Source organism: Sorex araneus, chromosome 7 (genome assembly GCF_027595985.1).
Source record: "Sorex araneus isolate mSorAra2 chromosome 7, mSorAra2.pri, whole genome shotgun sequence".
In the NCBI taxonomy this organism is placed as follows: Eukaryota; Metazoa; Chordata; class Mammalia; order Eulipotyphla; family Soricidae; genus Sorex; species Sorex araneus.
Genome location: NC_073308.1, coordinates 2,954,932 through 3,026,038, shown reverse-complemented (window position 1 = coordinate 3,026,038; position 71,107 = coordinate 2,954,932). Strand labels below are relative to the sequence as shown.

The 71,107-nt window shown below is 49.8% G+C and overlaps 2 protein-coding genes across 3 annotated transcripts; both read left to right on the top strand.

Annotated features, from left to right (window-relative positions):
• The first annotated feature begins 44,088 nt into the window (after window positions 1-44,088).
• On the top strand, window positions 44,089-61,791 carry TREM2 (triggering receptor expressed on myeloid cells 2). 2 transcript variants are annotated; one of them, XM_055144691.1, is made up of 6 exons: window positions 44,089-44,214; window positions 55,743-56,016; window positions 57,687-58,037; window positions 60,475-60,565; window positions 61,374-61,460; window positions 61,546-61,791. In XM_055144691.1, exons 1-5 carry the CDS (start codon window positions 44,104-44,106, stop codon window positions 61,429-61,431), a joined length of 885 nt encoding a protein of 294 aa, XP_055000666.1. In that variant the 5' UTR covers window positions 44,089-44,103; the 3' UTR covers window positions 61,432-61,460; window positions 61,546-61,791. The 2 variants fall into 2 exon arrangements, with proteins under 2 accessions (XP_055000666.1, XP_055000665.1); XM_055144690.1 differs by having other exon boundaries at window positions 61,273-61,460.
• Window positions 61,792-65,710: 3,919 nt separating this feature from the next.
• TREML1 (triggering receptor expressed on myeloid cells like 1) lies at window positions 65,711-69,962 on the top strand. The gene is made up of 6 exons (XM_055144913.1): window positions 65,711-65,753; window positions 65,919-66,251; window positions 68,516-68,630; window positions 68,845-68,930; window positions 69,354-69,406; window positions 69,669-69,962. Exons 1-6 carry the CDS (start codon window positions 65,711-65,713, stop codon window positions 69,960-69,962), a joined length of 924 nt encoding a protein of 307 aa, XP_055000888.1.
• The last annotated feature ends 1,145 nt before the right edge of the window (window positions 69,963-71,107 follow it).

Here is a 71,107-nt window from a genome sequence, read left to right as displayed (position 1 = left end):
GAGCTCAATCTCTGCCATCATTACAGGTGATGTGAAAAGGTGATGTGACCGAGTCTCAAACATCACCACTGCAGAGACACAACAGAGGAAGACTGCCCGCACGATACCAGGGCACCAGAGACCTGAGCACCTGTGAGCCCAAGGTCCTTTCATGCATCTCCCTGAGGCCTCTTCTGCCCCCCCCCAGAGAGAAGGGGCATCTCTGGGAACAAGAGTATGTGGAGGGGGCAGAATCTCCTGCCCCCGCACCAGGCTGTCTTCACCGGGGCCCCTTGGAGGGGAGTGGGTTCAGTTTCCCTCCCTGAACCGAACAGAGCCCCAGCAGCCAAAACCCTCCAGAACCCAGCCATAGCCATGCTCAAAGCCCCTCTCCACACGCTCAGTGAGCATCACGCATGAAGGAACTGGCAGAGGAACCCAGCTGTGCGGGACCCAGGGCTGAGATCTCCAAGCCTGCTCGAATCAGGACTGGCCACCTCTCCCAGATCCCCCATTTTCCAGTAGCTTGGCACTCACACCCACAAACTGCCCCCGGCACCATGTAATCTCGTCAATGGCCAAGATCCAGAGACTATAAAACAAAGCTCCTGGAAGCTCGTAGCTGCATTTGCGGGCACACAACCTCTTAGGGTCTAGCCCACTGATGTGCCTGAAGCAGCACACATGTGTTTGGTTTTAACATACTTGCTTGCATTTTCTTCTATACATTCTCCATCCCTCCCGGAGAGCCGGAAAGCTATGGAGAGTATTCCACGCACACAGCAGAGCCTGGCAAGCTCCCTGTGGTGTATTCGATATTCCAAAAGCAGTAACAATGACAGGTCTTACTCCCCTGCCCCTGAAAGAGCCTCCAATATGGCACTGTTGGGAGGATGAGTAAGGAGAGGCTGATAAAATCTCAGGGCTGGGACTAATGGAGCCATTACTGGTGCCTGCTTGAGCAAATGGATGAACAACGGGATGACAGTGATACAGTTACCCCAGGCCTGCAAATCCCAAGGAGAAGGTAAAGGCCAGTAAGATTTCAGCTTCTCCCGCAACACCAGACTCAGTGTGCAGTGCCTGGAATGTTCTTTGGCTGGGAGCTGTTCTCTGCTCTGATGTTCTCGCATGAGTGGACAGAGTGTCCCTTCCTTTCTGAGCTCAGTCATCACCTTTGCGCTGCAGGTTCCAAGCATAGGTGGACATTTGGTTTCAGCCCGCCATCATCCACACCTCCAGTGCACAGCCTGGAGGACAGAGGGGCTGTGGTGTCCCGAGCAGGGGACATGCGTGCGGACACCTGCCTTTCAAGAACTGGTCACTCTCCTCATCCATCAGCTCTGAGGGACAGACCACACCCCTGAGCCCTCCCACCCTCCTAAAGGAGAGGACAGGGACACAGCTCGGACAAAGAGCAGCAGCTGAGTCGTCCCCCCACCCCGCCCCACCCTGACGCTGCCAGGCTGCAGGAGCAAAGGGCTCTGTGGGCAGTGCCCTGCCTGCCTCAGTCACACACACAATGGGCCGGCAATACTCACAGTTGGCGCCTACTGGCTGAGCGTGCGGTGTCTGCACCCTTCACCAGGCTCCCACGGGAGGGGGTGGTGTCTCCCAGGAAGCTCCCTGAGGGCGAGCAGCTCTGGGAATCCGGTGTTCCAGCATGGCAGTGCACAGACCACCTGCTTTTCTGCTCAGCATCTTAGTGTCTGTCACATCCTCAGGGCTGTCCGGGGACCGGGTGGCCGCTGGAGTTCCAGCCAGCACCAGCCTCCACCTCTGCATGTCAGCTCAGCAGCTCACAAACCTGGGAAGAAGCCGCCTCCCCCCCTTCAGGGTGACTGTGCAGCTGCCCGAGGCTGCAGGGGGCGCCTGGTTCCCTGGAGCTCAAGGGAGATTGAGGGATTTACCTTTCAGCTTTGATATTGGCTGACATCAAACTCTTTGCTTCTTAGAGTAAAGGGAGGAGGAAAACCATGGAGACAGCCTTTGTCACTCCCCGCAGGCCCCTGGGGAAGAGCAGACAGACAGAACAGACACTCGGACCATGGGTCCCTCCCACCGTCTCTGTTCTCTAGCCTGGTTCATTCCAGGGCCATCAGGGTCTTCTCTCACGGCAGGGTTTCAGGGTGTCCCTGTCTGAGCCCACGGACCCACAGCAGCCCCGGGTGGGTGGCTCCAGCTCCCGGAGTTCGGAAGGAGATGTGAGTGGAACACTGTCTCAAGGAGTGTGGCAGGGCTGAGGCTCACACAGCCTGCAAGCCTGTGTTCAGTAGGATTCAGAGATACAATTTAGAAATTTATTGAACACAAAGTGGAATCCACTGTTTTTCTTCTTCTGGAATTTAAATACGTGTGGTCAGTAAATATCAATTGTTTTTTTTACAAATGGCAAAGTTAGAAGCCAAAGAGATAGTACAAGGGACATGAAGCGTGACTTGCATGTAGCTGACCAGGTTTCATTCACCACATCCCGTAGGGTCCCCCAAGCACCACCAGGAGTGATTCCTGAGCACATAGCCAGGAGTAACCCCTGAGTATCCCTGGGTATGACCAAAAACTAATAAAAAAGAAAAAGTGGCAAATAGATCACAGTAAAATCAGATGTCTTGAGCCTGAAGAAATGGTCAAGAATATATGGTGCATCTCTTGTGTGCAGGAGAGATGGTCCAGAGCATGTGGTCCATCTCTTGTATGCAGGAGAGATGTTCCATATAAAAGAGGCTCCATCTCTTATATGCTGGAATCTCCACTTCAATTTCCAGCACCAAATAGTCTCCTGAATGTTCCAGTGAGCAGCCCAGGAGGCCCTGAGCACTGCCAGATGTGGACCTGGAGGCCCTGAGCCCTATTCAGAGTCTTAGTAAGTCCCGACCCCACGGGATCAGCTTTACCACACCCCCAGGGTCGTCCTTGCCTTGGACCATCCACCCAGTGAGCCAAAAGTCACCAGGGGGAACCCAGAACTCCACGCCACCATATGGGATATCATGAAAACTTAGAATTTTACATCGTGCTAACAGTTATGTCTTACTTTGCATTTTGCCATCACACATGGTCAAATGTGTCCTTTCTAAGTATTGATGACAGGAATAATCTAGAACCTATAGCCATCCACATAAGGAAGAAATGATTCCTCTGTGACATGCAACGTCAGGTGACACCATGCACCCTTGTGAGGGGCCTGGGCACAGACATAGAGGAGCTGCTCCACCATTGTCCAGTGTGTGGGGAGCAGCCTGCTGTCACAGGCCCGCTGGGGAGGGACGGAGAATGATCTCACACTGACACGATCACATCTGCAAAGCGCAATGCAGGGATTCTTGGAGGCCACAGGCTCGTGCCGTCAGCACTGCTGTTGATTCTGGGTCATTGCTGTCACCCCCGAGATAGCTGATGTCCCCGAGCAGTGCCTCCTGGGTCTCTCCCTTGGGCCGAGAGAACCATGACCTCTTGGGATGAGCTTTATGAGGGTCGGGCATCTCCTGACTGAAACAGAAGAATGCAACTGAACACAACACCTCTCAGTCAAGGAAAGTGAGTCATTTGGACTTTATTATTTTGTGAGCCTGCTGTTTTACCTGTCTTGGTTGTAGGCTTGTATGTGTATTGTTGGCACTGAAGGGTAAGCATCTAATGGGTGACCCCCTGGATGTCCTCTAATTTAATGGCAGTGGATTCAACCATAATGATTATGAGAAGAATTGAAGGATCCATGATGTTGTCACAACAAATCCCTGTAGCACCCACCTTGAAAGTGTGACAGCACAAACTCTCCCATGGAGAGTATATTTCTCTCTCTGAGTGTGGTTTAGGCTGGAGTTCTCAGAGCCACGGGGCATTGAAACACGGTAGAATCAGGGAGGGGCCCGGGACAAGAGGGGCAGGTGCTGAGTGGACTCTTCTCACACAGGGACCAATTTTGATGTCTGAACACACACTAACCCCTAAGCTCCTCCAAGAGTGATGCCGGAGATCAGAGCTGGAGAAGCACCTGAGGGGTGCTGAGCCCCACACAACGGAGGCCTCGCCTCGGTACTGGCAACACCTGCCTGCCTCTGTCTCAGGGACACCCCAGCCGCGCCCTCAGAATAGGCCTGAGGAAGCGAGGGGTGGAGGGAAGGGAAGCCTCGGCAGGGTTGGGGACTGATGAGGCAGATACTGTGCCTAGGGGGCTGTTGGGCTACACACGGTCACCTGAGACAGCCTCATCATCTTCCAGGTGCAGTTAAGACACTGTCAGGGAAACCTTCCCACAGGGAACAGCCCGGGCCCATTTTCCTTCCTTAACTTCTCTGGGGAACTGATTCAATATGAAAGGAGGAAATAATGCCAAGTGTACACTGACACTACGAACAATACCACTGTTGAAAACAGGAGTCCTAATGGAAAGTGACTTAATGTCAGAAAGGAAATGAAACACACAAATAAGATTGATTGATTGATTGATTTTGCTTTTGGGTCATGCCCAGAGATGGACAAGGGATACCCTGGCTCTGCACTCAGGAATTACTCCTGGTGGTGCTCGGGGGACCATATGGGATGCTGGGGTTCAAACCCGGTCAGCCACGTGCAAGGAGAACGCCCTACCCACTCTGCTATTGCTCCAGCCCCCCAAAATCAGATTTAAGGTATGTGTAAACCTACTTTTAATTTTTATGTCATCGAGGACCATGAAAACCAAAGTCCACATGTGCTAAAATGAAGCATTCACGTAGAAGGTGCTTTATTGGATTATACGGTACATTTCTATGCACAACCAGAGTAAAGCCCAGGACACCACAGAAACACCCCGGGCAAGGGGGAGAGGACAAAGAGAAGAGGAGCCTGTTGGCCCTGGGAGAGGATGTCAGGCAACTGCGAAACGGGTCGACTTTCTCTAAAGGGAACCAGCAGTGGGCCACTTTGGTGGAGGTTGGTCTCTCCCCAGAGGAGATGAGCAGCACGAGGAAAGCTGTGGCAAGGGGAAATCCCCAGGGTAGCAGAAACTGGGGCATCACTAATGAGGGCCTGCAGGTCCTGCTGTCACTAGAACACAACTTGTCGTGTCTCTGGAACAACAGATAAGCTCTTCACATCGTGGCTACCAGGAGGACAGAAACAGGGAACAGCAGCTCAGCTTCACCCGAAGGGGCTGGGAGCCAGGGAAACCAGTTCTTTCCTGCTAACAACCTTCACCAGAGGACAATGCTGCAGAGACTGCATCTGCCCCGCTTGAGGGTATACCAGAAGATACCCCGCAGATACCCAGAACAAGTGCAAGAGCTTCCTCAGCAATGAGAACAGCCCCAGTGCTCAGGGAATGCACACAGGAAGAAGCAGAGCCTTCCTGACAGTGGTGTCCACCTAAGGTTCCTGTGCAGGAAGGAAGTTTCAGAAGCCAAGGAGATGAAGGAAGTTTCTGGGTAAGTATCTGCACATCCCCCACCCCTGTGATGATGAGACGGCTGCTGCTGGTGTGGGTGCCGAGTGTGTGAGGATGGCCAGGGAGAGACATTTTGTCACTAGGAAATTGCAATACGACGCATTCTTTCGGTCAATTGTTTTAATACTATACTACATAAATGTTCATAACAAATATAAAATACTTGAGATTCTTTAAAAACCAAAAGTAAAGGAGGATATCTCAGTGCCAGTGTGGACAGTGGATTCTGAAACATGTTCTTGGCCGTGGCGTTGGTTGGACGGCTGAGTCGGGGGCTCCCGCTGGATGGACAGGACGCAGCTGGGGACAGAGAGGCAGCACTTGGCAACCAAAGCCACACTAGCATGGTCCCTCCCAGGCTCAGGAGACCAGCAGGGCCCAGGCTGCAAATCAGTCTGGGCTGTGGGTCCATGGACACGACGCAGAATGTCCTAGGGACTTGAACCCGGGCCCGCCCCCCATTCAGGCCTGTCCCTCCCACCTTTCCTCCTCTGTGATCAGCTCCAGGACCTGGAACCAGGAGAGAAAGTCCTCGTGGGGCTCCAGGTGGTAGTGCTCCGCGGCCTCCTGGAGCAAAACAATCTCCAGGTGGATCTTTCTTTCCTGGGACATTGAGAAGGAAGGAAGGGAAAGACCTGAGTGGGCTGCGGCGCCGTCCAGGCCAGGGCTGCCCAAAGGTGGACTAGAAGGAAAATTTCCACAGGGGTCCCCCCTTCACTCTGCCCATCAGCATCTCCAATTGTCTGAGATCAGAAAACACTCCTCCACCAGGAAGTTCTCCTTGGTGGATCTCTGCCCCCCACGTGCATGAATGGGTTTCCATTGCTTCATTCTCCTACCGTGACTGTCAGACTAGAGGGACAGACAGGAGGCTACGACAGGGGACCAGGGCAGAGGGAAGGTGAGTGACCTCCTCCCTTCCCTGCAGTCCCAGCTGCTCACCTTCTCGAACTTCTCCTTGATCACCGCCTCCTGGAAGCAAACAGCCAAGTGCATGAGAAAGGGCCTCTAGGGGACCCTGTACCAGGGACTGAGCTCAAAGCTCAGGGACTCAGGCCCACCTGCCCTGTGACAAACTGGGGTGTCCCTGCAGGGACAAGGACCTTGTCCCTGAGGTGGATCCTGAGGTCCCTCTGCCCCACGCCTCTTGCTGAGGGAGAGGTTGGGGATGCCCCCAACCTCAGGTGGTTCTGCACCAGGGGCTCTGCTGATCCCTGGGAACTGGGAGACGAGACCTGGGCTCCCTGTGCTGCTCCTGCCTCGGGTATCAGCCCAGCGCCAGGGGAGTTTCCCTCAGGGCTCTGCCCAAGGCTGAGGTGCAGGGGGGTGTCGGCTCCAGCCCGCCCAGCCCCCAGCTCACTCACCCCAAACTCCTCCAATTCTCTATCCAGAGTCTCCAGCTCCTGGAGGAAGGGCGCCAGGAAGGGGACCACAGCCTGTGCCGAAGGGGCCGTTAGAAAGGGGCCCTGGGCTGGGGTCCCCAGGACACCCCAAAGCCTCAGCCTCCCACCGCCAGGCTCCAGGTGAGCAGGAGCCCCTCCAGGGCCTCCCGATGTCCTCCTCCCCACATGGCTGAGAGCCCTCCCGTGGGTCCCAGGGTCCCAGCCCTCTCCCGGGCTCCCCCACCCACCCTCCACGCATGAGCTGTGCAGCCGCCCACTCTGTCCTGGGTCAGGACCGGGTTAGCAGGAGGCACCGTTGGGGCCGGGCCTCCTTGCTGAGGGAAGACCCCTGTGGGGGCCACCCCTCTGTCCCTGGGTCCTGCACACGCCCCTCACCTGGCGCCTCCCGAGGTTCCTCAGCCAGGACACAGAGCTGCAGCAGCGCTGCTCCTCCTGGGGACGAGCACCCGACCCTGAGCTTCTGTGCCCACCCGCCCGGCCCCCACTCTCCTCCCTCAGGCCCAGACTGAGGAGAACAGCGACAGCTGAGCCTGCAGCCCCCACCCAGAGCAGCAGCCCACGCAGATGCCCCCAGGGCCTCCTGCCCCCACTGCCCCCAACAGGCCCTGAACCCACCCTCACGCCTGCCGTGCCCATGCAGAGAAGACTGGGAACTCACAGAAACATGTCCAACACCCGCCCCGACCTCCTCCCTCCTCCATGCAGGCCTCCAGCCTGCAGACTACCTGCGGGGCCTTGCAGCGTCTATGTTTCTGGGCCTGTCTGCACAGGACCCTCAGCTTCCTCCGGCTCCACCTAGGGAGGGAACACATTTGTCCCGAGGGAGCTGTCCCTGCATCCCGGGATCCGGGTGGGACACTAGTGGCCAGCAGCTGCCTGTGCGGTGTCCTGGGCTCCCGCAGCACTGAGCTCAGGGGCAGCAGGGGGCGACTGAAGGCCCTGTCCCTCCATCCCGCCGTGCACAGCTCGGTGTGGGCAGGGCTGAGGCCTGGACATGGGGGTCCGTGACCAGGAACAGACTGAACGTCTGTGATTCGGGTTGAGCTAGTGGGATGGACACGCCCTGTGTGCCCGAGTCTGGGTCTGAGCCCGAGTACCATGACCCACCCCCGCGCCCAGAGTCACTCACTGTACCCCGGGGCCAGCATCACTGGGGCGGAGCACCCACCCCGGCACCCACGCAGGGCCCAGTGCCCAGGGAGGGTTCACAGATAGTTCAGCACTGGGGCCCCAACTCCACATATCCTGTTTCTGGCTCTCCCCGCCCCAGACACTAAAGGAAACTGGAAACGGAACCAGAGCTCAGCTGCAGGAAGCCCGAGTCCTGCTCCCTGCCCAGCATCGGGCCCCCGGGCTGCTGTCCCCAGGGGTCTCAGCTCACTGAGGGGCTCTGCAGACGGAGAACAGAGGCCACAGGCCCGGGGGCACCCACCAGGACACGTGGCCCCAGGTCTGGCAGAGTCGGCGGATGGCAGGGCACTGCAGGGCACAGATGATGGCATTGGTGGATGCCCAGTTGCGGAGGCGCTGGCACTCCTGGAGGCAAGAGCAGGGGACAGGGCAGCTGGAGTCTGAGCTCCCTGCAGGACTCGGTGCAAAGCCTGATACTGAGGACAATGAGAGTCTGGGGTCCACAGGGGACACAGTGAGAGTGTGTGCAAACTCCAGGAAGGGCAGGCAGGATAATTGGACCCCACTGGGATGGCCCCAGGACACCGTCCCTGCAGGAAACCCCCGCGGTCCTCAGAGCAGGAGACCGTCTTCCCTCCTGAGCATTACAGAGAACAGGCAGCCCCAACTCCACCCAGCTCCCGCCCCCAACACACCCGGGCCCCCGGGACCCAGTGCCCCCAACTCCACAGACAACCCTGCCCCCAACATACCCTGGCCACCTGGATCCAGTACTCCAGCATCCGTGCCCGCGCGGGCAGGCTCAGGTCTCCGAGGCAGGTGGTGATGACACAGGCGGCCACAGTCATGAACTGGCTCTCGATGTCCAGTGCAGTGGGGCACACATGCTCGTAGCCCGGCTCGTTTCTCTTAGACCAGAGGGCCCCCTGGCAGTGTTCCGGCACCAGGATCAGGAACAGCTCCTGGGGAGAGGGACAGGATCAGTCACGGCCACCCCAGGGAGACAGAACACAGGACACGGCCAGTCCCACTCGGCCCTTGGGCTGTGCTGGGCACTGAGGGGCTCAGGACTCTGGAACCCAGACTGATGTGGGGTGCAGACACAGGGGCCCTCTGCCTGCTCCTGGACCCTCTCAGACTCAGGGCCTCCCCAGCTCCCGTCTCTACGCCCCTCAGAGGCACATTCCTCTGTGACAGCTGCGCTGGGAACTGGTTCCCGCGTCCCCCTTGAAGGGAACCACCCTGAGGGGCCTCATGGAGTCCAGGCTGCTCAGACACAGCAGACACGCAGACACCAGACACAACTCTCCACACCACAACGACCCCGCCAGCTGCTCTCTACTGAGCTCAAGGACATGCACCCCAACCCCCACGTCCCCTGACTGGGCCATCTCGGCCATCCTGGGACAGTGCGGGCTCAGGGAGCCGGCACAGAGGGTGAGTGTGGGCCAGGAGGGCCGCTGCCTGCAGAGGTGCCCGGGGAGGCAGGTGTGGGCAACGCTGCCTCTCACCTTGTCCATGAGAGTCAGCTGCTCGGCCACCAGCCGGGCAGGGAACGTGCTGATGGAGACATGCTCGTTCTCTGGGTCATCCCAGGGCCAGATGTCGGGGAAGGACCTCTTGGGACGGATAACTGCCTCGCTGGCCCAGCTGGCAGCTGCCCATGAGCTGGCACCATGCGTGTCTCCAGATCCGGCATCCTCCAGCTCAGCCCGTGGTGCTGCGGCCGCAGCTGAGGCTTCGAGAGGCTCCGGCTCTGGGGCATCCCACGGAGACAGGCCCAGCTCCTCAGGTGGTTCTGGGACAACTGCAGGAGCCCGGCCACCCCAGAGGGCAGGGCCTTTACCCTGAGCCCCGGTCAGTGCAGTCAGCAGAAGTTCCTTTTTCACATGTATGTGGAGGCCAGAGCCAGAGAAATGCACCAGAATGCAGCCCAGCATCGATTGCACGGGGACACAGCACAGCCACTCAGCACAGCCCTCAGGCCAGGACCCTGACATGGGACTCAGGGCGCTGGGGAGAGTGCGGGGAGCAGAGTCAGGACCCTGGAACGTGCCTCCCCTGCTCCCACAAAAGGTCCCCTCACCTGGAGCCCAGCTGAGCCATCATGTCACTGAGAACCTGTGAGTGGGTCCCCACACCCTCGGCCCCCAAAGTCGTGAGAATGACCTTCCCCACCTGGGCCTGTCCTGGGCTGCTGGGAATTCTAGAGCACCTGCTGGGCCCGTCTGCTGCTGAGGCCCAGGGATGCTGAGCAGGAGGGGGTGAGAGGAGGCCAGACGAGGGCAGTAGGGCAGGGAGTGTGGGCCACTCAGGGAGACCCCAGCCCAATCTGCTGTTTCCTGAGCCCTGGGACCCCTTTTCAGCCCTCTGTGATGCAGGGACCCTGTCAGGGAGGTTCCCGTGTTGGGGAAATGATGCCTGAGCTCTGACTCTGCCCACACACGGCACCCAACACAGCCCCAGCTGATCCCTCTGGATGGGGGACCCTGGACCACTCACTGCCTCAGTGCTTCTTCGTAGTTGAGAACCTGCTCCAAGTACAGGAGGAGGCATCCAGACCTAGGGGAAGCAGGACAGTGCCCATGGAGTGTTCGGGACACACGGCAGAATCCTAAGGCTCAGACCAGCGCTGAGCCCCAGGGAGTAGCTCTGTTCTTGCGTGCCAATGTTGTGTGGAGAAAAGCTGCACGACCAGGTGCTGCTTTGAAGTATGGAAAGAACAAAGTACCAAACCCTTCTCCTGTCCCGGGGTGCTGGGACACCTGTGTGTCCCCAGAGACATCTAATCGCTCACAGCAGTGCTGAGAGGAAGACCAGGGCATTTGTGGACAGAAATGCTTTGGAGTTCAGAGGGGGATTCCTGTGCATGTACTTTGGGAGTCCCAAGCCACAGGCTCTGAGTGTTGCGGCTGCTATTCTGTGGGCGGGAACAAGAATGAACAGGAAGCTCATGGCCAGGAGACCAGGCAGCAGCCCAGCACTGTCACGGCCCATCCCATGTCCTCCTCCAGGACCTTGCGTGACTCTCTCCACGCTGTGTTCAGAAGAACCAGCAGAAGCCCAGAGAGGCCCTGGCCCCTTCTGAGCACCTCAGGCGGGGAGGCAGGTGAGGCCCAGGGGCTGGCGGGGCGGCTCTCACCAGCGCAGCATCTGCTGCAGGATCCGCGTGGGAATGGGGAAGGCCAGGCCGGTAGGAAGGATGGTGGCAACAGAGGAGAACTTCCGCCCTGGGGAGGTTTGCATCAGGGAGACCAACATCTCCACAGTTCTTTCGCTGAGGGTCAGCATCTTGCAGGCCTCATCCAGAGAGCGCGGGCACACGGGCTCCTCCTGCTGGTGGGGTGGGGGTGCAAGGCAGTCAGTGAGTTCCCCAGGGGGCAGGTGCTGAGGGTCTAAAGCTCAGAACTGGGGGAAACCAGCTCCTGGGGGCAGAAACAAGAGTGCCCACATGTGCGAGGAATCGGACTGAGGACTGCCCTTCTGACCAATGAAGTTTGCTGTTGTCAGTTGGGGGCATTCACAGGCCAGAGGACAGGCATGGCCCCGAGGGTCTCCAGGAACCCACCCCCTGCAGAGGGACAGCAGGGGGCAGCTGGGCAGGTCCCTCCTCATCAGCAGAGAAGCTCCTGCAGCTGCTCTCAGGACCTGCCTCCTCTTCAGTTTGTTCTCCCCCCGGTGAGGGGCTGGGGAGCCCCGCTGAGGGCCTTCAGAGGTGTGGCAGATCCCTCCCCAGGTCTCCCCCCTGCTCTCTTGGCCCCTCCTGTGAGGCCCCCCTGTGCCCAGTGCCAGTGTGTTCCAATACTGCCCCTAGTGGAGAGAGCTGGAATGTGCCGCCAAATCTCCCCTGCAGGTGGCCCTGGGAGCAGCCCACAGTCCACTGTCTCTGGCCAGTAGGAGGTGGAGCCTCACCTGCCTTGGCCTGTGCTGGGGAAACCTCAGACCCAGACCGCAGCTAGCGGCCACAGGAGGGCCCTGCTCTGCTGCTGAGATGTTCAGGGGCTGATGCCACCTGAGGTCTCCCTGCTCTGTGGGCTGAGTCCTGTCCCCACATGTCCTGAGGGAGTGTAGGGACTCAGCCAACACAGCTCCTTTCTCTGGGCCTCCTTCCCCGGGGATGCATCCAAGGGATGGCAGTTTCAGGGAAACGGACACCGCAGTCCTCTGCTCCTTCTCTCTCTAACCCCCACCTGAGCTGCTTCCTGCCTGGAGACTCAGCCAGACAGGGGAGCTTTCTGAGTCCCATGTCCCTGGGCCATGAGGACAAGGTCAGACAGCAGCAGTGCAGACATACACTGAGACCAAGGGGAACATGAGCGTGGCCCTCTGGGTCAGCTCCTTGTTCTGAAGTGGGTGGGGATGGACTTTCAGCTGACTCTGTGCCAGAGGAGCACTGGGGACTAGATCACTCTGAGATGGGCCATGGACACCCCGAGGGGTCACCATGGAAGAGTTTCAGGTGTCTTGGGCTGGGAACTGGGCTCTGCACCCACCTCCCCATCTCAGACTCTGAGTGTCACCTGCTCACCTGTGCCGGGCACTGGGTGTCACTGCAGGCATGCAGTCCTGGGCTCGTGTCCTGGCAGGTAGAACAGCTGCTTCCCACCAGGGGCTCCACTGGGATGTCCCGAGCTGAGCTCTGCAACACAGAGTCTGTCACCCCCAGGAGGGACCTGACACGGGGTCCCCCTTGAAGAATATGGTCCAACAGTGAAATATCATTTCTCACCACAGAGACTGCACAGAGAGAAAGGAATAAGAACCACCAGTGCTGGCACAGATGCAGGGAGAAAGGGGCTGTCATTTATTGTTGGTGGGAAAACCAACAGGCAAAGCCCTTCAGGAAAACAGTATGGCCATTCGACCCCCACCCCCAAATTAGAAATTGACTTTCCATAGGACCCAGCAATGCCACTTCTGGGAATATACCCCAGACTAAATTAGCACAGAGCTGAAATGTCATCTGCACTTCTATGTTTATTGCAGCACTATTCACAGTAGCCTGAATCTGGAAACAGCCTAAGTGTCGAGAACAGAGGACTGAATAAGGAAATTATGGTACATCTACACAATGGAACACTACACAGCCAGCAGGAAAAACGTCATGAAATTCACTTAGTATGACACTCGTTCCCAAGGAGATTGGAAACAGGGCCAGGAGGACTGGTCCACAAATTTGGGGAGAGAAAGGGAAGGCAGTTAGCATAGAGAAGGACCACTATGACAAAGGTATTTAACCATGAATAAGAACTGAGTGCTGAAAGTAGGTAATGAAAAAAAAACATGGTAACCTCTCAGGACCTATATTGTAGTCTATAATGGTGAAAAGGAGAAAGAGAGAGAAGAGAGAGAAAAAGAGACAGTGAGAGGAATAGAAAGAACAAGAAGCCCGTGCCATAGAAGTAGGTGTGGGGTGAGGGTGGTGGGAGGGAAACTGGGAACGCTAGTGGTGGGACATATGCATTGGTGAAGGAACAGATGTTTGAACAAGTATGACTGAAACCCAATCAAGGACAACTTTGAAACTGAGTATCTCATGGTGATTCCATTTAATAAAAACTCTGTTTTGTCAAGAAGAGTCCATGGCACACACCAGCCTTCCCTCATGAGGCAGCTGCTCCTTCCCGTAAGAACAGGACTTACTCCCCTCAGAAACCCTTAGACCATGACCCACATACTCACACAATCAAATTTAGTTCATATACACAGACACACACACACACACACACACACGCACTCACACAGGAAGAGGGGTGTGAGTCCACTGAGGTGGATCACAACTGTGAAATATTGACCCTGTGGGCCCAGATTACCCTTGAGTTCCTCCTCACCTGGGACAGGTGTTGTGGGTGGGGAGGAGCCCTCCTCCACAGTCTGCAGGGACAGCGATCACCCTCACTCTGGGCTCGCCTCAGCCCAGAGCCTCTGATCTTGGGCATACAACATGAAAACATGTCTATTGCTTCTCAGTGCAAGTGAACTAGACGGTCACTTTCTCGAGAATGAGCCCACAGGGGAACCAGGGTTCTATGGCAGTTGGGGATGGTCACCAGGGAAGTGAGGTCATTTTCCAGAGTTCTATGAGCTGATGAATTCCTTCCATCTGACCAAATGCCCTCCCCTGCTATGGCACCCACTGACTGAACCAGGGAGTTGAGAGTTTTCCCCGACTATCTGAAAATAGAATGTGGGTCCTAACTCTGAGGATTTAGTTCAACTGGATTTTCCATGTCTCCCCCGTCCAGGCTGACCAGACCCCTGGGCCCTGGACTCCAGAGTTGCATCCTCCATCCCACAGGCCTGGGAATCCTCTCCCCTCTCTGGCTCCCTCCCCTCTGCAGAAGCAAATGTCACTAGGGTTGGGACAGGATGTCAGGCTCAGGGAGGTAGGGCCTGTGCATGAGACAAGGGCTACTGGTGTCCCCCATAAGCACCAAAACTCGGCCTCCAGTCAGGTCATGATTTCCTCCCTCTCTACAGCTAGAGTGGAGGCAACTGTGTGTCAGAGTGTTCAGGATTCCAGTGTCCTACTCGTTTCTCCTCATTCTGCTCTAGAAGCATCACACTAATTTCCACAGCAAACTGCCATCCCTGTAAGTGCCCTTCCCTCCAAAAGAAGGCCATGATGCCCAGGAAACGTGGCCCACTCAGTGGCCATGCACAGGGCCTCTGTCTGGGAAACACCTGCGGGGGCTGCATTCCCGGATGAGCTACAGGCACAAGAGTCTCCAGATGCCCACTCAGAGGGTGGGAGCAGAGGTCTGGCTGTCCCCTATTGGGATTTGACTCAGCCATTCCCTCCTTCAGGGACACCAACCTCTCCTGCCCTCAAACACCCTCCGTCCCTGCATCTTGCTTGATCAGGAGCTTCTTCTTAGGTCGAGACTCTCTGAGCCACCATAGATGGCCCCGCAAGGGCGCCTGCTGGGAACCTGCTGTGGAGTCATGGGAGAGGGGCAGGTTTCCAGTAGGAGGCAGTAATTCTCTCTTGCTAACTGTATCCAAAATGGGACCCAGGTTCATTGCCATTGTAATGGTGTCTCTGACAAGACCCATGATCTGGAGGCAACCATTGGCTAGCGCCAAAGTCAATGTGAAGCTGTGGTACATACACAGTCATACCTGTCAGCTCCTAAAAATGATGACTTTCTACCTATCTCTATCTCTAACCCTACCCACACTCCTACCCCACCCTTAACCCTATTTATAACCCTCTCCAACCCCTACCCGAAACCTAAACCTAGGCTAACCCTACCTGAATCCTATTCCTCAACTTATCCCTAATACCCTAACCCTAACTAACCTAACTCCAACCCCAATCTCAACTCACCCTTAACTTTAAACACAACTGCAAACCCTACTCTCGTCCTAACCCCTAACCCTAAACACATTTCCAACCCTAAGCTAAACAAACCATTACCCTAACCAAACCCTAACCCACTTTATTCTAAACCAACCCTAACATTAAACCGAAACCAAACCCTAACCCTAACCCTATACCTAACTGTAACCCTAACCTCTTCTTGCCCCTTACCTCTACCCTTATACTAAGCCCTATCCCTACCCTGACCCTGACGATGTCCCTACTCATACTCCTGTGCCAATCCTACCCCCACCCCAAACTAACCCTAACCCCAAACAATCGTAACCCTACCCCTATTTCAACCCCTTTTTCTCACCCTAACACCCTAAACTATACCAAATCTATCCCTAATCAACCCTAACCCAACCACAACCACAACCCAACTCTAATCCTAACCCTAAACAAACCCTAGACCTAGCCCTAACCCTAACCCTAAACACTAACCCTAACCAACTCTAACCTTAACCCTAATCCTGACCCTGACCCTGACACTGACCCCTCGCCCATCCTCTGACCCTACCTCCTGACCCTGACCCTGACCTTCACTCTGACTCTAATCCCTAAACCTAACCCTAAACCTAACCCAGACCAACCCTAACCCTAACCCTACCCTAATCCTAACTCTACCCCTCCTCCTTCCCCTAGACCCAACCCTAATTTTAACCTACAACTAACCCTTACTCTCCTACCCTATCCTAATCCTCACCCTCACTCTTACTTCCACCTTAAGAACCCTAATGGAACAACACCAATTCTAACCCCAACCCCTAATCCTAACCCTAGTTCTCACCCTAACCCCTGACCCGAACTCTAAACCTAAACACCCATTCACCTCCCCGAAACTTACTGTTCAGAAACTGTGCAGCAAGTGGTGCACCTGTCATCAACCCATATCTATTTGATGCCATTGAGGCAGACTTACCTGGAAGTTCATGACATGCCAAATGCACGTAGAACTGTATGCAGTAGGCATCAATACTGACAAGCAACTGCACGGCTTGAGGAAACACTGGCATGCTCTCTTTAGAAGGACGGCACTGTAGAAGAAGATTATGAGCAGCGTGATAAGCAAAACGATTGCAGTGTGGGGAAGAACCCTCATACTGAAGAAAATATGTCCCATAGTCCAGGGTAGGAATCACCCTCCATGCTGCGTAGGAAGGATGCTGGTTAATGTGATGATATCCATGCTTTGTCAGCCTCTGTGACACTAAGTGGCATGTTTGTGTTGTTGTTGTTGAGGAAAGACATAAGCATGAATCAGTAGTTCAGAGATTTCAAGGGAAGTAAGTGATCTGAAAGAAAAAAAGAAGACGATACTTTGATATTTGAAATCAACCTAGCAAATCATAGACAACTTATTATGGCATGAAAATGAGGCAGGAGAGAATGTCTGTAGAGGGAAATGCTTCCGTTATTAAAACTTCAGAATTCCAAAATTGTGCAGTTGCACGACATCATAAGTTATTCATAATCAGCAATAGAAAATAAATTGTGAATTTTGCCTTTTCGGCATATTTGAGTGTTAGGGTAAAATCCCAAATAATAATGGTGGGGCCGGTGTCGAAATATTGAATGTGATCAAAGTAGACAGAGAGTAATGTGGAAATCATCTGACACACAGGTAGGGGAAGGGTGTGGGATGTGGGGACACTGGCGTTTTTTGGTGGTGGAAAATGTGCACTGTTGAAGGGATGGGTGTTTCATCATTGTATGGCCAAGACTTAAACCCAAAAGCTCTGTAACTGCTCTCATGGTGATTCAATAATCACTGTATCACTGTCACCTCGTTGTTCACTGATTTCTCGAGCAGGCACCAGTAACATCTCCATTGTGAGACTTGTTGTTACTGTTTTTGGCATATCGAATGCACCACGGCTAGCTTGCCAGGCTCTCCAAGGGACCAAGGAATTGAATCTGGGTCGGCTGCATGTAAGGCAAAAGCCCTACCTGCTGTGCTATCGCTCCAGCCCAATTCAATTAATAAATTTATAAAAAATAAATTAAAAAATTGATTAAGAAAAAAAGAGCCAAGTAGTGTTTCATTACAGCAAAACAGCAAATAAGACTCATTAAGTGTTTCAGACATATGCAACAAATGAGCAAAGAGGTGAATTTCAGATACTGCTTCAGCAGAAATAAAAAGATATGCAGAACTGTGATCACATGAATTTGAGGTACTCTGAATAACCTCTCATGACCAGGCAACCAAAAGACTGTCTTTTCTTGAATGTTCCTGGGGTCATACACGGGAATACTCAGGCAAGGTTTATTCCTACCTCTATGTTGTGACAAATCCTGGCAGTGTGAGTCCATATGGAAAGCCACGTGTTAAATTCCAGCTGGCCAAGTGGGAGGAAGTGCTCTACATGCCACATTAGCACTCCCAGTCCCAAGTAGAGAATATCAATCAAAAGTTGTAGAATACTGTTAATAGCAATGTGCGCTATCATGAGTATGAGTGGGGATAAGTAGTATTAGTGCCACGGTGTTACAGGGTAATTGTGCATGTGTGTGAGAGAACGACAGAGAGAGAGGGACAGTAGGTCAGGAAACAACAAAAAACTATGTGTGTGATGTCCAATCATGCCATCAGAAGGACACAGCAAACAAACGTGTCAAGTGCTCAGAGCAAGCAACTTAATGCATATTGGAAAAAGCACAGACGTGAGAAGAGTATTGACCTGTTCTTGTGTTCAACAGCCTGCGAGAGAGTGATTTCTGAAAGTGCATCTTACTCTGTGAGGAATGAACTTTTGAGAACATCTGTGTTCACCTGAATCCATGTACTCAGTCCATGAGGCTGTTAGCCCCATAGCCCCATGATTTTTCTCTTATTTCTGTCTCTTTCCTTAATCCTCACGGAATGACTGCTTCCGTTGAAGCCTGTTCGCCCATGCAGGTCCCCAGCAACTGCACCATTACAGGGACCTGAACAGTAAGAACTGTCTGACATCAACTCTAAACAGAAATCTCAATGAACTAGGAGTACCCAGAACTGAGGCAGTGGATCCCCGCTGAAGCAGAGTAAGCAAAGCTCCAAGGGTGAGTGTGTTCTTGAGATTTGGCAATCAGGGTAAGAATGGGGCAAAGTGCTTCTAAACATGGGGAGTAATTCAACTCCTACAAGCACTGATGCATATATCAGGATTAAAAATGAAAAGGAAGACTTTCTGAAATTTTTTCAGGCTATTGGGCAGAAAGATCCCTGGCTACCCTCCAAGGAACTTTACATTCCAAACAATGGAAGAAAATGATCTGAGAACTTGTTAGACCATAGAACTGATCTTAGAACTGAGAGAGCCTCAAAGAAAAGGGGCATCCTACCTGATTCTGGGTGGTCCCTTTGTTACTTGATCCTAGCACTTTAGAATCGTTAGAATTAGAAGGGCACAGGAAAGGATGAAAAGAAAGCAGGGAGGAGAAATTAGAACAGTTCTGAGGAGAAATCATCTGAGGAGGAAGAGGAGGCTAATTGCCCCTTTCTCCTTGTTCCTGTTCAAAAGGTAAAACCTCCACTCCCCCTAGCCCTTCACAAGGATTCCTTAGAAAATGGGGAAAAACCTAGTGTAAGAGAAAGGAAAGAGAGTTAGGAATGGCCTTGGCCTCCCAGATCACCTGCTCTCTCTCAGCTCCATCAGAGAAACAGAGTAGTGGCAGAAGCCAGCTTGCTTGCCATTACAATTCTGCAAGGAATTTGGCATTCTCACTTAAGAGGGAATATGCATGCATATTTGTACCCTGGATCTTGACATATTCCTGTCACCACAAATGAAGAATTCCCAGAAGGGGAGGACGAATACATACACACTTCTTTCCTCTTGAGACTTTCGAAGAATGAAACCAGGATTGTATGCAGAAAGGAACTGACTCTCTTTATACTACGGGACTTCTTGAATTAGCTACAACAGAATGTGATGATTCTGCAGATTTGGAACAATTGCCTTGCACCAGTCTCTCCCATGCCAAATTTTGGCAGTGGGGATATGAGCTTTGTGTAGCCTCGGGGGAATTATAAGTGCAAAACCTAATCCCAAGATCAATATCTCTACAGACCAATTGACAAGACCTGACATTTGGGTAGATAGAGAACTACAATCTGTTTAAGGCAATAAGGTCAGTTCTCAAGTTAGTAGCTGTCCTCTAAAAGCCTGGGGAAAAAAATCCACTCCAAGATTCACAGTTCAGGGGCTGGAGTGATAGCACAGCGGGTAGGGCGTTTGACTAGGGTGTTTGATTCCCAGCATCCCATATGGTCCCCAGAGCACCCCAGGCATGATTTCTGAGTGCAGAGCCAGGAGTCAGCCCTGAGTATGGCCAGGTGTGACCCAAAAAGCCAAAAAAATCCACGATTCACAGTTCGTCCCTTTGTTAATATTAAACAAGGGCTTACATAACCTATGTGGAGGACAGTGCCCAATAAAAGATCATTTGACTAAGATTGTTCCCATTTCATGGAGCTCGATAAATGCTGCTGCATATGTTGTCCTTTGACAATGCTAAGATGGATTGCCATTGGGCTTTAGGAGCGGTAAAACAAGAAGGAAAATTAAATAATGTAGGATAACATAGCCTCAGGTAGTTTAAGTTTATTTGGGTTACTCCCATCACAGTGCTCCATTCCTCGTGTTTATTTTTAACTTCTTTCTTTGTGTTCTGTTGGCTTGTAAATATTGTTGGGCACAGGAAGACAGTAGCAAATACTATGCTTTTGTAACCTGGGAGTCATTTGACTTTACATGATATTTTCCTCCTGGGCATCTGTTCTCTCAACATAAGCCTCAGCTGCCATTACTTCCTTGCACCCCAAAGGCAGGGTCCAGATGAGGGGCGGGATGGACCCAGGGCAAGCGGTGAGTTATGTGCTACCCTGGCATGGAGATGGGCCTGGCCAAAGTGCCTAATGCTTAACTATAAGTTAAGAGCTTGATTATGGACAAATGTTGTCATGATCCAAACAGTTATAATTAGATTCAGACCCTGCTAGGGTTAGGAATGATTCATCTGGCCTGAGCACTGTAGTCTGAGTCTGTGGCAAGATGTTCCCAGGAGAGCTGCCCTACAAGCCTCAATGCATCTCTTACTGAACCCATATAAAAATAACTAATATTGAGATGCTAATTAAGATGCTTGGAGGGGGGAATGCCTCTAGCTGCTGTTACCTTTGAACCTGCTGGGCCCTCAGGAAGGGCTTTCTTAAGTTGATTTTGCTGGGTATGAGTAGGGCCCAGAGAGACAAGTAAGGGGTGGAGAGACTAGTGAAGAAAGAGCAGAATCCAGAGAGCTGGGATGGAGGAATGAGGGGCTAGGAGAGACAGGAGGAGACAGAAATGAGGGGTATTGTGGGATTAGAATGGGGAGCTCAGAGAGATTGGAACAGGTGCGTGGAGAGAATGGAATAAATGGCAACTGATCAATCAATGGGCTTGGCTCTCCTTTCCTCTTTCGTCTGCCCTGGCCACCCTGGCTGGGCTAGCGGCCCAGGACTAGGCCAACAGGGAGAGCCGCCGGGGCTCTCCCCCAGCACCCTGAAATAGGGCTATTATTTATTGAGCACGGTAATACAATCTTAACTGTGAGTAATAAAGTGGACTTTACCGTCAAAGTATATGCAATAGGTTTTTTGTTTTCTTTTATTCTGTTGTTTATTTTTTTTATTTATTGAATCACCGTGAGTTGCCATTACAAACCTTATGTGTTTGAATTTCGGTCATGCAATGATGAAATACCCATCCTTCCACCATTGCACATTTCCTACCACCAAAATCCCCAGTATTCTCCTCTTACTCCAGCACAACCCTTTCCCTGCCTGTGGGGCAGACAATCTCTCTCTCTCTGCTTTGATTACATTTAATATTTAGACACCAGTCCCATTGTTATTATTTGGAATTTTCCCAACACCACTCAAACCTGCCGAAAAGGCAATGCTAGACAATTTGTTTTGTATTGCTTATTATGAATAGCATATAATGTCATGCAACTTCTCTCCTGGAATTCCAAACTTTCAATATGTAGGTTCTGGAGAGATCTCTGCAGTGAGCTGCTCAGTTCCCAGGTTCATTTGTATGTTTCTGGATCATGGTCCCTTAGGAGCTTAATAAATAGCCGGGGGCATTTCGTGGGTGTCATCTCAGAGTCCCATCAGGGTGGCAGAAGGAGAGGGACCAGCTACTTCCCTATCCCATGAGGCCTGGCGTTTGCTGCTACTGCTCTCACATACCTGAACTTTTCGTTGAGTTCTGGAAGATGGCGGCCACTGGATTTTCTAGGGGGCAGGCGGAGGGACAGCACTTGCTCCCCTTCTGGAGTAGCCCGGTGAAAGTGGCCTACTACAAATTCCAGAAGCATCTCTGCAGCTAGCTGCTCGGTTCCGAGATTCATTTGTGTGTCTCTCGTACCTGCAGTAATTAGAAAATTATAGGACTAGTATGTAACAGCAGACTACACAATTCAGATAGATGGTTTTCTAGGGAAATATAGAATTCAGAGAGGCAATGAATACTACAAAAGGATTGCAAGTCACAACCATAATCTCAGAAGAGCAACTTGACCATCAGACAATTTCAAAATAAGTCAATGAATGACAAATATTTGTAACAGTGACTGTCTTGTGTCATTTCTTTGTGACACATCAGGCAGCATTCAGGGATTACTCCTGACTCAGGGCTCAGGAACCACTATTGCATGACTTAGGGGACCCTATGGAGTGCCAGGGATCAAACATATTATGGGCTTGTGAAAGGAAAGTGTCTTAGCTGCTATAACCCTGCTGCAGGCCCTGATGGAAGCACACTTAAAGAATATGAAATGATGGACAGTCCTTCAAAAACTAGAAATTGAGCTTCCATATGACCCCGCAATACCATTTCTGGGAATATATCCCGAGGATGCAATAAAGCACTGTACAAATGACCTCTGTACCTATATATTCATTGCAGCACTATTCACAATAGCCAAAATATGGAAATAATCCGAGTGCCCTAGAACAAATGACTGGTTAAAGAAACTTTGGTACATCTACACAATGGAATACTATGCAGCTGTTAGGAGAGATGAAGTCATGAAATTTTCTTATAAATGGATAGACACGGAGAGTATCATGCTAAGTGAAATGAGTCAGAAAGAGAGGGACAGACATAGAAGTACTGCACTCATTTGTGGAGTATAGAAGAACATCACATGAGGCTGACACCCAAGGACAGTAAATACAAGGAGGATTGTCCCACAACTGGAAGACATGAGCAGAGGGGAGAAGGCAGATGGAATAGAGAAGGGATCACTAAGAAAATGATGGCTGGAGGAATCAGCGGGGACGGGAGATATGTGCTGAAAGTAGATAATGGACCAAACAATCATGTTTGTCATCAGACCTCTCAGTGTCTGTGTTGCAAATCATAATGTACAAAAATAGATTGTCTGCCATGGAGGCAGGGGGAGGGTGGGAAAGAAGGGATAGACCTGGGATATTGGCAGTAGAGATTGTGCACTGGTGGAGGGATGGGTGTTTGATCACTGTGAGATTGTAACCCAAACATGGAAGCTCGTAACCAGCTCACGGTGATTTAATAAATTTTTTTTAAAAAGAATATGAAATGAGATTAATATTGCACTGGGCTCTGCAGAGAAACTTGGCAGGCAAAGAGAACAAAAAGATGCAAGAAGCAACAGGAGTGCAAAGTAATGAAAATGGCCAAGAGTAAGGTCAGGTCATGGTAATTTAAGTGAGGCGTGTGACACTAAGTGGGAATAAAAACACATTCTAAAAACAGGAGCATGGTTCGGTGGCTTATAATTTCAAGTGAGTAAAGTGAGTGTAGCACCTGACAAGTTAGTAGAAGTAAAGAAATCTGCAGGGAATGATTAAAGATGTGCATACCTTTCTAGAGCAGGAACCCAAAAGACCCAGTGCTGAATACCAATGAACATGCACACTTCCTACTAACTACAAACAGCACTCACTCCCTTCCCCACTCCACCCCCCAAAAGGCCATCCTGAACCACACTAAGGGGTCCTTAAACAACAAATGGGCTCTGAATTTAGTACATTACATGTGTTCCACCATATAAAAACTGGGACTTCATTCATGAATCATAGAGTTACCCATTGTAAAAACTGAAAAATAAGAACACTTGACTGCAACAAACCCTTTTCCACAAATTGTGAATAAATATGCATATGACACGACACACTTCTGAATACCAATGTACATACACACTTCCTCCTAAGTACAAACAGCACATACTCCCCTCCCCAGACCCCTGTGTGTGAGTGACTCACCTCTGCACAGCACCTCCCTCTCAGGCACCACCATCTCAGTGGGAAGCAAACAGTGTTGTGGCAGGAGTAGGAGCAGTCTCGGGGTTCTCCATTAGATCACGGTGAGCACCAAGCCAGGCATGCTTGTCAGGGTTCTGGAGGTTGACAGGAAAACCTAGAAAACAGGCATGTAATGGTTGTCAAAACCACACAGACCTGGTCAGAGACATGACACAAGTTAAAGAGCTCAAGGGTTGGCTGTAAGTGGTCACTGGCATGGTGTCCGGCACAGTCCAATTCAAAGGATTTCCCCTTTAGATCTTTCTGTGGGTGGTTTTCACCAGTGCTCTCAGATCTGTATGCTCCCACTACTTCATCAATCGCTGTGCAGAGGCAAAGAGCTGTGTGAGGACACCACACCCTCCATCTGACGATGAGCGCTAGTCATTACTTCATAGAGTGGGAAGCGACCTGTAAATCTACAATTCCCTAGGCTGTCACACAGGGCCTCAGACACATTAATTTTGTAGCCTTCCCACTGCACATGAACAACTGTGAATTCTTAACTCACTCACACTACAAAATGAATGCAGTATTAGAAGTAGTGTCCCACTGAGCATTTCATGATTTTCTAGGACTTCTCCCTTGAGACAGTTTCTAAGACAGGGTAGTCATGATCTTCTTATAGTAACATTCGTTACTACCCTAAGTGGAGCAGTAGCTAATTAGAGCTCAGGGGTTCTGACCTGGTGCTCATCGGGTGCCCACCCACCACTGCAAAGAGAACTTAATGACAGAAAAAGTTTGGATGGCACATTTCTGGTGAACACAGGGGTACCCAGCACTGAAAGCATCTGAACACTGCTAGGCATCACTGGCCTGCCCTCAAACGGGAACAGATGTTTCACACATATTGAAATCTATATTCAGTCCCTGCAGCTCAGTGCCCTACCCACACAAACAGATGAATCCCACTATCTTCAAGCGTCACAGGACCTGAGGAGCATTCAGACCACTGTCCCAACCAAGCACCACACCGTTCAACCATTCAGACAAACATCACGTGCAGCAGTCACCGTCTCCACAAAGATCACTCAAAACAAAACCAGAAAAACCAAAGACATTAAAAAAAACTCTGACAGTGATAATAATTGGGACTATCAGACAAATCCCACCTGCCTGCTTTGCGTATCACCACCAAATAGAAAGAAAGGAAAAAGAGGAAACTGTGACTATCAAGACCTGGACAAGAAGCAAACCAACCACAGCATGACATTTGCCTGGTGCAGGCATCAGAATCTAACTCACACCCAGCAATGCTCAGGAACCCAGCAAACACCGTGTGGTCCCGGGACGAGAAGCAGGAGGATCATTCTGGGAAATGATTTCTCAGAGCCCAAAAACAAAAGCATAAACTGAGCACACAATGGGGTGCCCGAGAGCATTTTCAAGAGAAGCAGGTGGTCTCTTGCTCCCTCCCTCCCGCCACATCTCCAAATCTCTCTGAGAAAATGCACTTTGCCTCAGAGAGGGGGAAAGCACAGTGTCTGTCGGGCCCCAACGAGTCCGTCTGTGGGCCCCGCTGAGCACCGTGCAGGGAGGGCCAGTGCTCCCAGGGGCGTCACTGCAGGGAAAGCAGGTCCAGAGAGGTGGTGAGCAGGACGCCGAGCCCAGGGCCTGTGAGCTCACAGAGGCATCTGGCACGCCCGGCTGGACCTCGGCCTGTGGAGGCTGAGGGAAACGCTGCTCTGACCAAGCAGAGGAGTGGGCAGGGCTGACGGGTTTGGAGCCCTCCCAGAGAAAACAGGGGACCAAACCACAGGAGGAGATCGGCCTAGGACAGCAGCCCCTCAGTCACAGCCGCTCCACCACCACCCCCAGGCACAGGCCTGTGAGGGGGTTCTGGCGGGAAAGAGCCCCCTCCCCTGAAAAGCATGAAAGCTCCCTAGAAGCAGGCCAGAGCATGAGGCCCTGACTTAAGCGAGGCCACACCCCCAGGTGTTACACTGAGAGGCCACAATTACACAGGTCAGTGGACACCCCCAGTAGTTACACAAGTGAGTCCACTCACCAGGACTTATACAGCTGAGGCCACACCCTAGGTGACAGGCAAGGGAGGCCACACCCCACAGCTACAGCCATGAGAGGCCAAATCCCCCTGAGACAGAGAGGTGAGGCCACACCCCCAGGCGACAGGCAAGTGAGGTCACACCCCTAGAGGTTACAGTGAGGATACCCTCCCACTCCTCACACAGTTGAGCCCCCCCTCAGCAGTCACACAGGCGGGCCACACCTCCAGCAACTCAAAAGTGAGGCTACACCCCTCAGTCCTCAAGAGTCCTCACAGGAAAGTGGAAAAAGCGCAGCTTCTCCATAGAAATTGTCTGAATTTGGAAGTAAGAAAAAGAAGACGCCATAGAGACTATTAATACAGAGGGTAGGGCAATTGCCTCATATGTAGCCGACCCAGGATCAAACTCCTCATATGGTCCCCCAAGCACCACCAGTCAGGCCTCAGCCATGAGCACAGCTGAGTGTGAAAAAGTTTGCTATTCCCTCATTTCCCTGGCACTGCATATTGTCCCCAGCCAGGGGGAAAAAGGAGCAAGACCTAGTGATCTGCTGGAAGCAGGAAAGATTGACGAAGCATGGCCTCCTTGTGCATAAGGAAGTGTGCATCCATGTGAGCATAGTAGGCAGCTTGACCAGGACCTTGACAAAGAATCTTGGCAACGGGGATATGATGCTGCCAACAGGTCACCTGTAGCTTTGGGGCAAGTGCATTAGCAGCCTGATGGTGCCTTCAGGCTCCTGACACCCCAAAATTGCTGCTGTGCTCTTGGGCAGACCCCAACACCTTGGGACCAAGTTTCCCAAGAAATTAAACAGCCAAAAGTTAGGTATGTGAGAGCCGTGCCCAAAAACCACCTCCGGCTCCGCTAGACAAGCTCATTTATTGACCATATTTCAGAGACCCATAGATAAATCTCGATGGAGATGAAAAGCCAGAGACACAGCAGCGAGTCCAAGAAGACACCTCAGAACCAGAGATCTCTCCAGGCCCCACACTGAGCCAGTTTCACCAGTGCATCCCAGATGGAGCAGGTGCAGTCTCCCCACCTACTCCAAATGGAATCCTGGCAACCAAGAGCTTCCACAAGGAAGGCCCAGTATGCAGGATCCAGGATTAAATCTCCATGCTGCATGGTGGCAGAGGCACCTGGCTGTCCCTCCCTGGGTTGTCACCCTCTCGTCAGCCTGGCTGTCAGCCCAAAACGTGCTTCCAGGCACCACCTCAGTGCACCGATAGCCCTGGTCCAGAGACACAGCAGCGAGTCACGGAAGACACCACTGAGCTGGAGATCTCTCTGGGCCCCAGACTGAGCCAATTTCACCAGGGTACCTCAGAGAAGGAGGTGCAGTCTTCCCACCTACTCCAAATGGAATCCTGGCGACCAATGGCATCTACAAGCAAGACCTAGGTATGTGGGTTCCAGGACTAAATATCCATGTTGCATGGTGGCAGAGGCTGTCAATCCCCGACTCCCCGACTGTTCATTGTCCTGACTGTCACACCCAAAATGTGGCTCCTGGTGCCACCTTAGAGCACAAACAGTCCTGGTACAGAGACACCCAACTGAATCCCCAAATGAATTACTGCCCTCCAGAAATGTCTTTGAACCCAACCATTTTCAATCTAGGATTCCAGAAGCGAGTGGCCCCAGCACCCAAGATTTTCAAAATGAGCAATGGACAATAAATGATGTAGCATCTGCCCCTGCCAGGCAGGCTTGAATGATGGTGGGGAAATTTGAGCAAAACATAATGCCCAAAAGTAGAGAGAGAGTATTGGGGAAACTGTCTGCCATGGAGGCAGGGTGAGGACTGGTGGTGGAAAGTAGCACTGGTGGAGGGATGGGTGTTCAATCATTGTATGGCTGAATCTCGAACGTGAAAGCTTTGTAACTGTATTTCAGCATGATTTAAAAAAGTCATGTGGTTGGAAACCCAGAAAAGAATCTGAGAGGTCAATGAAACCAAAAGCTGGTTCTTTGAGAAAATAAACAAGGTTGATAAACCACTAGCAAGACTCACAAAGAAAGAGAGAGAGAGAACCCTAATAAACTGAATCGAATGAAAAGGGGGACATCACAACAGAAACGAAGGAGATTCAAAAGATCATCAGCGACTACTTTGAAGGTCTGTATGCCACAAAACAAGAGAACCTAAAAGAAATCGATGAATTCCTCGAATCCTACAATCTCCCAAGAATGAACCAAGAAGACTTGGAATACCTGAATAGACCCATTAATATCAAGGAAATTGAAACTGTAATCAAAAGTCTCCCCAAAATCAAAAGCCCAGGTCCAGACAGATTCACTGGCAGATTCTTCCAAACATTCAAAGAAGACCTGTTGCCAGTTCTCCTCAAGCTCTTCCAGGAAATTGAAAAAACAGTAACCCTCCCAAACAGTTTCTATGAAGCACATATCTCCCTAATACCAAAAGCAAACAAAGACACCACTAAGAAAGAATACTATAGACCAATATCCCTGATGAACACCGATGCAAAGATCCTCAACAAAATATTAGCAAATAGAAATCCGGAGCTGCTGAGAATGAAACAGACCTTCTGCGCCTAAATACTTTGATTCCAGAGACCTTCTAACACATTTTGGCATCCAGCACAGCTTCTTACAGCAATGCACTGGGACTGTGAGCTGGGCTACAACTCCGCGCTGCCCGGGGATAGAACTTTCCTCTCCACCCTGTCTTTCTGCACTGAAAATGGCGGCGGCGGCAACATCCACATGGCAGGAGCCACCTTCTAAGACTCCTAACCCAGAGGTATACGGGTTTTACACTTAGGGCTCCCAGGGAATCAAGGGAAGTGGGTGTAACCAGCACGCCCTCGGCCCAGATAAATCCGGAGCTGCTGAGAGCAAAACGGACCCTCTGCACCTAAAGACTTTGATTCCAGAGACCTTCTAATACATTTTGGCATCCAGCGCAGCTTCTTACAGCAATGCACTGGGACTGTGAGATGGGCTATGCAATTTCTGGCAGAATTTTCCCTGGACTTTATACAGAAATTCCAAACTGCGCGGAAGCGGCAGCAGCCACACAACTTAACATCTCTTAATTGTCAGCAATGTGAAACGGTTCATTTTTAGGAGGACTGATTTGGGGAGGGGGAACTCCAAATAATAACAGTGATGTTTTTGTTGAAATATTGAAGGTAATCAAAGTAGCAGCCATTTCTCTGGACTGTGAACTAAGCAACAGCCCCACGCTGGCCAAGAAGAGGAAATATCCCTCTTTCCCGGTTGCTTCCCATTTTCAGGGGGAAACGCGGCGTGGCGTCCACCATACTATGAGGCACAGGAAGGGGGATGAGGGGGAAAAAAAGGAAAAGGAAAAAGGGAAGAAAAAGAGTTATGTACTTGGAGCAGTGGGGCTACACATCTCTTCATTCTCAGCAACGGAAAACGAATTATCAAATGCTTCCTTGGTAGTAGAGCTGTCTTTCTTGGGGGGAAACTCCAACAACAATTGTGAGTTTTGTGTTGAAATATGGGATGTAATCAAGGTAAAGAGAAAATGAAGTGAAATTCATCAGTTACGCAGGTGGGGATGGGGGGCAGGGGCGGGAGGTATACTGGGGTTTTTGGTGGTGGAATATGGGCACTGGTGAAGGGATGGGTGTTTGAATATTGTATAACTGAGACATAAGCCTGAGAACTTTGTAACTTTCCACGTGGTGATTCGATAAAAAAAATAAAATATTAGCAAATAGAATCCAACAACTCATCAAAAAGATCATACACCATGATCAAGTGGGATTAATCCCAGGGATGCAAGGATGGTTTAACATTCGGAAATCAATCAATATAATCCATCATATCAACAAAAGTAAAGATAAAAACCATATGACCATATCAATAGATGCAGAGAATGCATTTGACAAGATCCAACATCCGTTCATGATGAAAACTCTCGTCAAAATGGGTTTTGGAGGAACTTTCCTCAAGATATTCAAATCCATCTACCACAAACCTATGGCAAGCATTATCCTCAGTGGGTAAAAATTAAGGGCCTTTCCTCTAAGATCAGGGACAAGACAAGGATGCCCACTCTCTCCACTTCTCTTAATATAGTACTGGAAGTACTTGCGATAGCTGTTAGGCAAGAAAAAGATATTAAGGGCATCCAGATAGGAAAGGAAGAAATCAAGCTCTCACTATTTGCAGATGATGTGATACTCTATCTAGAGAAGCCTAAAACCTCTACTAAGAAACTCTTAGAAACAATAGACTTGTACAGTCAAGTCTCAGGCTATAAAATCAATATCCCAAAATACATGGCCTTCCTATATGCAAACAATGAGACAGAGGAAAGGAGCACGAAAAAAGCAATCCCATTCACAATTGTGCCCCAGAAAATCAAGTACTTCGGAATCAGCTTAACTAAAGAAGTAAAGTACCTATACAAAGAAAACTATAAAAACGCTTCTCCATGAAATAAAAGAGGACATGAGGAAATGGAAGCATATTCCCAGCTCATGGATATGGAGAATCAACATTGTCAAAATGGCAATACTCCCCAAAGCATTATACAGATTCAACGCGATCCCTAGAAGGATACCCATGCAATTCTTCAAAGAAATAGAGCAAGCAATCCTGAAATTTATATGAAGCAATAAACGCCCATGGATAGCTAAAACAATTCTTGGGAAAAAGATGATGGGAGGCATCACCCTCCCCAACCTTAAACTTTACCACAAAGCGGTAGCAATTAAAACAGCATGGTACTGGAACAAAGGCAAAGCCGCAGACCAATGGAACAGGGTGGAATATCCCTACACACGACCCCAAATGTATGATCATCTAATCAAATGTATGATCATCTAATCTAATCATCTAATCTTGTCAAAGAGAGCAAGAAATGTGAAGTGGAGCAAGGAAAGCCTCTTTAACAAATGGTGCTGGCAATACTGGACAACCACGTGCAAAAGAATGGGCTTAGACCTCGACCTGACGCCATGCACAAAAATCAGATCAAAATGGATTAAAGACCTCAACATCAGACCACAATCCATAAGGTACATCGAAGACAAAGTCCGCAAAACCCTCCACGATATTGAAGCTAATGGTATCTTCAAAGATGACACGCAACTGACCAACCAAGGGGAAACAGAGATAAACAAATGGGACTATATTAAACTAAGAAGCTTCTGCACCGTAAAAGATACAGTGACCAGGATACAAAGACAATCTACAGAATGGGAAAGGATATTCACCCAATATCCATCAGATAAGGGGTTGATTTCAAGGGTATATAAAGCATTGGTTGAACTCTACAAGAAGAAAACATCCAACCCCATCAGACAATGGGGCGAAGAAATGAACAGAAAGTTTTCCAAGGAAGAAATACAATGGCCAAAAGGCACATGAAAAAATGCTCTACATCACTAATCATCAGGGAGATGCAGATCAAAACAACCTTAAGGTAACACCTCACACCGCAGAGAATGGCACACATTCAAAAGAACAAAAACAACTGCTGTTGGAGAGGATGAGGGGAGAAAGGTACCCTTCTATGCTGCTTGTGGGAATGCCGTCTGGTTCAGCCCCTTTGGAAAACAATATGGACGCTCCTCAGAAAATTAGATATTGAGCTCCCGTTTGATCCAGCAATACCACTTCTGGGAATATATCCCGGAGAAGCAAAAAAGTATAATCAAAGTGATATCTGCACTTATATGTTCATCGCAGCACTGTTTACAATGGCCAGAATCTGGAAAAAACCCGAGTGCCTGAGAACAGATGACTGGCTAAAGAAACTTTGGTACATCTATACAATGGAATACATACAGCTGTTGGAAAAGATGAAGTTATGAACTTTGCATACAGGTGGATCAACATGGAAAGTATCATGCTAGGTGAAATGAGTCAGAAAGAGAGGGATAGACATAGAAAGATTGCACTCATCTGTGGAATATAAAATAACAGAGTGGGAGACAAACACCCAAGAATAGTAGTATATAATACCAGGAGGTTGGCTCCATGGCTTGGAAGCTGGCATCACATGCTGTGGGAAAGGCAGCCCAGATACAAAAGGGTAAAGTTAAAAAGTCATCGGAGAGCCCATGCAGGAAGGAAGATATGTGCTGAAAGTAGAGTAGAGACTGAACAGGATGGCCATTCAATGCCCCTGTTGCAAACCACAACACCCATAAGAGAGAGAACAAAATGGAATGCCCTGCCTCAGAGGCAGGGTGGGGTGGGGGGATGGGATTGGGGAGTGGGAGGGATACTGGGTTCATTGTTGTGGAGAATGGACACTGGTGGAGGGATGGGCTCACGAACACTATATGAAGGAAACACAAGCACGAAAATGTGTAAATCTGTAATTGTACTGTCACAGTGACTAATTAAAAAATAAAAATTTTTAAAAAGTCATGTGGAGTTCATGCCCAATTCAATAAATTTAGTCAATGGCTGAATAAATAGCAGTTCTCCAACATTCAAAAAAATCTTGGCTAGAAAGATACATATGCAAGAGAAGATGAAATTCTTGTCATCAAAAGATGATATAATTTTGTCAATATATGTATAATTTATAAGTTAACTTTTTCCCAAATCCTCCCCTCTCACAGAGCCAGGCAAGCTACCAAATGTATACCACCTGCATGGCAGTGCCTGGCAAGCTACCCATGACATATTCGATATGCCAAAAACAGTAATGACAAGTCTCACAATGGAGACGTTACTGGTGCCCGCTCGAGCAAATCAATGAGCAATGGGATGACAGTAACTTGTGACTTGTGTGTTTCCCAAAACTGTTTAGAGTACTCAGGGGCCACTGTATACATATACAGACTGTAGTGAGTGGATCATTAAATACTGGAAGTTCCCTATGTAAAATGATCACCGATTTTTACACTGTTGAATCCTTGAAACTTTATGTGCCCACTACACCAGAACAGACAGGCGCTGCCCTAGTGTCCCCAAACATCACTGGGCTTGAGCAGCATCCAGTTCACGTTCCCAACAAGCACTAAACTTTCCAACAAGATGGACAAACGTTACTGGGAGTAGCCACCAGTTTCCCAAGCATTGCCCAGAACACGAATGGGAGAAGGGTAGGGGGAAACTTTGGCCAATGATTGCTGGTGGTTAGAATCAAACATAATGTGAGACTGAGGGAGAGGAAACAGTGTGCCCAAAGCACTTGGCAAGGGCCCGAGTCCCCTGTGAGGATGATCCCCCCTCAGCACCCAGGGCACCTGCTGTGCCACACATCCTACCTGAAGGGTCAACTTGCAGCGCTGTCTCCAGGGGGCGCTGCTCCCTCTTGAAACACCAGCAGGGCTTGAATAAGCCAATGCTACAAGGAAGTCATTCCATAGAAAAGCTCCACCATGGGGAGGAAATGGGGAGTAGGGGTGAGCCCACTGGAAGGTTCTACACAAGAAACTAACTTCTGAGCAGAGGGTTAATTCCTAAAATTCTTGCACGTCCTAGACCCCAGGATTCTGACAGAGAGGCCTATGCTGCAGATGCCTGTCCCTACCCCACCTCCCCACTCTTGGTGGATACTTTGTGTTCACCTAATTGGGCCAGACTTCCTGACCACAGAAAAAGTGTAGCAGTTTCAACTCAGATGAAACCAACCAGTTCCCAGGTCCCAGCAATTTTCCAATATCAGGAAAAAAATAACAGAAACCTGGTCTTAGTGCTGATTGCACAGTCATTCCCCAAGAAGAAGCCGCAAGGCTCAGATCCCTCTCTACATCCCTTGTGTTGGAGAAAATAGAGCTTCCAGGACCAGTACTCAGTGGCCAGAGGTCTATGGGTAATTCTTGAGACAGTTGCTCCCTGTCACTTCCCCATTACAGACACATTGCCACCTCTGGAAACCACTGGTCTGTTGAGAAAACAATATACGAGATAAACAAACCAGCTACTATTCCACACCCAGCATGGTATTGGAACAAAAACGGATCCGTACACCAGTGCAATAGGGTTAAATAAGAAAACTGCCAACCCAATCAAAAAATGGGGTGATGAAATGAACAGAAATTTTCCCAAAGAAGAAATCCGAATGGCTCAGAGGCACATGAGAAAATGTTCAACATCACTAATCATCAGGGAGATGCAGATCAAAACAACAATGAGATATCATCTCACACCACAGAGACTGGCCCACATCCCAAAAAACAAAAACAACCGGTGTTGGTGTGGATGTGGGGAGAAAGGGACTCTTCACTGCTGGTGGGAATGCCGACTGGTTCAGCCCTTTTGGAAAACAATATGGACAATTCTCAAAAAATTAGAAATTGAGCTTCCATTTGACCCAGCAATACCACTCTTGGGAATATATCCCGGAGAGGCAAAAAGGTATAGTAGAGATGGCATCTGCATTTCTATGTTCATTGCAGCACTGTTTACAATAGCCAGAATCTGGAAAAAAACAGAGTGCCCCAAAACAAATGACTGGTTAAAGAAACTCTGGTACATCTACACAATGGAATACTATGTAGCTGTCAGAAAACATGAAGTCATGAAATTTGCATATAAATGGATCAACATGGAAAGTATCATGTTGAGTGAAATGAGTCGGAAAGAAAGAGACAGACATAGAAAGATTGCCCTCATATGTGGAATATAATATAATTGAGAAGTGCAAGTTTGTAGTGATGCAATTTCTGGCAGATATTTCTCTGGACTTAGTTACTAAGATACTAAAATACAGAAACCCAAAACCGTGAGGCCACTAGGTCACTCGACCTCATACCTCTTCATTCTCAGCAATGGAAAACAAATTGTCAAATGCTTCTTTTTCAGCAGGTCTGACTTTAGGGGGGAGACTCTCCAAACAATAATAATGAGTTTTGTTGAAATATTGAATGCAATCAAAGTGAAAGTAAAGTGAAATTTATCAGTTACACAGGCGGGAGGGGGGCTAGGGGTGGTGGTGGGGGCTAGGTGTGGGGGGGCTAGGGGTGTGGGGGGAGAGGGTGGAGCTATACTGTGATTCTTGGTGGTGGAATATGTGCACTGGTGAAGGGATGGGTGTTCGAGCATTGTATAACTGAGACTTAAACCTGAAAACTTTGTAACTTTCCACATAGTGACTCAATAAAAAAAAATTAAAAAAAAAAAACATAGGAAGTAACCAGTGCTGGTGAATGAGTGAGCAGAGGGGTGGAAAGACCTGGCCTTGGGGACCTGGCGGGACTCTGGCATGCAAGGACTGTTGCACTGCTGGTGGGAATGTTGCTAGTTTCATCCCCTATGAAAAGCAATATGAAGATTTCTCAAAAATCTAAGAGAAGAGCATCCATAAAACCCAGCAGTTCCACTTCTTGACATATACCTCCCAAACAGAAAATCAGCAATTTGAAAAGATATATGTACGTCTATGATCATTGCAATGCTAGGATACAGAAGCAACCCAAAAAGTCCAAACAGACTAGTGAAATACACAATGGAATACCACGAAGTCATGAGAAAAGATGAAATCATGCAGTTCTCTGTAAACACGATGGAAACAGTGTATCATGTTAAGTGAAGTTAGTCAGAAGCAAGACAAGTAATGGATGTCCTCACTTACCTGTGGTAAATAGTAATAATACAAGGAAGGAAGGTATGAAACAGTGGTCAACCCTTGGCTTTAGATTACAGAAATAAGAATTCCAAAGAAAGGGCAGCGCCAGGAAAAACTGAGGAAGTAGATTAGTGAAAACAGAACAGCACTTGTCAGGTCTTGGACATTTCCTTGAGGTAGAGGGGAGGTAACCATGTACTTCAAAACCATAAGAGTCAACTCTAGTGTAAAAGTGTGACCTGAACTATTGTAAGCAAATTAAAACAAATAATAAAAATAATATGAAGTAGATAAAGTGAGGAAATTATGAGTGACTGGTGGTGGGATGCCAACACTGGTGATGGATGTGGAGTCAGAACATTGAATGCCAGAAACTCTTATCAATAACTTTATAAATCAAAAAACAAACAAAAAAATCCTTACACATCCCCTCAAATATGTGATCATTTAGTCTTTGATAAGGGAGGAAGACATGTGAAGAGGAGCAAAGGAAAGCCTTTTTAACAAATGGTGCTGGCAAAACTGGACAACTACAAAAAAAAAAAAATGGGCTCAGACCTCTCCCTAACACCATACACAAAAGCCAGATCAAAGCAGACTAAAGACCTCAACATGACAGAATCCATCAGGAACATTGAAGAAAAGATCAGAAAGCCCTTAGGATATTGAAGCTAAAGGTATCTTTAGGGACAAAATGCCATTGACAAAGTAAGTGGAAAAAGAAACAAATGGGACTACCATAAACTAAGAAGTTTCTGCACCTCAAAAAAAAATACCCCACCTAGTTGTGATCCCGGCGGCCGCACGTGTGCGGCCTCACTGCAGCTGCACCATCATGATTCCAGAGGCCAGCTAATGGCGACCGCCATATTATGAGGACCACTAATGAGAGATACAAGCTTGCAATGATCCAATTTCTGGAAGAAATTTCCCTGGACTTAGTTGCTAAAATGCAGAAATCCAAAACCGTGCGGCCGCAATACCTCATATCTCTTCACAGCAGGTCTGACTCTAGTGGGGAACTCCTAACAATAATAGTGCTTTTTTGTTGAAATATTGAATATAACCAAAGTAAATAGAAAGTAAAGTGAAATTTATCAGTTACACTGGCGGGGGTGGGTGGGTGGGGGGATGAGAGGTATACTGGGGTATTTTTGGTGGTGGAATATGTGCACTGGTGAAGGGATGGTTGTTTCAGCATTGTATAACTGAGACTTAAGCCTGAAAGCATTGTAATTTTCCACATGGTAATTCAATAAAAATAAATAAATAAATAAATAAGTAAAGACAGTGATAGTCTGTTTACAAAGAATGCAATGACAGTCTACAGAATGGGACAGAATATTCACCCAACACCCCTCCAATAAGGGGCTAATAACTAGGATACACCAGTTGAACTCCACAAGAAGAAAACATCCAATCCCATTAGAAAATGGGGCAATGAAATGAACTAAAACTTTCTCAAAGAAGAAATCCGAGGGGCTGGAGCGATAGCACAGCGGGTAGGGCGTTTGCCTTGCACGCGGCCGACCCGGGTTCGATCCCCGGCATCCCATATGGTCCCCCAAGCACTGCCAGGAGTAATTCCTGAGTGCAAAGCCAGGAGTAACCCCTGTGCATCGCTGGGTGTGACCCAAAAAGCAAAAAAAAAAAAAAAGAAGAAATCCGGAGAGCCAAAAGACACATGAAAAAATACTCTACACCACTAATCATCAGAGAGATGCAGATCAAAACAATAATGAGATATCATCTCACACCACAGAGACTGGCACATATCCAAAAGAACAAAAGCAACCAGTGTTGGCATGGACGTGGGAAGAAAGGGACTCTCCTTAACTGCTGGTGGGAATGCCTATTAGTCCAGCCTTTTTGGAAAACAATATGGACGTTTCTCAAAAAACTAGAAATTGACCTCCCATTGGACCCAGCGATACCACTTCTGGTAATATATCCTAGAGATGCAAAAAAAGTACAGAAGAAATGACATCTGCACTTGTATATTTATTGCAGCACTATTTACAATAGCCAGAATCTGGAAAAAAACTGAGTGCTCAAGAACAGACGACTGGTTAAAAAAACTTTGGTATATCTACACAATGGAATACTATGCAGCTGTTAGCAAAGATGAAAACAAGAAATTTGCATGTAAGTGGGTCAACATGGAGAGTATCATGCTCAGTGAAATGAGTCAGAAAGAGAGGAACAGACATAGAAGGACTGCACCCATTTGTGGAATATAAAGTCACAGAATGGGAAACTAGCACCCAAGGATAGTAGAGAAAAGGGTCAGGAGGATCACTCCACAGCTTGGAAGCCTATCTCATGTGCTGAGGGAAAAGGCAGGTGCGACGGAGAAGAGACCACTAAGTAAATGATGGTTGGAGGGATCGCTCAGGCTGATAGATGCGTGCTGAAAGTAGGTTATTGAGAAACATAATAGCTACTTAGTACCTATATTGCAAACCATAACACCCAAAAGGAGAGAGAAAGAGGAATGTGTCTGCCACAGAGGCAGGAGATGGGGAGGGGTGAGGGTGGTGGAGGGACACTGGGAACATTAGTAGTAGAGAATGGGCACTGGTGGAGGGATGGATACTTCAACATTGATTGAAGCATAATCACGAATGCTTGTAAGTTTGTAACTGTATCTCATTGTGATTCTTTAAAATTTAAAATAAATCGGTAAAAACAAAATAATAAAAAAAGGAACTGAAGAAATAGTATAGTGGGTAGGCACTTTCTTTGCATGCAGCCAAGCGGGAGTTCAATCCCCAGTACCCCACCTCAGTTCAATCCTGAGCCCACCGGGGGCAACCCCTGAATGAAGTGCAGTAAGCCCTGGGCTCCTGAGGATGTGCCCCACCCCAAATTAATGAAAATAAATCTGCCCGACCTATTCAAGCCTGAACAGCGAGGCTTCCTCACAGCACTTTGGGGATCTGGATTTTTGTGGGACAGAAGACAGCACCATCAAAGCTACATGAGCACAGAACAGGGAGATAGCTCCTCGAGCCAGACACTGCATGTTCCCAGAGCATTGCCTGGGGTGACCACTCACTCACACCCCCCAGCTTCCCAACACCCTCCACCACCCACACACCCACACCCACACAGAACCACACCCCACACAGAGCCAGTTGTGAGTAGTCCCTGAGCACTGCTGTGTGTGGCCCCCAAACCAAAATAAATAAATCAAACAGAACTAAACAAAACTGAAAGGCTGCAGCGACTGACACTAGGGACTCCATGTTAGTAACAGGCATAGTGAACAGTATATCCGGGTTTATCTTTAATGTAGCTGATAACATCATTGGCATAAGTCCTAGGAAGGCATGCAAAAGCAGAAAAATAAGCAAAACTCCAAAACCATAAAAGGCAAAACACACAACAGGGGAGTGGGGAGGGGAAAGGAAGTCAGGTAGAGTAACCTGAGTTTATGGGCCAGAGTTTCAAGGAAGGAATAAGCCAATCAGACAAAAACACCACCCTAGGGTCCTGGGAGGGAGCCTGTGCAAAGAAGGCAGGTGCAAACCCTAGAGAGGGCATAAAAAGGGGACACTTACAGCAAGGCAGGGTTGCCCCTGTGCAGGGGATCCTGGTCGACCAGTCACATGTGCTTGGCGTGACTAAAGGAAATCTGCTCAGAATTTTTACTCTGTCTTGTTCCTCAGATCACGGACCCTAACAAAAACCAACAGCAAAGAAAGCTCCATGAGACAGGTGGAGGGTAGTGGATGGTTCACAATGTTTTGCAAGCAGGGAGGTTAGCTCGGGGGTCTGGAACATCTAACGAAGCAGGTTCCTGGCTGACAGGGCAGACTTGGAATACCAAGTCAGAGCAGAGATATGAGTATAGAAACAATTCTTTAGATGTTCTGTTAGATTCTGAACCTGGAAGACAGAAGGGATTAGTTAAAGGATGGAGGTACTATGCTGTGATGTTGTGGCAAGGATGTGTATGAGGCTGGGGAGAATCAAACTCAAAGGAAGAAGAGTCCAAATACAGAGAAAGGCGAGAAGGAGGGGAGGGAGAAGGAGAGGAAGGGGAGGAAGGGAGAGAAGGGAGGTGCAGAGAGAAGGGGAGAGACAGGAGGCAGGTGGGATATGGAGGAGCATGAAGGAGAATGAAGGGAATGGAGAGAATGGATGGAGGAGAGGGAGAGGGAGGGGATGGAGGAGACTGTGACAGGAGGGGGCGGGTAGTACGAAGCCCTAAGCACTGGTCTTACAGTGACCGTGGGTGAGTCTGGGTGTTCCCATGAGCGGGAAGCGGAGGCTGTGCTTGCCGGCCCCGGTGTGTTGTTAATAGTTCATATAAACAGTGTCCAGAGCACTTTGTTGTCCCAGTTCTGTTGGGAGGAAGGAGGGCAAATGGTCTGTGTAGAACCAGGCAGGTGTCCGGAGCTGGGTCAGGGAAAGGACAGTACTCAGTGCCCTGCAGAAGGCCCTGACCGACCCTCCCACCTCTCTACCCCACAGGACTGAGACAGGAAGGGGGGATCCCCTCACTGGGTGCAGCCTGCCTTTCTGGCCTGCAGAGGGAGCTGGTTTGTGGGCTGGGGACTGAGACTGGAGGGGTCCAGCAGCCTGCAGTCCCTCACAGTGTGGCAGCCAGGCGGGTGCTCAGCAAGGCTCCAAAGACAGTTCACTACATCCCCACCAGAGAGCTGGAATAGCTGGAAACTGGGCTGCAGGGCCAGAGGAGGAGGCGGTGTCTCAAAGTAGACCGGCCTCAGTGTCTGCGGGCAAGGAGGGCAGCATCCAAGAGCAACAGAACCCCTGATGCTCAGCCTGGAACTCCGGACCTTAGGGGGCCCAGAGCTCAGTCACCTTTGAAAGCCATAAGAGGACATTCTGTGGCCCCTCCGGGCCCTCCTACAGTCCTGCTTTCTTCTGCTTCAGTAGAAATCCTGAAACGTCCTTAGCTGAGACATTCGCTCATGATCAAAGAGACGATCTCAGAGGGGCTGTGGGCTGCTGAAGTGAGCAGACCGTGGATCAGAGGACCAGACCGCACACGCACACTTCCACCCGCCAGCTGGCACCTGTAAAACCAGGCCAGATCCCACCCCTTACCACCACTGCTCATGGATGGCTCTACAGGTCCAGGGAGGTGGCACCATGCTTTCAGGGTGAGGCTCTGGCTTCCCAATGACCTCAGGGTGCTGCGACCTCAGGTGTGTGAAGTGCATGTCACGAGACACATCTCTAGGCCTCCTGGTGACAGCCTGACCCTGGAGCAGGGAGGAGGCCCTGGGACTCTCAGTTCAGGTGGGAATGTTGGTTTCCTGGGGGAGTCCGAGTTCTCCAAGGTCAGAGGATTGTGAAGCAGGAGAATCCAGAGGGTCTAGAAGGAATAGCATCTGACATGGGCAGGGGCACGGTGGGGAGTGGAACAGCTGCCAAGAATCAGTATAGACCAGCCCCTCCTGGGCTCGGCGCTGCAGGAGCCATGACAGAAGCGCCTGTCGGACCCAGGTAGACAACTGAGCTTCTTCCTCTGACTCCCACACAGGAGTGAAGCACCATGAACTCCCCTGTTCGCCCAGGTGGCCCCACTGTGCCTGGCATCAACACTGGCTCACTGCCATAGGAGGCATCAGAGAGGGAAACCCCTGTGTCCCCAGGGCATGACACTAGCCATTCCAGGGAGCGGGGGCTCACCCTCCTTGAGGCCTGGTGTTGGGACGAAACATGGGCAGGTCACCTTGCTTCAGGAAGGGGGACTCCCAGACCTGACCCTGGCACCTCCTCTGAGGTGTCTGAGGTTCAGAGCATCCTAAATGCCCCCAGGCAGATAGGCCAGGAGACAGGTCAAAGGGTGAAACACACACCTCACACAGTCAAGGCCTTAAGTTTGATCCCCAGCACCAAATGCCTACACACACACACACACACACACACACACACACACACACACACACACACACACTCACTCACACCAGCACCTCTAAGGGGGACATTAGTGAACCAACATCACCTTATTTAAAACCAAACAAATCTCCTCACTGGGCATAGAAGAAAGAAGAGAAAGGAAGCTGTCCTGACCAGGAAAGTCAGTCAGTTGCTACTGACCAGGAAGTGAGAGTGATGAGGAGTGAGGGGCTGTCTTAGGCTGAGAGTGTGAGCACCTGTGATCTGCTTACGTGGGGAGTGGACGGTATTCAGGGACTGGTAGACCTTGCTCAGGAGGCATTTGTGGGGAGAGAACAGAAACAAGAGCCTGGGGCCAGAGAGAGAAGTCCCTGCTGACACAGTCCTGTCCCCAGCCCGCGCCCCCTACGCATACGAGCTAACTAGAGTGATTTGAATGCAGAGCCATCGGTAAACCCTGATCTAAGTCTGGGGTGACCCAAACCCAGCCCCCTCAAAACAGGCAGGGGAGAGATTGCTTTTCATCCTCCCAGGATTCAGCTTCCCATGCAGAAGAGGGAACTGAGCCTCAGGACACAAGGCGAAGACCCCATGGCTCCTCCATCAGCCTCTGCACCAGCACAGCGCTGGCCCAGGGTCCAGCCACTGGGGGCTGAGGTGGGAACAATGCACCCAGTCTCTCCACCTATTGCCACTGCTGGAAGCCCAGTCAGACGTGCAGCAGGACCAGTGCTCCCTGGGCAGCACGAGTCATATGGGCTGAGTGACAAGAAATCAATCATTTCTGTTTGCAGCTCCCACAGCCCCTCTGAGTCTCTAAGTCCCTTCTTCAGCTCCTCAGCTCCATTCAGCCAAGTGTCTCAGCACCACACCCATGTGCATGGCAGCTCTGCCGGCCCCTGTGAGGCCAAGACACACCCTGGATATAGGGCACAGGGGAGGAAGGGATCTGGAAGGCTGCTTGGAGGAGGGTAATGCTGTGAGTCCTGAAGACAAGTAGGTGGTCACAAGGTCTGTGTCCTCCAGGAAGACTGGGCATCTGGGGCCACAATTTTCTTTAAAATTAGAAGGAGGAGTGGTCAGAGTGGTCATTCGAAGGCCAAGGTGATCGTCTTGTTCACAGCCGACCCATTCAATCCCTGTTACCCCAGATGATCCCCGGAACCAGGAGTGATCCTGTAGTGCAAAGCCTGGGGGAAGCCCTGATCACAGCCAGGTGTGTCCTAAAAAACAGAATGAATGAGATCAGAAGGCAAAAGGGATGGTAACTATTATTGAATCATAGATCAGATTGGCCTACACTCGTCATTATACCAGTATGGTGAAAACCTAATGTGAGGGCTGGAGAGATAGGACAGCAAGTCGGATGCTTGCCTTGCACGAGATTGAGCCCTGGCTCCACCTAGGATCCCTTATGTCCTGCCATGAAAGGTCCCTGAGCACAGGGCACCGAATAGCCATAGGCTCGGTGTGTGCCATCAGGAGCAGGGCCTCTCTGTGGGGCAGCCCCGCATCCACAGCACAGACAAGATGACTCAGGGATGCCACCAGCGCAAGGCAGCGGGGCAGAAAGTGTCTGCACAGTCGCCAGGCACTTTGGCCCAAACCGCACAGCGCACAGTATAACCTCTCACCCTCACACAGCCTGCAAAGGGACAGTGGTGCGTGGTCCCCGCCTCCCCAGGGAGCCGACCCAGCCCCGGACCTGTGCCTGCCCCAGGTGGGGTCCAGGACTCCCAAGTAGAGACTCCCCTAATAGCAGTCCCCGCAGGCATATCCCACCTGGCTGGCTCACAGCAGCTCCTTCCCGCCACTCGTCCTCTCGCCCCTTTGGACCGGGGCAGTGGGCGCTGCCCTCCCACGTGAGTCCTGCTGTCCCCCTTTGGAGCCCGCGCCTCGGCCCTTTAAAGGGCCAAGTGGCAGTGGCGGCAGTGGCTGGCGCGCGGGGTTCGGGCGGGGGCCAACTGCGGGCGCTGGGCGCGAGACAGCCGGCCAGGCTACCCGATGGGGGGCCGCGCTTGACCGGTGGGGCTCAGGACCCCTGGCTGCGGCTCTAGGCTACGGGTCGGGGGTCGGTAGCGTCGTGGGCACCGCGCCCCAGTCTCCAGACCCAAGGGCAGCCCCCGCGGGACAGGATGCGCGAGGCGAAAGCTGGGCTGCAGGGCCGCTGGCCGCCCCGCCAGCGCTTTTCAGGAGCCGTCCAGCGGCCAAGCGCTGTCCCTGGCTCTGGCCACCTTGCATGGAACCTGGCCGCTATGCCCTGCCCCGCGGCTCCTGAGCATGCCTGAGGCTGTGCGCACCGCCCCTGCCCAGGACCCGCCCACCGTCAGGCGCTTCTGGACTTAGGCGAGCCTCGCGAGGGGCGGGTGCGGGCAGTCTGGATGACCACCTGCCCCATGCCGTGGACCATACCCCCAGCCGCTGCCCCCGGGAGAGCCCGATGGACACCCCCTCGGCGCGAGTCTGGAGAGACGCCCAGGCCTGCTGCTGGGGGAAGTTTCTGGGACTGGAAAGGGCAGGCGGGAGACAGGTGGCCGGCCAGGGCATTGGGAAAGGTGGGGTTCGGGAAGGGACTTAGAGCCCATTTGAACTCAGCTTGGGGGTCGCTGCTCCGCGGGGGCTGCCCCAGAGCGAGGGGGGCGGTGCGCGGGATTCGCGGCGGGAGGGATCTGGGAAGGCGGGTGCTGGCAGCGTGGGGCCGCAGATGGGGAAGTTGGAGGCTGTGGGTGCTCGTGCACCTGCCAGGACGGGTACCAGCCTTGCAGTGGCGGCTCCCCGAAGCGCGCCCTTCTGCACTGGTCGTGTGCGTGGGCCTGGGTCTGTCCCTGGTCCTGCTCGGTCTCCTCGCAGGGAAAAGTCTGAAGTCGTTTATGCCCAAGGAGATTCTGCAGTGCACCCTCCCATCTGCGACTGAGCGGGCTGTCCAATATCTGTCCCGGTGGTGAGATGGGGGAGAAAAGTGGGAACTTTGGGCTTCTTTCTCCTCTGCAGAGCCTCTGCCTGTGTTTGCTCAACCCTGTTTGTGTGCAACCAGTTTCCCAAAGATGAGTGAAGGGAGATGCTTTGGGTGGGAACGTCCAGTGCCTGGAGGGCCCTCTGCTGTGGAAGCAGGGTCACTCTTGCCCATGCGGTCTTGGCAGCTGCCATGCCTGAACCGGAACACAGCCAGGTGTGTGGGGGGGGCGGGGTGGAGGGGGTGGAAGGTGGGGGACGCTGTCCATGGACAATGCCTCTCCCAGGGCACTGACCAAGCCTGGGGGTGCCAGGACTGGGTGATACTTGCCCTGGGCTGTGACTGTGCAGGCTGACCTGGCTGAGAATGTGGGGTGCTGAAGCCTGGAAGGCTGCCTGTGGGCGAACACAGACCAGGTGGGGCAGGGCCTGTGTCCTGTGACCTTTTGGTAGTGAAAGAACTAAGTTGGTAGCTGGTATAGGGTGGCCACCCACTCTTGCTTCACTAACCAAGTGGGACAGAAAAAATTGTGGCGTGTAGTGGACTGTGCCTTCCTCAGAAGCGCTATCTCGCCTCCTGATATCCTCAGGCAGCGAGGCTGAGGGATTGAGTTTTTTAAAAATGGATTTGTTTGAGAAGAACAGAGCCCAGGAAGACCCGACAGCTAGAGTCAAAAGTGTGGCATGAGAGGAAATAGGGCAGCCACTGTCCGAGGTTGGGACAGTACCCTGTGCTCCTGGTGGCAGGTATCCAGCTGGGACTCCATGGACACAACTTTGGGGACAAATGTGTGGTCAGAGGAATGTCCTGGAGACTTATCTCACCTTTGTGCACGCCACACAGCTGACAGGTACACACACAGACACAACACACACACTCGCACACACACCACCTGCCACTCAACCAACCTTCACCAAAATGCCCAGCTCCTGCTCCAGCAGCTGGAGCCAGAGAGGGAGCTTCTGGGACCCAGCTAGGTCTGGGGCTTCTGTCAGGAGGCAGGAGCCTTGCCTCTCCCACGCTGCTGTTGAGGGGACACTTCCATCGAGAGGCTGCCCCAGGCCAGCACCGAGCCCTAGGTAAGACCAGGCTCAGAGGGAGAGGAGCGGGCCAAGCCCAGAGCTGCCTCGTGTGTGGCTCCCAGGTCCATGCTGAGCATGAGGGGAAGCTCAGACCTGGGCTTAGTTCCACAGGCCAGCTCCTGAACTGTCCTGAACAGTCCCCTCTCTGGGGCCCCTGCAATGAACCCCCAGAGCTTGCAGACTCACTTCCTCACAAAGACTGTCTCTACCCCTCTCAACCTGGTGCACAGATATGTGCACACCTCACAGCCACACACACAAACACAGACCAGCTGTGTGCTCATCTCAACCGCCAAACACATACACTTGCCAGGTATGTGTACTCGCACAGTCACACACACAATTCCCAAGACATTCTTGCTTTTTTTTTTCCTTTTCTTTTTCTTTTTGGTTTTTGGGTCACACCCAAGGATGCTGACTCCTAGGGCTGACTCCTGGCTCTCCACTCAGAAATCACTTCTGGCATTGCTCAGGGAACCATATGGGATGCTGGGAATCGAACCCGGGTCAGCCGCGTGAAAGGCAAACGCCCTACCTGCTGTACTATTGCTCCAGCCACCCCCCTCCCCCCAAGACATTCTTTTGGGCCACACCTTGAGAGACCCACGGTGGTGGCGGGAACTGAGGCGGGGCTTGCAAGGCAGCTGGCCCACCTGCTGTGCTGCTGCTCCAGCCCCTCCCCATACCCTCTTCCTGGCCTGCTAGGTCCAAATGCACCTGGGTTCTTGAAACGCTTCTCCCGGCCTGTTGGCGTAATGCCAGCGGTGGCCACTAGAGGGCAGTGGAGAAGCCGTGCGGGGAAGGAGGCGCCTTCCCAGGGGTCCTGGCCGCGGGGGGCTGCTGCGGGCCTGAGCTCTCTCCGCAGGGTCGCCGGGGACTGCTCCGCTGAGCCGTCTCGGGTCTGGGGCTTTCCCAGGAGCCCAGGGGGAGTCGGGTGGTGCTCAGGAGACTCGGCGGTGTCTCCTGGCGGTACCTGGTGAGCGCAGAGAGGCGCGTCCTGCGGGGTCTGCAGGACTCGGCAGCAGCGGCCCGGCCTGGCGGGGCCCAGGGGTCCAGGGCCACATGCGGCGCTTCGGCCCGAGCCTTTCTGGGCATGGACACCGGGCCCGCTGTGCGCCACCTCCCGCCCCGCGCCTCGGCCCGCGACCCGCGGGTCACCAACAGTCGAAGTTCCGAAGGCGCGACCAGGGCTCGGTCACATCAGATCAGGGACGCGAAGGTGCCCGGGTTCCTGGCGACCCCCAGGAGCTGCGTCCGTCTCTCCTGGAAAGGGCAGAGCCGGGAGGAGGGCTCAGTGCTCGGGCACATCCCGGCAAGCCCACCCCACCCGCCCCCAGCCCGGAGGCTTGACCCCCCAGGCCACAGCTGCATCCCCCCCGCAGGCGGCCACAGCTCGGCCTGGGGGTCTTCCTCGGGGCCCTCCAGCTGGTTCTTCTCTGTATCCATTTCTACCTGCTATGTCTGTCCTATTTTGGGTCGTTTTATGTGTGTGATTTGGTTATTCCTTTTTTCTGTTTCACATTTAGTTTTTAAAACTGTATTTTTAATAGGGATCATTCTTTTCTTTTTTTTCTTTTTGGGCCAGAACCAGCGTTGCACAGGGGTTACTCCTGGCTCGTGCACTCAGGAATTACTCCTGGCAGTGCTCGGGGGACCATTTGGGATGCTGGGAATCGAACCCCAGTCGGCCGCGTGCAAGGCGCGTGCAAGCCCTACCCGGTGTGCTATTGCTCCAGCCCCAATAGGGTTCATTCTTAAGACACTCAGGAGGGGAATCTTTATTAAGATATCTGGGTCCCCCTTAAGCCCCCTGTGGGTCAGGAAGCTCAGTGGCCAGGCCTGGCATTGGGAGCCACCAAGGCTACATCCTGTGCTGCTGCTGAGGACCAAACGCAGAACACAGGTGCTATGGATGCTATGCATTCCTCTAAGACTTGAATGTTCTACCTGGTCCTGTTCTTATTTTATTGAAAATTTCATTTATATATATCATTTATAAACATAGCACAGTGGGTAGGGTGTTTGCCTTGCATGCGGCTGGTTTGATTCCTTCATCCCTCTCAGATCACCAGGCAAGCTACCGAAAGTATCTCGCAGGCACGGCAGAGCCTAGCAAGTTACCTGTGGCGCATATGATTTGCCAAAAACACTAACAAGAAGTCTCACATGGAGACATTACTGGGCTCACTTGAGCAAATCGATGAGCAACGGGATGACAGTGACAGTGATACATATACATACACACAGACACGACCATTAGAGATTGAAACTATCCATTGATAACTGCACACAAAAATAGAATTCTAAATTCTTAAAATGAAGCGGTGTTTTTATTCCACGGGTCAAAAAGAGAAATTTTATTTTAAATGTTATATATTCTTTAAATATTTTGAAATAAAGTTGGAGCGAGAAACTCAAAGTATTAAATGTTTATATAATTTTAAAACAGATCATTTTAAAATCAGTAATCTGTTTCCTCTTTAAGATCTAGAAAACAAAATGAACAATATGTCTTATTTAAGCAGAAAAAAATAGATAAGGAAATTTAAGAGCATTATTTTTCTGAAAACAAAAAAAAAGGAGAAAATAATTAAAATGCTAAAGATTTTTTGAAAGGTCAGTAAAATAAATCTCCAATAAGACTGAAAAGAAAAAAAACAATAGAAATGAAAGTCATCATTAGTATGTGGAGAAAAATTAATCTACCCAAATGGATACAAAATAAAATAGGTCACACATGAAGGGTCCAAAAATGTTTTTTACTGAAATAATATCTATTTTCCTTTATTTGTTTTTCTTTGGGGGCTACCTGTGGGACTCAGGGTCTCTTGGGGGTGGTCAGGGGACCCTAGAGGGTCTATGGATTCAACCCTGATTGGCCACTTTCAAGGCAAGCATCCTTCCCACTGCACTAACACTCTGGCACCCAGAAAGAAGATGAACTTTAAAAGAATAAGTATAACTTTTAGAACTGAGAAATATGTTATCTAAAATTTAAAATTAAGGGCCATGTGCAATAGTCCAGCAGGTAGGGCATTTGCCTTTCACGCAGCCAACCCAGATTTGGTCCCTGGACTCCCTTATCATCCCCCCAAGCAGTGCCAGGAGTGATTCCTGAGTGCAGAACCAGGAGTAAGCCCTGAGCATTGCTGGATGTGACCCCCATAAAAAATAAATAGGGGCTGGATCAATAGCACAGCAGGTAGGGCGTTTGCCTTGCATGCGGCCGACCCAGGTTCGATTCCCAGCATCCCATATGGTCCCCTGAGCACTGCCACGGGTAATTCCTGAGTGCAGGGCCAGGAGTAACTTCTGTGCATTGCTGGGCGTGACCCAAAAAGAAAAATAAATAAATAATTAAAATTTAAAATTGACTAAGTAGCATAAAGAATCAGCATAAGAATCATCAAACTTAAAAACACTGAGTCTGGGGCTGGAGCGATAGCACAGCAGATAGGGCGTTTGCCTTGCAAATGGTAGAGCTGGCTTCAATTCCCAGCATCCCATATGGTTCCCTGAGCACCGCCAGGAATAATTCCTGAGTGCAGAGCAAGGAGTGACCCCTGTACATCGCTGGGTGTGACCCAAACAACAACAACAAAACCCACCAAAACAAAAACAATGAGTCCCCATTATCAGTCTACTTGTCTCCTACTTTTTCTTTCTTTCAAGGTTTCTGACTTCCTCCAAATGAGGCTTCTTGTTCTTTTTATTAAATTTCCTTTAATATTACTTGGATTGGTCAGTTTACTGGTGATAAATTTTTTTTTTTTTTTTTTTGCTTTTTGGGTCATACTCAGCGATGATGCTCAGGGGTCACTCCTGGCTCTGCACTCAGTAATTACCCCTGGCCGTGCTCAGGGGACCATATGGGATGCTGGAAATCAAACCCGGGTCGGCCGCATGCAAGGCAAACGCCCTACCTGCTGTGCTATCACTCCAGCCCCCAATGGTGATAAATTTTTTAATTTGTTTTATACTACTTTGCCTTTGAGTTCACTGATTTTTTTTTCTTTCTGCTGTTGAAGCCCTCTTTTTTTAAATTTCAGCTGTTACATTCTTTAGCTCTATTATCTCTACTTGGACTTTTCTCAAGCTTATCTCAGACTTCTGCTGTTTTTGTTGACATTACCTTCCACAGAAGTCATTTCAGTGAGTATCAGTAAGACAGTTGTTTTGAAGTCTTCTTCAGGTAGCTTTCTGTTGGATAACAATGGAGTGTCCTTGTTGCTCCTGCAGGGAGCTTAGGTTTATTGAGTTACTCCCACAAGAGTGCCCCTGAGACATACCCAATTCCATCAAGCACTAATAATCCTATATTGCTTTCTCTTTCCCTTATGTCATTTGCATACATTATTGAGCAATGCTCTTTTTGTATAGACTCAGGAAGACAATTCATGTTATGCTTTGTCACATGGGAGTTAACTGACTCCAAAATAATATTTACTCCTGAGCATCATTTCACGATCACGATCACGATCACGATATCCCGTTAATCACCAATTTCTCGGGCAGGCTCAGTAACATCTCATTTCGTCCTTTCCCTGAGATCTTATAAGTCTATCTCGACTAGGCCCTCCTAATGATGTTGCACTGGGGGCACTTCAGGGTCAGGGGAATGAGATCCAGCTTGTTACTGGATTTTGCATATGAATACACCATGGGAAGCTTGCAAGGCTGTCCCATGTAGGCAGGAAACTCTCAGAAGATTGCCAGTTTCTCCCAGAGGAGAAGTAGGCTAAAGATATCGCTTCTGAGAGCTTGCTTTTAAGTCTCAGGATGTTGGCCATTGATGGGATTACACACACCTGGGTTCCTCTGCATCATATTTACCTGACTTAAACCTCACTTGCCCTTTCTTCCGAGTACCCCAAAAGCAGGATTCCAACAAATGGACTGAATGGACTCAGGGCAAGCAGTAAGCTACCCTGGCATCGAAAGGGGACAAGCTAAGCAGCATAAATATAAGAAGTTAAGAGCGCGGTCATGGGATAAACTCTGTCATGACCCAAAAAGAAGTAACTGCATACGGACACTGCTGGGGTTAGGAAAGACTAACCTGGCCTGAGGACTGTGGTCTGGAATATATAGCGAGATGTCCCCAGGAAGAGCTAGTCTTTAAGCTTAATATATCTCTGTATTCATACGAGATGACTAGAAGTATGATAAGAAATAAATGTACTATAATTGGTTATATTGATTACTAGAAGAGCTTCCAGCAGGAGAGGCTGCCTAAAATAACAAACCTAAAGAACCACCTGCTGGCTGCCCAGCACAACCAGGCCAAAGCCACTGACTGAGGACCACCAGGCCCCCCTGCTGCAGCGCTGGAAGCTCCTGCTGGTGGCCTCTGCCCCTCACAGACAGCAGCTACTGGAGAAGGTGCGACAGAAAGATGGTGACGCGTCCTGACGGGTCCAGCCCACGCCTCCCAGGCCAGGGGCCCACACCTGCTCACCCACGTGGGCACAAGCTGCGCAAGGGCTCAGGCAGCATATCCTCTCTTCCTTTGTTCAAGGGGCTTTTACAGGAGTTTTGGAACCTGTTCCCACATGAAGCTTCTACCTAAGTAAAAGTGCACTGTTAGGGGGCTGCCAAGGGGGGTAGTGCTGGGAGTGGTCGATGGTCTTTGAAATTCCTTTTCTGGTCTTTTTTTTCCTGCTGGAGCTTCTCTCAGAGGAGGGTCCAGCCGTCTCCCAGTCTGTTTCTTGTACCAGGTGAAAGTCTTATCAGGCCTTAATTCCTATTTTCTGCAAAGTTGGCTTTTTGCAACTTCAGTGCTATGGATATTATTATTTTTTGGGAAATGTGTTGCCATTGCCTTGAGGGAGGGGCCTTCCCTACCTGCCTGCCTACATCAAGATCAAACTCCCAAGGTCTGGAGAGATAGTACAGAGGGTAAGGCATTTGCCTTGCACGCGGCTGACCCGGGTTCTGATGTAGGCAGGTAGGTAGGGAAAGGCCCCTGGCAATGAAACTTAGATCATCAAAGTCTCCGGGGAGGAGAATCCTGAGACTGACCCACCCTGTGGACACAGGAACCGTACCCGATAAGACCTTCAACAGACTCAGGATAATAGACCCCCCACCCTGTGGAACCGCACCGGATAAGACCTTCAACAGACTCTGAGGATAATAGACCCCTCCCCAGGAGGTTCCCCGAAGAAGGCCATCACCACTCCCAACCTCCCTGGTAACCTTAGCAACGGACTTTTACCTGGGAAGAAGCCCCCACGTGGGGGCAGGTTGGAGAAACCCTATAAAGGCCACCTTGAACAAAGGAAGTGCGCGCATATGCTGCCTGAGCCCATGTGCTGCTTGTGCCATGTGGCCGAGCACATGTGTCGCCCGCATCTCCCCCCTTGAGGTGTGTACTTTCATGCTTTCGTGTCCAGTGCTAGGGTGTGTGTAGCTCTCTCCATCTTTGGAGGAGCCCGCGTTCTTTCTTGAGCGCGTTACTCCTACTGGTTTTCCTTTTCCACTTATCTCTTCCTCCTTCCCTAAGACCTTCTAAATAAAGTCTGTTACTTCACTGCTTGTCTACTCCTGAAATTCTTTTCCGAGAGCGAGACAAGAACCCAGTAACCCTGGGTCCCGGGTGTTTGAGGCGGTTGGAGGGAAAGTGACCGTCTTTCTCCTCCCCGCTTCACGAAAGTCACCTGTGGGGCCCACTGACGTCAGTTCGATTCCCAGCATCCCATATGGTCCCCTGAGCATCGCCAGGGGTAATTCCTGAGTGCAGAGCCAGGAGTAACCCCTGTGCATCGCTGGGTGTGACCCCCCCCAAAAAAAATCAAACTCCCAGGCAGAATTCTTTGCCCACATCTCTGCTCTCAGTATAACAAAGAGAACTGGCGAGAGATCACCAGGTCATTAAAATGCTAATGAAAAATAAAATGCTAATGATGCCAGCGGGCAGGTTTAGCTCTAAGCAATCTAAGGCAGACAAAAGAGAAAAAAAAAAACTGAAAAGGCACAGAAAGCTAGCAAAGCAGAACATTTTCCTTTTGATCCAAATAGCAAGTCTCTTGAATTCCAAGACCTGGTAGGTTAGGCTTGGCATGCATGTTGCTGAAGGCAGGCAGAGGCGGTGGTGTCAGGTCTCCGTGTTCACGACCCCCAGGTTCTTCAATATTTTCGAGAATGAACTATTGACTAATAAAGATGCTCAGACTAGAGTTAGGAAAGTAGAAAACTTTATTGGAAAGGAGAAAAGAAAAGAAAAAGAGCTCCCCAAGTGGGGAGGAACTTAGTATAGGAACAAGTTAACTCTGACTCCTTTTGTGAGACTTTTATAGGAAACCCAGGTCTTTGTGTGACAGAGAGTGCAGGGAATCTACAGGGTGGGCGGGTTGGTTTGTCTTTCTGATCACAGGCAGCAGAGGTGGTGCAACCAGAGGTGGTGCAATTCACCTCTGAACCTGCAGCCTCAGATTGCTATGCCTGATGCCTGGGAATGGTGCCAACTACAGAACCTAAATCCTAGCTTGGCCAAAGCTTAGGGGTCAGTGAGTGCCTGCGACTGTGCAACAACTCTGTCAGAGGACAGGTCTCAAGGAGATGATGTTGCAGAACCCCCTTCAGTGGAGGCTCTAGTAGCTCCTGGAAGGCTCAAATTCTTGGTACCTTCTAGAACTGCCTCTCTGCTTCCTGCTGCCTCAACCCCTATCCTGTACAGGCACAAGACTCCGGCCCACCCAGCAGATGCAGACGTGCTAGTAGACATACCCTGATAGAGCAGTATCCTGGCAACTAAGCTGAGGTTCTATTCTGCGACACTGAAACTTAGTGTTAGACCAATACATCAAATTTGGAAAAGAAATCTGCTTAGCTCAACCCGCAGAAATGCACATAGATTCCAAATCTTAGCTACTGTACTGAGTGCTGCAATGAATAATGCAGCACTCAGTACAATATACTTTAACCTTTTGAATGAATGTTCTTCTGGCCTGGGATAGTAACTGGATGAAGAAATGGAATGCTTTATAGGGGTGAGACCAAAATCACTCTTGAGTATAGGGAGGAGAAGGAAAGAAATAGAGGAAAAAAGGGGGGGCTGCATGGAGAGAAGAGATAGATGAGATGCAATAGAAGTAGGATCGTGGAATATGGGATTCAGGTACATTGGTGGTGTTAGGGAATTATAGAGCTAAATATCCAAACCAGAGCCAATGACACTGAAATCAGGAGACCCAAACTTTAATAACCAAACTTAAAAGGTGCCTATGACAATGGAGGCTGGTGCTGGGAGTCGGGGTGGCGACAGGGGAGAGGAAACCTGGTGGAGAGCAGTTGACACTGGTGGCAGGAACAGTGATGGAACATTGTATGGCAAAAACCAACTGTGAATAACTTTGTAACTCATAGTGCTTTAATAAAATAAAATTTGGGGGGGGGGGAGAAAGAAACATAATAAACATAGAATTTCAAGCCAAGTGAAAAGACAGAGACTGTATCACAGACAAAGCAAAAATCTTAGGGCTGGGTGTGTAAAAAACACAAAAAAGGAAGGGGCAAGGAGGGGAGCACCTCACTGCACCTGGCACAGGGCACAGGGCAGCGGCGCTGTTTCTCCCACTGCCCACGTTCTGTAGTCTCCAGCCGCTTCCCCCACCCCGGAGAGGTTGATGGCGATGATGAGGCAGGTGAAGGAAGGAACGGAGCCAAGCTGGTTGGTTTCAGTTGCAGTTTAATCCAATCTCCTCTCTATACACTCCCATCTCTCTCTCTGCTTCTTCCCCGAACCCCCTCTTACAGCCACCTTAAATCCCCCAGCATGAGGGGTCAGGGCTTACACATAGGTGTGGTCACAATCAATAGGGGTAAAGTTCTTTCCCTCAGGGGATGCTTCTTCTAGGACAGATTCTCTTTCAGCAGGACACCCACCCAAGAGCGGGATCCCATGGGTGTGTTTCTCCTCTCCTTGTCCAACTAACATATAAGCATTCATAATATTAATCATTTTGTATGGACATAGCAAGAGATGCATTAAGCTTATAGAATTGCTCTCCTGGGGTCATCTCGATCTCAGACTACTGTGCTCAGGCTAGATTAGTCTTTCCTATCCCTAGCAGGGTCCTAGTCTCGTCGTTGCTTTTGGATCATGACATGACATGTCCATGACCAAGCTCTTAACATATAGTTAAGCATTAGGCACTTTGGCCAGGCCCATCTCCATGCCAGGGCAGCACATAACTCACTGCTGGCCCTGGGTCTGTCCCGTCCCTCGTCGGGACCCTGCTTTTGGAGGTGCTAGGAACTAAGGGCAACTGAGGCTTAAGTCGAGAAAGCAGATGCCCAGGAGTGAATAATATTCGAAGCCAACTAAATCCCATGTTACCAAAGCATATTAACAACTATCTTTCTTTGTCCATACAAAAAGGATATTGCTTTAAAGTAAACTATTCAAACAACATAAGGAGAGGAGAAAGGCAATGTTAACTTACAATACAAGTTCACTGTCCTAGCAAGGACTGACCTTACAAGTTAACAGAGTCTGATTAGGCGAAGAGCTGATTAACTGGTTGGGGAAGGGAGCATAGAAGTGATTACGGATAAACAGGATAAACAAAGGAATGGGAGTGACTCGGAAGCACCTTGATAGGCGTGACTGATATACCTAAGCTCCTAGTGGCAAGAGGAGCAGGACATACCAATGTAGTCTAGAATTGTTTAGAGATTATTACCAGATTAGCCCAAACTCTGTGGCAAGAGAGAAAGGACAAACCAATGATATCCTACAGGTGGGAGTGAGAGATTTATAAACCATAGAACTAGGTGGTTTATAAACTTCCCTGGAGAAGAGCCAAAGCAGCTCTAACAATGCTTACTGAAATAAAAACAATTAATGAACAAAATGAGAATTACAGCAAAGATAAATAAAACGTTTGTTAAAAAATTTCAAATTATATTGGGGCTGGAGCGATAGTACAGCAGGTATGATGTTTGCCTTGCACACGGCCGACACAGGTTCAATCCCCGGCATCCCAAGTGGTCCCCCAAGCACTGCCAGGAATAATTCCTGAGTGCAGAGCCAGGAGTAACCCCTGAGCATCGCTGGGTGTGACCCAAAAAGCAAAAAAAAAAAAAAGAACAGAAACCAAAGCATCAAGAAACAATTATATACAAGAACAATTAATTACATTTACATATATACCATCTATGTAGCATATATTACATATATAACACTAATTATGGATTTTTAGGGAAAATTTTGAGGGGTTTTTGACACAATATATTGAAAGTGCTGAAAGAAATGGCTTTTCAACTCTGTCTTGTCAAATGGGCAAGTCCGTATCAAAGTCCTTGTCAACGGCAGTTGATGTGTGGGTCTCCACATGAATGGGGAAAATTAATATAGTAAAATGTTTATTTATCAAAAGCAATATATAGTCAACACAATTGCTAACAAAATTACAGTCATTTTTAAGGACATATTAAAGCATATAAAAATCATAAAAGACACTAAATAGCTATAACAATTCTGAGGAAAAAGTGAAGGAAAATGGAGACATCAAGTTACCTGCCTTCAGATTATGTTACAAATTGTATTACTACAAATGATGTTACTGATTCAAATAGCATGGCATTGAAATCAAGACATGAGGCACCATAAGGACAATTTACGTAGCCTGGACTCAACCATCTGTGCTAACTTTCCAGACTCCTGCTGCCACACTGAAGCTTCCTCCTTTACTACTACCACCCTCCACACCGCCCGCCCCATCCACATTCCTTCTTCCAATCAAAGAGCCAGGACCGAGTTCTGACTATTACTCAATCTCCAAGAGTCAGTGCTATGGGCAGAGCCTGATGGATTTGAGTCTTGCCTTTCTGCTATTCAAGAACAAGACAAGATCTTGCACAAGGAGTCTGCTTTCTGCAGACAAGAGTGCCATGGAGGTTCTCTGGCTGTTCACCTTAATCTCTGCTGCAGGTAGGATGCCTTCCCTCTACTGACTATGCCCTCTCCCCTTCCCCTTCATTGAGCATGTAGTGGGTGGGCAGCCCCAGAGTGTCAACTCTAAAGGTGCTTGGAGGAGGTTGAAGTCCTATGCAAGTTCTGACCTCTTTCTTCCCACCCTGCATCATTTCCTTCATGCTCTCTATTCCTCCCTGATATCAGAATCCATTTCAAGCATGTGGAAGTATAAGGGATGATGTGTTTTGGTGACATATGATGATATGATATCTTAGGCACTTGCTGGCTTTGGGAGGATATTGATGGGAATGGGGAAGAACAGGTAGAAGCTCTTTAATGATAATTCACCTAAGACTGTCCCTAGAGGAGTGCCCGAGGAGAGTGAAGAGATATCCAATGACTGGGAGTGCATCCTCCCATGCTCTGAATGGCAGGTGAAGGTAATAAATAACTACTATTATAGAGATGATACTCCCCAGATTTTAAAAATACAGCCGTCTTTCCCTTTGAGGCAAAGGAGGGTTCCTCTTGCTCCCCTGGCAGAATCAAGCAGACCTGGGGGAGAGGATGGAATATCCCAGCATATATCATGCTATATATATGCATGTACATATGTACATACATATGTATATATGTACATATACATACATATATATATGCATACATGGAAAGCAGAGTGAACAAGGTAGTGTCTGGAGGGAGAGGGATGTCAAGTGACATGTGTATGGGAAGCATGATTCATAGCTGGTCTCCAGAAGCAGGCCACCAGCTTCCAGGTAATATCCTCTACTGTCTCTGTTCACCTTATAGTTGAAGATGGGGCTCAGGGAAAGACCAGAAAGGGCCAGTTGAGGCAGAGGACTCAGAATGAACCCTTTGCAACCCTGTCGTCTTCAAAAGAGACGAGTGCTCTACGCCCGCCGCCCCTACTCTAAGAGGATCCCAAAATAGTAGCCTCGTGTCTCCCCAAAAAATAACCTTGACACTTGGTTCCTCCTGAAAGAGGAACCAAGCCACAGAATGGGGAAGCTGGAAGCTGAAAGTCAGAGGACAGGCCAGTGCAGAATAAGCGGGGGTGGGATGGGGGATAGGAGCACAGGGACGGGTTCCTGTTCACACTTCCCGGCCAGAGAGGATCACTAGCTTTTTCTCTCTTGAAATGAAAAGGAGAGATGAGGCCCATATCACCTGTGAGAGAGAAAAGGTGTTGCACATTGAAGGTGACGACAAACTGTGAAAATAAATCCAGAGAGAGTAAGTTCTCCAAGGATGGAAAGAATAAATAAGGAATTACAGAGCTAATATCCAGCAAACCTAACTATGATGAAGTCAAACCCAGGTCCTAGGTTCCTAACTCCCAATTGTCACTTTCTCTCCTCTTTTTATAAAAAAATGGAAGCTTTCGGGGGCTGGAGAGATAGCAGAGCAGGTAGGGCGTTTGCCTTGCATGCGGCCGACCCAAGTTTGATTCCCAGCATCCCATATGGTCCCCCAAGCACCACCAGGAGTAATTCCTGAGTGTGTGAGCCAGGAGTAAGTAAACCCTGTGCATCGCTGAGTTGCAAAAAAAAAGAGAAAAAGGAAGCTTTTTAAGGGGAGGATTTCTGTCTCTTATCCATGGCACATACAGTGTTGATACATTACATGAATGGAGGAATGAATTAATGTCTCTCCTCTATCTGCAGAGTTGTCAAAAGCCCACAACACCACAGTGCTCCAGGGCACGGCGGGCCAGTCCCTGCAAGTCTTGTGCCCCTACAATTCCTTGAAGCACTGGGGGCGGCGCAAAGCCTGGTGCCGCCAGCTGGGTGAGGAGGGCTCCTGCCAGCGGGTGGTGAGTACCCACCACTCATGGCTGCTGTCCTTCCTGAAGAGGCGGAACGGCAGCACGGCCATCGTGGACGACACCCTGGGTGGCACACTCACCGTCACACTGCGCGATCTTCAAGCCCAGGACTCGGGTCTCTATCAGTGTCAGAGTCTCCATGGCCAGGAGGCCGACACCCTCAGGACGGTCCTAGTGGCAGTCATGGCCAGTGAGTGTCTGCAAGTCTGAACCTCTGACCTGCCCTTGGGCTGGGGCTCATGTTGTTGGTATCTGTGCACAGGACCCCTGTCAAATGCGCCTCCCGGACTCAGGGCTACCGTTGAAGGGGTGCAGGTTGCTTATTGCTCAAGGGGCTACGCTGAGGTCCTGACTCCCGTTACCCAAACTATAGTTCTGAGTGCAGGTAAAGGTTCCTTTTTCTCATTTGCATAAGGTGCTCTATTTGCTAGCCCACCCAACACTAATCATTTGCTATCCAGATAGGATGTAAACACTCTAAGGGGTCCTTAAGGAGAAGAAAGAGACTCATTTATTCTCTATTCCTACAATATAATGTTAAATTGAATTAAATAGACAAGAGAGACAATATAGGGGTTAAGTTGCTTGTCTTGTATGCAGCTAACCCAGGTTTAATCTGTTATCTCATGGTCCCCTGGAGGACCATGTGGAATAGCCCTGGTGCACAGAGCCAGGAATAGCCTCAAAATACTGTCAGGAATGGTCAGCTCCGCCTCCATTAAATTAAATTTTCCCTGGTACAAGGACACAACCCTAGAAAGGGACATTTGGTTATGACCCTGGGCAATGAAGTTGACTCTTTAGCCCTCTATTGTATTATTGTATTTTATCTTTCTTTTCCTTTCTCTTTCCTCCTCTCTTTCTCTTTTCCCTTCTTTCTTTCTTTCTTTCTTTCTTTCTTTCTTTCTTTCTTTCTTTCTTTCTTTCTTTCTTTCTTTCTTTCTTTCTTTCTTTCTTTCTTTCTTTCTTTCTTTCTTTCTTTCTTTCTTTCTTCCTATCTTTTTTTTTCATCTCTTTGCATCACACCAAGTGATGCTTAGGGGTTACTCCTGGATCTGCACTCAGGAATCACTACTCCTGGCAGTACTCAGGGACCATATGGGATGCTGTGGATTGAACTCAGTTCAGCCATTTGCAATGCAAATGCCCTCTTCACTTTACTATCTCCCCAGTCTCTCTCTCTCTCTCTCTCTCTCTCTCTCTCTCTCTCTCTCTCTCTCTCTCTCTCTCTCTCTCTCTCTCTCTCTCGGTTGGTTTTTGTGTGTTTAGGAAGTGCTCAGGGGTTCCTCCTGGCTCTGTCCTCAATGTCCTCAGAGGATCACTTTTAGCAGCCTTAGGCATGAAACCCAGGCCTTCTGCATGCAAAGTATGTTCTCAATCATTGAGCTATCTCCACAATTCACCATCTCTTCACTTTAAGTCGAGGGGAGGGTGTCTGAGATGCTGGTAGCACAAAGTTCTGAGGCAAAGGAGAGAGTTCATTGCCGTAAGTGACACCTTGAGCCCCAGCTTCCTGCTGCCTCTACACTTTGTGTCCTCACTCTCAGCAGGATATGGCGAGGTGACTCCTTTATGCCCCAGCTTGGCACGGGGAAGACCTCCTGGAAAGTTTACTGCTGTCACACTAGGCCTGACTATCTTCCAAGGAGAAACATCCTGTGGCCACTATCCTATATCACGCCCTTTTCCCAACTTCAGGCCTTATTAAAATAAGAACCCGGAGATGTATTTATATAAGGTTGGGGGGCGGGAAGGGATGACCTGCTGTCTAGAATCACTTCCTCCTGGCACTCCTCCACCACTCTTCTAAGGGAAAGAGGAAGATGGGGAGGAGGATGCCCAATGTTCAGACCATCAGGGTCTAAGGCAAGATGATAATACTCTAACAGTTACATCATTATCCAGAGCTCGGTGGGCATCTGGAAGAACACAGTCTTCAACATCACCCGTTTATCCACTTGATCTTCCCAGAGGTCAAACACGTTTCATTCTGTGTACTAATTATTTAGCTTCTACTGACACTACATTCACCCCTGCAATACTGTTTTTTTGTTTTTGTTTTTATGGAGTGAATCACTTTATACTCTGGAAAATCAGGGGTTTGTGAATGCCCATGCTTCAATTTCTTGAGTTTATGTGGTGGTAGGGAGGGGCTGTTCATTCCTGGAGGTGTTCAAGGAATCATATGCTGCCAGAGATGGAATCCAGGGCCCCCACTCGAACCTTTTGAGCCATCTCACCAGCCTGCAATACTGTTTTTTATCTTGGATGGAGGTGCTCCAGGAAGAGATTAGAGGGCTCCAGGGGGCATTCCCATGCTGTTCAGATCTGGTAGTGCTGGTAGCCACCAAGACCAAGACCCTCCAGTGTTTGAGGGGCTATGAAGTTATCTGACTCTCCCCAGCCTCTGAAAAACTTGTATAATGTGTTCCAAATGGGACCACTATACATATGAAGAAACTGAGGACTGTTTCTTCATATGTGTATTAAATGAGATGAAGCTAATGACTGAACATATATGGGACAGAGTCCAGGGTGGGATCTCACTTCATGTAGAGGTCTATCCCCATCATGAAGGTGGCATCAAGGATAGGGGACTGGAAACTCACAGATTCTATCTTCCTCAGACCCTACTGATCACCAGGAGCCTGGAAATATCTGGAGTGAAGAGGAGTCCGAGAGCTCGGGTGGCCCCCAGGTGGAGCACAGTATCTCTAGGTACAGTCCTCAGAGTCCCAGCAGGAGATGGGGGATGAGGGAAAGGGATCCTAAGATAAACAATTTCCATGGCACTAGATCATCTAAGGAGTATATATATTTTGTCTAAACACCCCTTCCACCAGCCTATGTATATTGGTAGGATGTACCAGTTGTACATTCTATGGAATTTTCTATGGAAAATTCTATAGAATTTTTCCATAGACTCTCTCTTCTCCCTGACAGTCTTTGAATAGCCCCACAATTTGGCAATAGTGAAAAAAGCTGTACTTCAGTAAAAGCTGCGACCATCACTTCCCTGCATATCTGGAAGAGCCCGATTTAATTCTGATTGGCTCATGTCTGAATACTGGTGTTGAAACAGTTATCATAGAAAACACTAAACTGGCTTTCTGTGTGTATGTCACAAACACACACACACACACATACACACACCACCTATTCTAACACCATTACAAACAGAAGAAATCACAGCAGAAACCATCCCAGTCGGGGAAGGTGATATGCTGACGTATACTTAGCAGGCAGATCCATGCTTAGAGCATAATCACTTCACGACAGGCTTCCGCAGCCCAAATCTCCATCCCAGGGACTATATAGAATGGGGAGTCTCCTGAGTTCCTGTCAGCTCTTGGGTCCCTCCCGCCTTTCTCCCAAAGGGTCATTCCAGTGGTAGCCCATCCCCATTCCCTGCGTGTTTCCTCAAGGAACCTCTCTGAGATCACATTCCCACACTCCTCTGTCCTCCTCCTCCTGGCCTGCATCTTTCTAAGCAAACTTCTCATCGCTGGCGCACTCTGGGCTGCAGCCCGGAGTGTACAGAGACCGAAGACAAGCACCCCTGGCAAGCTGGACTCTGGCCGTGAGCTGGGGCTCCAGCTCCAAGCTCTGACAGGTGAGCGTGTAGAGCACAGTGAGGTGGAGGGTGTCCAGGTGAGGTGGGGATGCAAGGAACTATGTGAGTTTTTGGATTGCTGCAGTGAGGGGAGACACATGAGAGGAAAGGACCCGGCCTGGGAGGAGAGACCAGGAAGCGCCTTCAGGTGTCGCCCGTCCTGCACCTTCATCCGTCAGTCTTCGAAGTGCCTGGCTGTGCTTTGGAAAATGATCCACTCTGCCAGTACTGCTGCTGAGAGCATGCGTATGTGCCAGCCTTGAAGTGTGAAGGGTGTCTATGAATGTGTGGGCCCTAATATTGTACACTCACAAATAAATCCAAGACTTCGTTTTAACTCTCTGGTCTGGGGCATCAAGACAGTCTTCTCTCGTGCTACAGTAAGCATCAACTGAGTCAACTGAAGTGACAGATTGCACAGGGCTTAAGAGGGTAAGGCTCGGGGGCTGGAGTGATAGCACAGCATGGAGGGCGTTTGCCTTGCACGTGGCCAACCCAGGTTCGATTCCCAGCATCTCATACAGTCCCCCAAGCACTGCCAGGAGTATTCCTGAGTGAGGAGTAACCCCTTTCCATTGCTGGATGTGACCCCTGTCCCCACCTACCCCCACAAAAGAGATTATGGCTCTTGCCTTGCTCATGGTAAACCTGGTTAGATCCTCAGCACAGCATATGGTCGACTGAGCACTTTCAAAAGTGATACCTGGGTGTAGAGCCAGGAGTGAGCTCTGGGAACAGCCAGGAATACTCCCTTGAACAAACAAAACAAAGAAAACAACAAACATTAAAAGAGCCTCTAACTCATAGGTTCTGGGCAGTTCTCTCTTCCTTTACCAGACCCAATTGTCAAATCCTCACTTCAGTGTGATTTTTTTTTTCTTTCTGGGTCATGTGCAATGCACAGGGGTCACTCCTGGCTCTGCACTCAGGAATTACCCTTGGCGGTGCTCGGGAGACCATATGGGATGCTGGGAATCGAACCCAGGTTAGCCGCGTGCAAGGCAAACGCCCTACCCATTGTGCTATTGCTCCAGCCCCTTCGGTGTGAATTTTAATTCCACTGACATTTCTCTAGCGCCTAGTCTTCCTTTCCCCTTTCCTGTGGCCTCCTATCCATCCAGGTCCCAAACCAATGCTGACGACTGCTCCCCAGGCCCGCTCCCCGCCGACCAAGTCCTCCCCAATCCCAGCTGGCATGCCCATTGTTTCCCCTAGGCTGGAGTTTTGCCTTCATCATGCAACCTACCCCAAGAAACAAAAAACAAAGGGCCCAAGTAAGCTTAGGTCTACTACTCATGGCGTACCATTGTCCAGAAGGAACTCTGAGACTCGGGGCTGGAGTGATAGCACAGCAGGTAGGGCGTTTGCCTTGCATGCGGCTGACCCGGGTTCGATTCCCAGCATCCCATATGGTCCCCTGAGCACGACTGGGGGTAATTCCTGAGTGCTGAGCCCACTCCACCTTCTTGCTCCTGGGCCCTGATGCTGGTAAAACTCAGGATTCATCACCGTGGGGGTCCTCTGCCTTGCACTCTGGCTGGGGCAACCTGGAGAAGGGGGTGGAATGATTAGACTCCAGTTTTCAACGTTTGGCTTTTACTGAGAAATCAGAAGTAAGTGCCTTCCTCACTTTTAGCCTCATGTCTTCATGTGTTAGCAACAAGTCTATCATCTATTTGGGTAAAGCAAGAGAACATGGCATTAGTAAAAATCTGTTCAGAGTAACATTTGGAGCACTGGCATTGCCCTCTTCTTCTGTAGGAAGTAAGAGCTTAGGAGGAGACCTATTTGAAACCTACTGAGCCAAATCCTGCCTCCTCACTCTCCTTCTAGACTTGTAGCAGCATCAGGGGCTGTAGTTGATACAGGCAAGCACTCAAGAAGGATCTCCTCTCCATGCAATACTCACAAGTGACTTATTCGTAGCACTGTAGCACTATCATCCCGCTGTTCATTGACTAGCTTGAGTGGGCACCAGTAACATCTCCATTGTGAGACTTGTTGTTATTGTTTTTAGCATATTGAATACACCACAGTAGCTTGCCAGGCTCTGCTGTGCAGGCTGGATACTCTTGGTAGCTTGCCAGGCTCCCCGACAGGGACAGAGGAATCAAACCCTGGTCGGCCACATGCAAGGCAAATGCCCTACCCACTGTGCTATTGCTCCAGACCGACATTTTGGTATGACTTACTGGTATGAACACTATTCCATCATCAAAACAAACAAACAAAAACACCTTTTTGTTGTAAAATGGCCAGACAGTATATCATGTAAGATGTTGTCTTGCATGCGTCTGATTTAGCACCACATATTAGTCCCTGCCAGGACTGATCCCTGAGTCAGAGCCAGTCATATGTCCTGAGCACCACTGGGTGTCCACAGCCTGTTGTGTAGACATGCACAATGGAACACTATGCAGCTGTAAAAGAAGTTGAAATCTTACAGCTTGCTGTGACATGAATAAAACTAAAAGGTATCATGTGAGGCAAAATAAACCAGTAGGAGAAAGATAAATGCAGATTATATCACTCACCTGTGGATATTAGAGAAACAAAAACAAGTGAATAGACATTAGCAAACATCGGGGACATCTGAAGGGGGTGGGAGATGATGATCGAACTAGAAGTGACACGATGACAATAGTGGAGGGTCATGGGCATTTTGGGGGTGGTGGGGTGCGGTGACTCTGTAAAGCAATACCATAAGCTTTAGCACTATTGTAACCCTATAACCTACATTATAAAACTTTTTTTTTTCTTTTTAGGTCACACCCAGTGGGCTGGAGTGATATCACAGTGGGTAGGGAGTTTGCCTTGCATGTGACCGACCCAGGTTCGATTCCTCCACCTCTCTCGGAGAGCCCAGCAAGCTACCAAGAATATCCCACCCCCACAGCAAAGCCTGGCTAGCTACCTGTGGCGTATTCGATATGCCAAAAACAGTAACAAGTCTTACATTGGAGATGTTACTGGTGCCCACTCGAGCAAATTGATGAGCAACAGGATGACAGTGATGGTGACAGTGATGGTGCTCAGGAGTTACTCCTGGCTCTGCACTCAGGAATTACTCCTGGTTGTGCTCGGGGGACCATATGGAATGCTGGGAATCTAACTTGGATCAGTCACGTGCAAGGCAAATGCTCTAGCCCCTGTACTGTCGTTCCAGCTCCTACATTACAAAACATTTTAAATAAAGAAAGCCTGATGCAGAGCAGATAGGAGCCCATCCATGTCACCCACAGGTGCAATCTCTCTGTCTGGTTTTCCCAAACCATTCAGAGTTCATGTTCTGGCAAAACCCTGGGTCACAGGCAAGCAGAGACTGTTGGTCACTCTCTTGTCCCTGCCACTAAAGTTGGCCCCCGCACTAGCTGGGCTTTCTGGGGCTCTGGCAGCAACTTTCTCATTATCTGTTTCCTTGCTCCTGAAAGAAAAAGCAAGATAAAGCAAGTAGAGCAGGAGGGGGATGGGAAGAAGAGAGATGAATTTTCCACACACAGCCCCATGTAAGTCAGACTGAGGGTGAGGGCATGGCACCCCTTTCAGTCTTCCTTATCAAGTCCCAGGTCAGGTGGTTCATTATTCACGGGCTATGCAGGCAGGCATCAGCAAGGAGCATCAGGGATTCCTGAGCTTGGAACACAAGGAAAAGCAATTATGAGACGTGCAACTTATATAGAGCATCAGAAACAGGACCCAGCCTCATCTCTGGCAGGAATGAGGAAGTCAGGGTCCCCTGAGCCCACCAGGAGTGAGTCCTGAACAGAGAGCCAGGAGTCATCTCTGAGCACCAACAGGTGTGGCCCCACATCAAACAAACAAAACCACGAATAAAATAATCCCAGAAAAAATGCCAGCTCTAGGGGGGATAATTAGCCAATGAATCATCTTATTTTCAGAATTGCAGAATTTGGAGATGCATGAACACCCAGAGTGAGGATCACCCAAATTAGAGTGAAGACACCCAAGGCTATCTCCTCCTCTTCCCCCACCGCATCCCAGAGTGCACTGGTCCTTTCTCCACCACGTTCCAGGGGGCCCTCATCTCCTCCCCCTTATCCCTGAGTCACCCCTTCCTGTCTGCCTTTATCCTTGCCTGGCCGCCCCTAAATGGGGTGAGGGAGCCAACAGGAATTAGGAGTTCCTTATCCCCACCCATCGAGGCTCCCCTGGCACTGTTCCCACTCCACAAAGCTAGTTGCTGCTGCCTCAGGGCCCACACAGCCTGGAGCTGTCACCTCCCTGCCACCATGGCTCTGCACCTACTGGTCCTGCTGCTCCTGGGTTCCTCAGGTAAGAGGTGGGAGGGGGAACAAGCTGCCAGAACTGCCGGGCCCCTCCCAAGCAGTCGCAGTGTGATTGCCACCCTCCAGGGATGAGATTCAGGTGCTAGTCCCCAAGGTTGGGCTGGGCAGTGTCCTGCGTGGCCTCCTCTCTCCATGTCCTCTCTTTCCCCAGGCCGAGGCTGGGCTGACAGCCACCCTGAGGTGCTGCAGGTTCCTGCAGGGGGCTCCATCCAGGTGCAGTGCCTCTATGGCCTCCAGGATACCAGGTCTCAGAAGGTGTGGTGCAGGTTCCTGCCTGATGGCTGCCAGGCCCTGGGCTCCTCCGCAGTGGACCGCCGGGCCCCGAGGGGCGGCCGGACATTCCTCACTGACCTGGGTGGTGGCCTACTCCAGGTAGAGATGGTGACGCTGCAGAAGGAGGATGCGGGGGAGTATGGCTGTGTGGTGGAGGGGGCCACGGGGCCCCAGACTGTGCACAGGGTGACTCTGGACGTGTTACCCACAGGTGAGGTAGCCCAGGTGGTCACAGAGCCTCCCATCTGACCTGTCCCTTCCCACCCCACTCCCAGCTGCTTGGGAGTACTGCCAGCCCCCGGCCTGGGAGGAATTCCAGACAGATAGCCTTTCACAGCTGTGCAGGGAACGGAAACCAACATGGGCGAGAAGTCATCCTGTGGTCTGCCTTCCTCCTCCTCTATCAGTGACACATGGAAGGCCTGGCCTCCTGGTCTGGAAACAGATAAGTCCACTTTGGAAAAGAACACTCCAGTGGTTAAAGCACCCCTGATGTCCAGATCTCCATAAGAAGTTGGGTTCTTGGGGCCGGTGGGTAGGGCGTTTGCCTTGCATGCGGATGACCCGGGTTCGATCCCCGGCATCCCATATGGTCCCCCAAGCACTGCCAGGAGTAATTCCTGAGTGCAAAGCCAGGAGTAACCCCTAAGCATCGCTGGGTGTGACCCAAAAAGCAAAAAAAAAAAAAAAAAAAAAAAAAAGTTGGGTTCTCCACACCCCCAAGCCTCACATCCTCACTCCCATGGCCTCAAAAGCCTGCATTTTCAACATACTTGAGGTTATTTTCCCCCTAGAAGAGCTAAAACCCTAATTCAGACATGCAGATTGCTACTCAGCCAATTTATTTATTTATTATTTTTTCCTTTTGGGTCAGACCCAGCGATGCACAGGGGTTACTCCTGGCTCTGCACTCAGGAATCAACTCCTGGCGGTGCTCAGGGGAACATATGGGATGATGGGAATCAAACTCAGATCTGCTGCGTGTAAGGCAAACGCCCTACCTGCTGTGCTATCACTCCAGCCCCTTGGCCAATTTATATCTTTATATGATCCAGTCTTTAAAATTCCTTTAACAGTACTTTTGATGGCTGGGAAAAATAACCAAATTCTTATTATTTTGTAAGTCTTCACCAAGCTTCTGGCATGTGTCTCACCTCACAGCCAGGTTAAACGCCTAAACTGCTGCCACTGAATCCACCCCCAATGGGATGTGTCCTTGATGCTCAAAGTAATAGTGTCAATGCAGTTACCATGAGGGACCATGCTTTACCCTCACAAGTCTTATTATTTTTTGCTTTTTGGGCCACACCCAGCGATGCACAGGGGTTACTCCTGGCTCATGCACTCAGAGGACCATATGGGATGCTGAGATTTGAACCCGGGTCGGCCGAATGCAAGGCAAACACCCTACCCACTGTGCTATCACTCCAGCCCCTCTCACAAGTCTTATTCTTGCAGCCCATGACTTTTTACTGTCCAAGCATTTATTCAAAGTGCATTTTAAAGTGCTATTTCTTCGAACAGGGTATTGTGTAAGAATATTCTGGAAAGAAGATGGTCAAGGACTAACTACTGCTGCAGGGACAGGCACTGCCTTCCCAGAGGGACGCTGACTCATTTTTATTTCTAGGTTTTAATTTTTTCCAGTAATTTGTGTAATACCCCAAGTAATGAAGAAGGCACTTTTCATTCTTTTGTCTCTCCATCTGTTAGTGAGGGATGAAGTTATCGTCAGAGGATGCCATTATCTCCTATCCCTGGTCGCTATTTTATTTAATAGATTTTAATTTTTGTTATTTTTTGCTTTTTGGATCACACCCAGCGATGCCCAGGGGTTACTGCTAGCTCTGCACTCGGGAATCACTCCTGGCGGTGCTTGGGGTACTATATGGGATGCTGGGGATTGAACCCAGGTCGGCCGCGTGCAAGGCAAATGCCTGACTAGCCGTACTATCACTCCAGCTCCAATGGTCACTATTTTATGGCATCATCGCACTCCTGGTGAACTCTTATCCTCAGCTCTCCTCCCTCCTAGACACTTGAAGGTCTGATGACTCAAAAGATCATGCCTGAGAGGCAAATGGTCATCAGATGAGCTTCCCTGGGGGATGAAGCAGGAGAGACACCCTGGCTATATTTGTTTGTGGGGGGGAAGGGTGGGGGGAGGACAATGCTAAGTACTGTGGATGTTCAGGGTGGGTATTCCAGAGGATGGGGAACATGTGCCCACAGTGGCAGCTTGGGAAGGCTGGGCTTCAGGCAGATTAAAGAGGCATCGCAGGACAGGTGCTGCAAGAGAGGGGCTCCGCCATGGCAGACCCTTCGTGACAGCCCAGAACAATGTAATAGTAGTCTTTGAATTTCATACTGGCAACTTCCTCCCGATCCTTTAGGCCACAGTAAGCCCTGCACCCTGGCTTCAGTGGGTATGTTCTCAATAAGTATTCCCACCAGACTCAGTTGCTGACCTGAAAGAGGAGACGGGAAAGGAAGAGACCATTAGGTCTGGCAGTCTGTCCCACGATCCGTCCTCTAAGCCGATGGGCAGCATCGTCCCTGTGGATGACATCCCTCGCCAGGATGACAAGACGTACGTTTGCATGATTGGGAAAGGGTGGTGGTCTGCTTAACACCTCAGACCAAAATGGAGGGACACTCAGGAATGACACCCTTGGGAATGATCAGGCAGTTGGACAGCTGCAGTCATTTCCTCCCTGAGAAGGCGGTAGTCTTTCCTGTCCTGCCATTTGTCTGTTCCCTACCTTACCTGAACAGGACTAACCTCGCCTCTCCCTGTCCCTTAGTGTCCCCTTGATCTGGGGCACCGTACTGCTGCTGGGCCTCCTTGTAGTGGCGGTGGTGCTGTTTGTGGTAGTAGCCAGAAAGAGAGGTAGGTGGCTCTTGATTCATCATCCCGAGGTGGTCACTCAGGTTCCGTGCCAGCTTGGGATCTGAGTATGTCCCCTCCATCTTTGGGTGGTTTGGGCCTTAGCTGAGCTTTCAGACTCAAGAACTTTCATGAGTTAGGGGGCAGAGGAGGGAAGGAGAGACTGCGGAATTGGAAAGGGGGTGCTGTGGGACAGGACCAGTGAGAGGAGGGCACAGGTCTCAGGTGATGTAAACTGTGCATGGGGGAGGAGTGACGGGGCAGCCTGTGGCAGAGTACAAGTCTGGGGGACCTGCTTAGATATTTAGTGTTGGGAGAGAATGCGGTGAGATTAGATCCGGAAAGATGTTTGAGGAGTTCTGAAGGGAGCTGGTAGAGCTGGTAGAGAGCAGAGGAAGTGGATTGTGCTATGTTCTGTCCTCCCAGGGAACAGGCTTGGTGTCTGTGGTCAATTCCAGAACAATGGAATTTCAAGGAAGGTAAGAGACCTCTGTAAATCCCATACCCTCTCCAGCCCAGTTCCCCAGATCTTCCAGTTCTCATGCCTTCCTAAAGGTTCCAGAATGATGGGGGGATGAGTAGGTGCAGTTGGTGTCAAAATGGTTTCTAAACGCTTTAATTTTGGCCTCATGGCCTTCCTTCTGCTTTGATATCTCACCTTCATATGGTTGGAGCGGAAGAAACTGGGGTTCTGAGGCAGAGGCAAGAATTCTGCCTTTGTGTATGTGTGCTTTGTTACAGGAGCTCCATTCTACCGCTGACTCCGCCGTCGCAGGAGATGGGTCCTCAGATGTGCCATATGTTAGGCTTGATTCACCACCTTCCTTTGACACTACCACCTACTCCAACCTGCCTCTTGGTCCTCTTTCAGGGAAGCCCCCAGCCTCATCTTCATCACCCCCTCTGCCTCCTAAGAGATGCTCCCAGCCTGTGACATATGCTATGGTTATCTTCCCTAGAGGGGAGAAGGGTGGTGGGGCTCCCTGTGAGCCAGCAGCCCAGGACCCACCAAATAGCCAGGGTGCACCCAGTTAAGTGCTCAAACTGCATGGCATATAGGGACTATCCCTGGCTTATGCAGCCTGCCCTGTCAGCCCAGGTCTGGGATCCTCAGGAGAGATGAGCAACTCGGGACATTGTAATGTCTTGACTTTTCTGACCCAAAAAGTGAAACTTAGCTACGACTGAAGACTGAAGTGTCTTGGGAAAGTCCCTCAGGCTGGTTCCTTTCATTATACACTGGGCTAAATAAACTCTAAATATAAACACATGAGCTCTTTATAGTTGCGGGGAAGGAAAGGGCTACCGACTATTCCCATGGCCTGAGGAGTCAAAGTACTCTGGCCCAGAATTTCCCCCTTATTTTCCTGCATGGCAGTGTGGGAAAGTGGCCACACCCTGGGTTGGAATCCTCCAATGTAGTCTGACTCCAGGGATGCCAAGAAAGTGTCTTTAAGGACCACTTCCCTTTCTCAGAACATCTTTGATTCATTCTAGAAATCTTTGGTTTTGGTTCCACGCCTTGTCACATACATCTTTGGATATGACAGTCTATCAAGGGAGGCGGGGGATGACAGTTAAAGAGCTAAAGAGACAGTATGTCAACTCCTATAGTCTCCTAAACCCACAGGAATGATCTCGGAGTGCCGGAGTAAGCCCTGACCACAGTGGGTATGGCTCAAAACCCAAGGAAAAAACAAGGAAACTGAGCAGACAAGATGTGAGAGGGCTGGCTGTGAAGATACATAAGTAGGGACAGACACCAAGCCTGTTCTTTGGCAGTGCAATGGGCTTTCAAGCCTTATGTGCGGATGCATTTCACATGTTTCACCAGAGCTCATTCCTCGGAGGGGTGGTCATTTGTCAAACTCCCTTTGGACTGAACTTTGGATCCTGAAAAGAGGAGGAAAAATATGGCCATGGAGGTCTGAGGGTAGAGGGAATAGATGGTGACCACAGTAAAGCATGGATGACAATCTGGGCATGAAAAGGCTAAAATCTCTGCCAAAATTCCTTCTGAAATGGTTCAGTTTGAAAATACTACTTGGCTATAAGACAAAATCACTTTTGGCAACTTTTCACTACACTGGTAGAAATGGAAAGTACTGTATGGAATGAAATTACCTAGGATTGACACAGTAATTTCTTTATGAGATATAAAGACACATAGTAAAGAATTA

What these genes read in the sequence shown, in the direction of transcription:
- TREM2 (XM_055144690.1), top strand. Translation starts at nt 44,104, where the DNA reads ATGCTTTGGGTGGGAACGTCCAGTGCCTGGAGGGCCCTCTGCTGTGGA. An exon ending in CACCTTAATCTCTGCTGCAG is followed by an intron (nt 56,017 to 57,686) that starts GTAGGATGCCTT and finishes CTCTATCTGCAG; the next exon opens with AGTTGTCAAAAGCCCACAAC. An exon ending in GTGGAGCACAGTATCTCTAG is followed by an intron (nt 60,566 to 61,272) that starts GTACAGTCCTCA and finishes TGTTTCCTCAAG; the next exon opens with GAACCTCTCTGAGATCACAT.
- TREML1 (XM_055144913.1), top strand. Translation starts at nt 65,711, where the DNA reads ATGGCTCTGCACCTACTGGTCCTGCTGCTCCTGGGTTCCTCAG. An exon ending in GCTGCTCCTGGGTTCCTCAG is followed by an intron (nt 65,754 to 65,918) that starts GTAAGAGGTGGG and finishes CTCTTTCCCCAG; the next exon opens with GCCGAGGCTGGGCTGACAGC. An exon ending in ACAATGGAATTTCAAGGAAG is followed by an intron (nt 69,407 to 69,668) that starts GTAAGAGACCTC and finishes GCTTTGTTACAG; the next exon opens with GAGCTCCATTCTACCGCTGA.